Here is a 72089-nt window from a genome sequence, read left to right on the forward strand (position 1 = left end):
GGAGAAGGCTACCTCATTTTGGTATTGTCAGAACTATTTCCTCTATGAATCATTTAAATTCAAATAGAAATTAACGGTACCAATGAAGCAAGTTTTATCTCTTATAACACACTAAGGAAATTGCAAAGCAAGAAAAACCAATTATTTAGAACTTCTCTAAAAATGCAACATATAACAATTTGTGGGAGAAATGACATTGAGAAGTAAATGTTAAAAAAAAAGCTCTAGATTGAAGTGAAATGGAATAGTGTTCTTGCTTCTTCTGCTGCTGCTGCTGCTTCTTCTTTCTTCTTCTTCTTTCTTCTTCTTTCTTCTTCTTCTTCTCCTTCTTCTTCTTCTTCTTCTTCTTCTTCTTCTTCTTCTTCTTTCTTCTTCTCTTTTCTTCTTCTTTCTTCTTCTTCGTTCTTCTTCTTTCTTCTTTCTTCTTCTTCTTCTTCTTCTTCTTCTTCTTCTTCTTCTTCTTTCTTCTTCTCTTTTCTTCTTCTTTCTTCTTCTTCGTTCTTCTTCTTCTTCTTCTTCTTCTTCTTCTTCTTCTTCTTCTTCTTCTTCTTCTCCAAGCTTATCCTCATGGTTACAAAATACAACATCTCCTTAGTTCTTATTTTGGTTCTGGCAGGGGCTAATGAATGTTTCCAGACTTATATCTAATTTTCATTGAACATCTATAATACAATAGGAGTATATAATTTTTATTAGGCTTCTATAAAATGTACCTTAATGTATTATATGCAAGGGTGAACCAAGGATGCCCACAATTCTCTACAAATCTTAAAATTGAGAGAACCTAGGTGCTACCCCTCCTGCCCCATTTAGCAGATACAGAAACCGAAGCTAAAAGTGTTAAGTCCCTTGCCCAAGATCACAAAGTACTAATGGCAGGGCAAGTAGTAGAACTACAACACAAGATGCAACGTACGCTTTTTTGATAGGAATTCAGAAATGCATCCCAAATCCCACTGTGGGAGTTCTATTCCATTAATTTACCTAAACTGGAACTTCATTTCCCACAATTCCCTTCTTTGTTATTTTATAATATGAGTTGGCAAAAACAGAAGTGTGTAGAGATTTAGAAGGCAGAAGCAAAGCAGCTGTGCTTAGACTTTGAGCATCGCCATGGTTTAATGTGTGAAGTGGAGATCCCCAGGGCCAGAGATTCTAAAGTGTCCTCACTTGCTATTACTCCATGTCTAATGAATTCCCTTTCCCATCTACTGATCTTGCTGACCAACACTGACCCCATACCACAAAAAAACAACCATAGACCTCTCTATCAACTCTTCCTTGTGGCTCCACTCTAATAACTGGGTGTCCTTGAGTTAAGAAGGCCTGATGGTGACTTTGATCCTCTAACCTTTCTTACAGACCTTCATTTCCCAGTGACTCTCCTACCACTGTGGGAACTAGTGTCCTACAATAAATTCCTCATTCCACAATGGTCACAGCACTTCTGCTTCCATGGCTAAACACTGACTGGCATACCCAGTTAATCCATGAACTCACATATCTTGCACATCATCTTTTAGAGAGAGAGAAAAAAAAATTGCTAGGTCGACATCTAGAAGATAGCAATCACAAAGAAATTGTGACATAAATTATCATATAGATTTACATTTACAAATCAAGCTTTAGTCCTTAAAATATGTTTATACAATGAACATACATTTCTTTGTTCCCAAGGAGTATTGATAAAGCACACAGAGATTACACCAGTTATTACATAAACACATTAATATATTAAAATATCTAAGAAGCTCTGCAACAAAGAAGTTTCTTTAATCTTGTATTTTCAAAACTTATTTGTGAAAGAAAAAAAAACCTTTCTTTTTCTCAAGTGTGGGGTATGGTATATACTTCTCAGTATTAAGCAACCCAGTTTCCTATAGCACACCTTACCAGTTTAGGGAAAATAGCATTTTTAAAAAATATTAAGATTTTAAATCACAATCTTAGGAGAATATTTATTCTATCCCTTGGCATGAATAATACAAAGGAATTCCACTGGATTTTAATTGCAAAATCACCAATAAGAAAGGCCTTGAAGGCATTACCCACCTCTTGCCCACATACACGTTTTTTAACTGACTCAATGAATAATGACCCATTGGTTGGCTGAATAATTAGAAGAGTGAAGAAAAAACATCTCTATCCTGCAATTATTAGTACAGTGCAAGATTATTGCTATTGAAAACGAGTCTGGTTCTCCTACTCCTTTCTATTATGTGCTGCCAATCCACACCCAGCCAAGCTGTTTCTGAAAAATGTTGGTATGAATACACCCTTCAATATTTCTTCCACACTGACTATAAATATAATCTAGGCATAAATCATCAAAAGTAAATACCAGTGAACACTTTAATCCTTTATAATAAATCAGGGAAATGGGGAGTCTATGCCTGATGATGAAGTTTTAGTGTAGGTCAAACCAGCGGTTTGCTGAGGAGGCAGCACTTGAGAAAACAGGGAGCATTTTGTTAAAGATTCAAAGTTCCACTATCAGGTAGGAATTCTTTTGCACGTATTTCTATCTCTCCTGGTTATTAAGCAGTTCTATTGTTTTATTTCAGCAAGCCCAATGAAATCAGAAAAAGTCTTTTTTTCTGAATGCCTACTACCTCAAGAAATGAAGTTAGATGCTGAATAAGATAGAAAATTGAATCATAAAAGTCTCTGGCCCTCAAATAATTTCTATTGAATAGGGTATAAAAGATACATATATCAACAATTTTAGTACAGGGTAGATTCTTGTTAATGTCACAGGTGAAGTACAGATTAAAGTTCTACAACGTTAAGGAAAGGAAGTGATTACTTCTAGATAAAGGGATCAAGGTCCAAGGCCGTAGCAACTCAGACACACTCATTCCACTCTTCTCAGGACCAGTTGTTTCTCCACGGAGCTTCAGGGGAGATTCCCAGAACTCAGGTTTCTCCTGATAGTGCCACACTGAGTGAGCCGAGGGTGAAGGACTATAGTCCCAAAACTCAAATGAAATGAGATAGATAAATCAAAGCTGAAGTTAAGCAATCTGATGGCCATCCCAGCAGAGCACAGTCCTCCCCAATGGAGAAAGGCTGCCACGGCTCCTGGTACAAACCATATAAGGTCAAAACCTCCCCCTTCCAACCTATGGGAGGAGTTCTCCAGGTGATTGGAAGCAGCCTCCATTGGAGACCACCCCACTGAACATCACATATATTCTCGGTCCAGAGACACAACAAATATCCAATCCCAAAACAACCTAGGGCTGGTTCCACCTCTGCGAACCTGCCTGCTCTGCTACCTTGAGCATACTTTCACTTCAATATACTGCTTTTTGCTTGCTAAAAAACATAAACAAACAAAACAAGCAATTGAAGTTGGTGGCATTTAAGCCAAATCTTGAAGAAAATATCAGACTGGAAGTTCTGAAAGATAGTTTAAAGAAACTAAGAGAGGCGAAGACATGGAGATAGTATTATCAGATAAAATCCAGTATCCCTAGATAAATTTAGATTTCAAATAAACAATAGCAGCAAAATGAATATAAGAATGGATCACAGGCTCTTTAGGACATACCTATACTGGAAATTATTTGTTGGTCATCTGAAATTCAAATTTAATTGAGGTTCCTGTATTTCCATATTAAATTTGGCAACTCTACCTGGAGGGAAAAATACATGGGATATACTAGAAAAAGAGTGTGGTTTAGTTGGTGGATTGAATTGTGCCCCCAAAGAGATATTGAAGTCCTAGCCCCCAGTATCTCAGAATGGAAATAGAGTCTTTACAGGATAATCAAATCAAAGTAAAGTCCTTAGAGTGGACCTCTAATCCAGTATGACTGATGTCCTTATTAAAAGCGAAAATTTAGACAAAGCAATGAACATATTTAGAGGAAAAATAATGTGAAGACTGAGGAAAAGGTTGAAATTATGCTGCCATGAGCTAAGGAATGTCTTGGACTACTAAAAGCTGGAAAGTCAAGTTAGAGCTTCTTGCACAGGTTTTTAAGTGATCATGGCCCTGCCAGCCCCTTGATTTTGGACTTCTAGCCTCCACAACCATAAGACAATAATTTCTGTTGTTCTAGGCTACCTAGTTTGTGATACTTTGTTATGGAAGTCCTAGAAAATTAATGCAGTTGGCTATAGCCAAAGGTAGTCTCCAAAGGATAAAGGCAGGAATTCTGTGAGCTAAGGAAGACTGTAGGGGTCCTAGAATCCTCAAGGAAAAAGTCCAAACTCCCTTTGCTTCCTGTGCATTCTAAAATGGAAAACAAACAAACAAAGACAAAACTTAATGCTGTTATCTGTAGCATGAGTCTAAAGAAAGTTAAGCAATGGCTCGAACATATTTTCCTAGGACATTCATTTTACTTTTGTCTGAAACAAAGCAACACAAAAGGATATATTATGAAGCAAAATGTGTAGAAATTTGTAGGACAAAATAAGACTATAAACTCTTGAAATAAATGTCAAGTTCTAGCCTCTGCTTCGATTTAGGCCCTCAAATCCTCAAAAATAATCTTTTTATTCCTTTTTAATCAGTAATACTTTGGTGAAAAGGTTTGCAAAATAATATTTAACTGGTGAAGAGCCACACAGATACTCGGAAAAAAAATAGGTATAAGGCAAAACAGTACAAAATGATATATCTCTGTACTCAAGGAGTTTGCAATCAAATTCTGTAAAATAATCACAAAAGGAAATGTAGAGTGAAGTAATTATCAATTTGAGAGAATAAAAGAAATGTTAAAGTAATGCACTATAAATTAACCAAATATTTTTTTTCTCTATAGTGTTCAAAAACACTATAATGATCAGAGGAAGAATCACAGGATACAGTTTTTAGCTAGGTCTAGAAAGGAAGAATAAATTCGGAAATGTGTAAAATTGTTTCATTATTATTTTGAATTAAGCTATATAAAATTTCACTCAATATTTTTTAAATCTGAAAGTATCTGTGAGTGCTTCAAAACAAGAAAACATATTTATAATGATTTATGTCATTTTGTTAATTCTAAGAATATGCTATTCTTTTCTTACTCCAAAGAGTTTATCGAATGTGCTCTCACCAAAGGATGATGTACAAAATTAGTTCAGTATACTTTTCAGCCTTGTATTCAAATACCACACTGTCTTGATGACCACAGCTTTGTAGTACAACCTGAAATCTGGCATTGTGATGCCCCCAGATATGGTTTTCTTTTTTAAAATTCCCCTGGCTATTCGGGGTCTTTTCTGATTCCACACAAATCTTAAAATAATTTGTTCTAACTCTCTGAAGAAAGTCCATGGTATTTTGATAGGGATTGCATTGAACGTGTATATTGCCCTGGGTAACATTGACATTTTCACAATATTAATTCTGCCAATCCATGAGCATGGAATATTTTTCCATCTCTTTGTGTCTTCCTCAATTTCTTTCAGAAGTGTTCTATAGTTTTGAGGGTATAGATCCTTTCCCTCTTTGGTTAGGTTTATTCCTAGGTATCTTATGCTTTTGGGTGCAATTGTAAATGGGATTGACTCCTTAATTTCTCTTTCTTCAGTCTCATTGTCAGTTTATAGAAATGCCACTGACTTCTGGGCATTGATTTTGTATCCTGCCACGCTACCAAATTGCTGTATGAGTTCTAGCAATCTTGGGGTGGAGACTTTTGGGTTTTCTATGTAGAGTATCATGTCATCGGCGAAGAGGGAGAGTTTGACTTCTTCTTTGCCAATTTGAATGCCTTTAATGTCTTTTTGTTGTCTGATTGCTGAGGCTAGGACTTCCAGTACTATGTTGAATAGCAGTGGTGAGAGTGGACATCCCTGTCTTGTTCCTGATCTTAGGGGAAAGGCTCCCAGTGCTTCCCCATTGAGAATGATATTTGCTGTGGGCTTTTCATAGATGGCTTTTAAGATGTCGAGGAATGTTCCCTCTATCCCTACACTCTGAAGAGTTTTGATCAGGAATGGATGCTGTATTTTGTCAAATGCTTTCTCTGCATCCAATGAGAGGATCCTATGGTTCTTGGTTTTTCTCTTGCTGATATGATGAATCACATTGATTGTTTTACGGGTGTTGAACCAGCCTTGTGTCCCAGGGATAAATCCTACTTGGTCATGGTGAATAATTTTCTTAATGTACTGTTGGATCCTATTGGCCAGTATCTTGTTGAGAATTTTTGCATCCATGTTCATCAGGGATATTGGTCTGTAATTCTCCTTTTTGGTGGGGTCTTTGTCTGGTTTTGGAATTAAGGTGATGCTGGCCTCATAGAACGAATTTGGAAGTACTCCATCTCTTTCTATCTTTCCAAACAGCTTTAGGAGAATAGGTATGGTTTCTTCTTTAAACGTTTGATAAAATTCCCCTGGGAAGCCATCTGGCCCTGGACTCTTGTGTCTTGGGAGGTTTTTGATGACTGCTTCAATTTCCTCCCTGGTTATTGGCCTGTTCAGGTTTTCTATTTCTTCCTGTTCCAGTTTTGGTAGTTTGTGGCTTTCCAGGAATGCGTCCATTTCTTCTAGATTGCCTAATTTATTGGCGTATAGCTGTTCATAATATGTTTTTAAAATCGTTTGTATTTCCTTGGTGTTGGTAGTGATCTCTCCTTTCTCATTCATGATTTTATTAATTTGAGTCTTCTCTCTCTTCTTTTTAATAAGGCTGGCTAATGGTTTATCTATCTTATTAATTCTTTCAAAGAACCAACTCCTGGTTCTGTTGATCTGTTCCACAGTTCTTCTGGTCTCGATTTCGTTGAGTTCTGCTCGAATCTTTATTAACTCCCTTCTTCTCTTGGGTGTAGGATCTATTTGCTGTTTTTTCTCTAGCTCCTTTATGTGTAAGGTTAGCTTTTGTATTTGAGTTCTTTCCAGTTTTTGAATGGATGCTTGTATTGCGATGTATTTCCCCCTTAGGACTGCTTTTGCTGCATCCCAAAGATTTTGAACGGTTGTATCTTCATTCTCATTAGTTTCCATGAATCTTTTAAATTCTTCCTTAATTTCCTGGTTGACCCTTTTATCTTTTAGCAGGATGGTCCTTAACCTCCACGTGTTTGAGGTCCCTTGTATTCAAATAATTCTTAGTCATGGAGAAAACTATCCCTTGAGAAACAGTTTTCAAGGAATAATGATAACAGGTTGCTAAATGAGTATTTTTGCTATGAAGAGTAGAGGTTTTCTAACTTAGCTGTGTGTGAAATTACCCGTTTTGCAAGACCCTGTAAAGGTGACACTTAAATGAACCCCTCTACTCCCGTTCTCAAAATTGAAAAAGAAAAAGTAATAACTAGAGGAAAATTTGGTCATGGATCTACTGTGACTGAATAGATTTAATCATATACAAAAAAAAAAACTATTTCTCTGAAAAAGTTGTATTCTATTTTGTACCAAACTTAAATATGGAAGTGGCCCAACTGTCCATGGATTGATGAATGGATTAAAAAGATGTGAAAAAAAAAAAGATGTGAGATATATAAATATAAATATATACACACAATGGAATATTATCCAGTCACAAAAAAGAATAAAATGTCTCCATTTGCAACAACATGGGTGGAGCTAGAGAGTATAATTCTAAGTAACATAAGTCAGAGAAAGACAAATACCATATGATTTCACTCATATGGGGAATTTAAGAAACAAAACAAACAAGTAAAGGCAAAAGAGAGAGAGAATGAGAGAGACAAATCAAGAAACAGAATCTGATTTATAAAGGACAAACTGATGGTTACCAGAGGTGGGGGATGAGGAGATAAGCGAAATAAATGATGAGGATTAAGGAGTGCATTTGTGGTGATGAGCACCAGGTAAAAATATATATATATATAAAATTTCACTCAATATTTTTTAAATCTGCAAGTATCTTTGAGTGCTTCAAAACAAGAGAACATATTTATAATGATTTATGTCATTTTTTAATTTTAAGAATATGCTATACATATTTAAAAAATCTGTTTTATTCTGGGGCATCTTGGTGGCTAAGCTGGTTAAGCATCTGACTCTTGGTTTCAGCTCAGGTCATGATCTCAGGGTTGGAATTGAGCCCCTTGTCAGGCTCTATCCTCACATGGGATCTGCTTGAGGGTCTCTCTCTCTCTCTCTCTCTCTCTCTCATCTCTCTCAATTTCTCTCTCTCTCCTTTTGTCCCTTCCCCATTCCCGCTCTCTCTCTCTCTCTCTCTCTAATAAATATTTTTTAAACTCTATTTTATTTTATTTTCATTTTAAAAATCTGCATTTGTATACATTAATACAGACTGTCAGAATGAGAAATCAAGAAAATAATCCCACTTACAATTTCATCAAAAAGAATAAAATACCTAAGAATAAACTTAACCCAAGATGTGAAAGACCTGAACACTAAAAACTATAAGGTACTGATGAAAGAGATTGAAGACTGACACACATAAATGGAAAGATACACCATACTTATTGATTAAAATCATTAATATTGCTAAAATGCATAAACAATGCAAAGCAATCTACAGATTCAATCCAATCCCTCTCAAAATTCCAGTAGCATTTTCCATAAAAATATGTCTACAAACTAAAATTCGCATGGAACTACAAAATACCCTGAAGGGCCAAATAGTCCTGAGAGAGAAGAACAAGGCCATAAACATTACACTTCCTGATTTCAAACTATAATTGATACTTGAACAACACTGGTTTCAACTGTACAGGCCCACTTACGTAAGGATTTTTTTTTCAGTAAATACAGTACAGCAATGTAAATGTTATTTTATCTTTCTTATGATTTTTCTTAATAACATTTTATTTTCTCTAGCTTACTCTATTATAAGAATACCATATGGTGATCCCTGGGTGGCTCAGCAGTTTGGCACCTGCCTTCGGCCCAGGCATGATCCTGGAGTCCTGGGATCAAGTCCCACGTCGGGCTCCCTGCATGGAGCCTGCTTCTCCCTCTGCCTGTGTCTCTGCCTCTGTGTGTGTGTGTCTCTCATAAATAAATAAATAAAATCCTTAAATAAAATACTGTATATAATACAGGAAGCATACAAAATATATATTAATTAACTGTTTATGTTATAGGTAAGTCTTCTGGTCAATAGTTGGCTAATAGTAGAATTTTGGAGGAGTCAAAAGTTATACATGGATTTTCAACTGCCCAGGAGGTCAGCACCCTTAACCACCACATTGTTCAAGAGTCAACTGTATACTACAAAGCCACAGTAATCAAAACAGTATTCTATTATTAAAAAAAAAAAAAAAAAAGATATGTGTGGTGCCTGGGTGGCTCAGTTGGTTAAGCAATCTACTCTTGATTTTGGCTCAAGTCATGGTCTCAGGGTCCTGAGATTGAACCCTGCATCAGGTTCCACACTCAGTACATAGTGTGCTTCTCTCCCTCCCTCTGTCTCTCACCCTGCTCATACGCACACACTCTCATAAATAAATAAATAAATAAATAAATAAATAAATAAATATTTTTTTTAAAGCGACTACATAGATCAATGGAACAGATTAGAAAGCTCAGAAATAAAGGCACACATGTATGGTCAACTAATCTATGACAAAGTAATTTATGGGACAAGGAAGATCTCTTTAACAAACGGTATTGGGAAAACTGGCTGGCTACATGCAAAAAAAGGAAACTGGACCACTAGCATACACCACATACAAAAATTAACTCAAAAGGGATTTGAGACTTGAGTGTTAAGACGGAAACTATAAATCCCCTAGAAGAAAACATAGGTGGTAAGCTCCTTGACATGGGTCTGAATGATGTTTTCTTGGATCTGTCTCCAAAGGCAAGGAAAACAAAAGCAAAAATAAGTAAATGGGACTACATCAAACCAAAAAGCTTCTGCACAGTGAAAGAAACCGGCAATAAAACAAAAAGGCAACCTACTGAAAGGGAGAAGATATATGCAAATTACATACCCAATAAGCCAGTAAGAGTTTAACATCCAAAATACATAAACAATTCATACAACTAAATAACAACAACAACAACAACAAAAACCCAAACAGTCTGATGAAGAAATGGGCAGAGCATCTGAATAGACATTTTTCCAAAGAAGACATCCAGATGACCAACACGCACACGAAAAAATGCTCAACATCACTCATCATCAAGGAAATACAAAACAAAACCACAATGATATATTACCCTACACTCGTCAGAATGGCTATTATCAAAAAGACAAGTACCAACAAGGGGCGGTTACAGCGTGGAGATGTTTCTCTCCCTGTGTTCCACAAAGCCCTGGTCCCCTGTGATGCTTCCATGAGAGTAGGTTCTGATATCAAAAATATTTTTTGTTCAAAATTTCAAGTTTCTCTACAAGGAAGGGATTTCCCAATTGCTATGAAAAGAAATTCTCTAGCTTGCAGATAGAGGAGTATTTTATGAAGTAGCAGTCATTGACTGTTGGCCAAATGTAACCAGGCATCTCAGAACTGATCATCGGCATTTCAAAGCCAGGAAAAATTGGTGTGACTGATTCACAAGTTCCGAAGGGTATCTGTAAGGTTACATATCAAAAGTTACTAGCTGCCTTTGAAGAGAAGCTATTTAACTTCCAGCAATATGTAATTAAATTAAGGAGGAGAATGAAAGCAAAAGTGTACCGAAATTAAAAAAAAAAAAATGTAGCACAAAATCCAAGAATTCGTTGATGCAAGTCGGGACTCCATGGTTAGTCCTACAGAGGGCACAAATACGAGAAAAACAGCATGTCACCATGATATTATACATTAACTGGAAACCATACATGATTCAGAAGAAGGAACGTTAGATGCTGTGTGTGAGAAAAATCTTAGCCTCAAACCAACAAAAAAATGTGGCATGCAATGATCAATGTATGCTATAGTCGGTTTAAAAATATATATGCGTGTGTGTGTGTGTGTGTGTGTGTGTGCATTGAATGTAACAGACTTTTTTTTTTGGTTTTTCTTTTAAATCTCTTCTCCCAAAGCTATTTTAAAATTTATGATGTCTTAAAATGCACTGGCCTCCTGAACACTGGCATTCCCTTTGCCTCACCACTGCCTCCTGTCCCGGCCTTACTGTTTTTCATCGCACTTACCACCTCTGACTTTTACGTATTTGTTGTCTATCCCTTCCCACTAGAAATTAAGCAGAGATTTTTCTTTTCTGCTCGCTTTACTCCCGTATCTCGGATCCTTACGACAGTACTTACTATGTGCTTCTTGAGTTCGACAAATATTTGTTGAACAAATAAACAGATGAATGAATCTTGAGATCCATGATATCTGTGGGATGAGGCAATAAAACAGATTAGTCACCTAGAAATTCACAAGGTTCATCAGTAAATTAAGTTCTCCGAGGTACTGCTATTTTTAAAAAGCTATTTCATCTCGGTGAACGCTTTATTTCCCCAAATTCATCAATAGCGGTACCTTTTTCCCCACGTAACATTAAAATACAATAGAATTAATATTCCTAACATTCCGTGTAAAACATTTTAGGAAAGAGGAGCTTCTCCAAAAACCAATTAAATTCTGTAATTCGTTTTTTTTTCTTTTAATATCGTATCCTTTCAGTTCCTTATTGCTTTTGTTCCCCTCCTCCTCTCTCTTCTTATTTATTCTTTACATTATTTCTTCATGCTTCGTACAATACACTATTACTCGAAAACACAGGAGTCACAGAATCTGCTACTCAGGATACAAGTGTGAACAAATTTAAGCTGATTTTGAAAGTATGTAAAAAAAACTAAAAAGACTTACAATAACACTGATACAGAGAAAATTTCCATGCTAAGTGTATTTTATGCTAAATCTTATAATTTCGTCAAGCTCTACCAGGAAAATAGAAACCATTTCAGCGTTTTTGTAACAGAGAACATTTAAGGCAAGAAATTGGTTACACAGGTGATGGAAAGGCTGAGAAAGCAAACAAGAGGCAGTGAGGCGGCCTAGACTTGCGTGACAGCAAGAAGCCCTTGCAACACCCAGGCTGACGGGTGCAGGAGGAGAGAAAGCCCCAGAGCCCAGCAGCCAAGGATGCCCGGCAGGAGAGGGAAGCACCCAGAGGGGAGTCAGAGGCAGAGCCAGTGCCCAAAGAGGTGACAGGTCAACAGTGCAGCTCCTTCCTCCTTCCCACACACGGAATTCCCACAGGTGCCCCCTACTAGTTGAACCTGTTGACCTGAGAGCCTGGGAAATGCCTCCTGTAAGAACCAGTCCCTCCGTGGTACAGAAACAGTGGCGAGGGGCAAACAGCCCAAGCACTGGTCCAGGTGACAAACATCATCTACTACACCAGTGTGCAGACGCTTGCCTTCATTTTCCGTTACGACGGCAAGTCTAGCCAAAGATTAAAAACACACAGAAAATCGTGCTGAATTCAACTCACGCCCAAAGTCATATTATCTGCCTTATTATCCAATCGTATGTCAGCACACCCTCACAGTCAAGCAGATATGAATGATCAATTGCATTATGTGGAAACAATGATTAACAAAATTGTTTTCATCGCATATGACAACACAACTAATTTTTCACCACAACTATTTTTTAAAGATTTATTTATTTATTTGAGAGAGTGCAAGCACACGGGCACGAGAGCAGAGGGAAGAGCTGAGGGAGAGAGAATTTTCCAGCAGATTCCCTGCTGAGTGGGAAGACCGAAGCCCAACTGGGGCCTTGATCCCATGACCCTGAGATCATGACCTGAGTTGAAATCGAGTCAGACATTTAACCAACTAAGCCACCCAGGCGCCCCTTTACCACAAATATTAAATTTAATGTTCCATATACTTGTTTTCTTAAAGCTAGGATCCAACTGTCATAATAGACATCACTTTAATGAACTTGTTTCTTTCTGTAACAGATTATTACTTTCAATCTTTCTGGTGATATAACATATGAAATAATGTTTTTCTCTACTCCAGATTGGCTAAAAGTCCTTCTCATTGCACCCTCAAGAACCACATGTAACCCACTGCAACAGACCATGCAATACGCCATGAGCCTGCAACAGACTGCAGTGAAATTACTCAAATATAGTTAATTGAAAAAAATATGTTAAAGCAACAAACTGAAAAGCATTCTACTTAAAACTACTCTAGATATAGATAGTTTTATTAAAAAAAAAAAAAAAGAAAAAGAAAAAGAAAAAGAAAAGACAACACCCTCTCTGAAAAATAGCAAGCAGTCCTCTTGCACATGGCAATAAAAGACTAAGGTGGCTTTCACGCTGTGGTTGTTGCCTTTACGGAAATTGTTGGGTAGCTTATGGGTAGTACCGCAAACCATCAAAGAATGATTATAATGATTATCTGGAGTGATCACCGTCTCATTGCATTCATGAAATTAAATCACATGTATTCCCAAAAGAGATTCAACGTGGAATACAATGCAGGTACCATATAGTAAAATTGAACCATCAGTCCAAAAGCAAAGATAGGTTAATAATAAAAGGATGAAAAAGAAAACTATTTCATAAAACTCTTGCTAAAGACAATAATATTTGAGCTTCCTAGGAGCTGAAATGAAGGAAAAATGTAGAGTTTTGTAGCTCTCGATGTCAAATAAAAGAAAATGTGTATGCCACAGGTGGAAAGGGCTGTGTGGTTGTGGTTTTAGCCTTTCTCAGGCTGAGCAGTGATAGTCACTTACAACCCTGATGGAGCAAAGTTGGCCTGATCCCATTCAAAGTGCTTAAGGGCCTATCAAGTAAATCCAAAGATATTGATCTGATCCCTTACTTAAAGATTCCGTGATTCTTGTCTAAGCATGCATCATCATGATCTTATCAAATTCCCATTTTAATTCATTCCCCGTGGCTTTTGTTAAATTTCTATTTGTATGTGTAGATTCTTTTTTTTTTTTTTTTCTTCTTTTCCAGAATTATGTTATTGCTTCTAGGAGAACAAAATGATTGTTTGGGGGTCTTCAGAAAGCTGTCATGACAACGCCTTTGGTAAAAAATCTGGCTGTACATGATTAGAAACAACTTAATAATTCAAGAATTCAAAATGGGTAATTTTGCATTGGAAAACAGGATTGGAAATCCCAATCATTTTGGTACTCAGTTTAATTTCGGTGGAATGAGAGCCTTTGTTAAGGTTAAACATGGAAACAGATCACTATTGCCATCTCCTGGCAAGTAAACCACATGACCACAAATTAAGTCTTTTTGAAGGGCCCTATATTGTGGGAAGGCAAAAAGATTACCCCATAAATAGGCAATAAAGTATCGAATATTCATTGTAAGACCATCATTGGATTTTTATTCTTTATTCCTATAAGACCTTTACAAAAATCCATTAGACTTGATAAATAGTAGCATTTGTTTTATGAGCTCTTTATGTCCAACAAAAATTCTGCTTGTTATGACTTTTTAAATTAAATGCATATGATGGATCTACCTGTGATTGAAACAAATATAAAAGCTGCTTTAAGAAGAAAACCTAGAAAACGTTTGTAATGCACTGGGGAAAAGGAGCCAGGATTGTACCACCGCATGCAGCCAAGAAAGTGACGGGGAGCTTTCCACCATATAATAAAGCTGATGGAATGGGTAACAGCTCCGACAGCATTAATCCATCTTTCTGCTGTGGGGGCTTTCAGAAGAGATGAATGACACTCCCCCCTCCAACTCGCCTTGTCATCTTGCTGTGTTTCTCTTTAATTTCTCTCTCTTGCTATTGTTCGCCTTTATAATCAGCTGTTGCTGATGCTTTGAACCCCCTTCCCTCCTCACATCTGGACATCAAATCATCAGCTGCATCTGAGCCTGGCTCATATACTCCCCGCCTGAGATGCCAGCTGAGCCAGTTATGAGCTCAATGTCACTGAAGTCTGCAAGCTGTGCTCCAGGGTGCCGTCCCATCCCGTAGATCCCAAAGTCTTGCCGTAGCTGAGTGAAAAAGGGGAATGAGATATGGCTCCAAGTCATTACCCTCCAGACCAGAATGCTACATTCCACATGGTCCTGAGGGCTTGACGTGTGGTCTTCTAAAACTAATCACCTCTTCGAAGATAAACATGATAACTAACTTCCCCAAGATGGGTGGAAAGCGCGGAGATAATTGACATTTTTATTTAAAAACAAAACAAAACTCCTCTGAAGTCAGTTCCTTGGAAGAAGAAAAGAAAATCCACTGTTGTTGTTTTATCACATTTTATTATAAATTTTATCCAATCTAAATTCCATTCCCTTCTGACCAGCTCAAAATCACTGAACGTTTACACCAAGGTAAAAGAGGAATGGATGTTTGAGAAATCAACTTGGATGTGAGTTTTGAAGCATGAAATCACTCCAGTTAAGTAGCTTGGTGGTCCTCTGTTAAAGTTTCACATTGCTAGCCTGTCACATCCCTCGCTAAGCCAATTTCCTGAAGAACAAAGCTGAGAGAACAAGAGGGGATGATCTTCTATTCCTATACTTGGATCATCTGATGAGGCCAGAGTATAAAGGGACGATGACCCCTGAGCGATGCTTCTGTTCCAGCTGACCACTAGCTCAGGGCACCCTCTCCTTTAAAGTGAATCTCAATAAATCTATACGAAGAAAATCCTCACAGATAAGAAAAGAATCTGGAAAGCAGTAAAAGGAAGTCAACGTAATGCTTGGAGTAAAAATAAGTCAAAATCATAAAATGAGAAAATCCAGACAGGCATTTAAATACATGTAGTCAAAGTAACAACAGCATTAAAAGTTCACATATACAGCACTTACCAAGTGCCAGAAACGGCTCTAGTCCTTTTATATAATATTAATCCATTCGGTCCTCACAATCATTTTATCATCTCCAAGTAACAGAAAAGGAAATGGAGCACAACGATTTAGAAACAAACAAGTTCAGGAAACTTAGAGGAAGAGTGGGCCCAAGAGTCCCATCCAAGTGGTCTGGCTCTTAACGGCTCCTAAATTTATTTATATTCAGGTCTGCAAAACTCTCTCTCTCTCTCTCTCCATCCCCTCTCTTCCCTCCACCATCATATGTTTAACTGTTACAAGAAATGGAGTATGAACTAATTTCCCCATTTTACAGAATGGTCAACAAATGCTGTCTGAAGTCAGGGAACTGCAAATGGCGGCGCCGGGATGTAATTCCAAGTCCCACCTACTTCCCTCCACATCCCACTGTGTCCCAGGGCCAGAGGGCCATGAAAATGCACTGCTCAGACCTGCTGCTGCAGGGACATGGTTTCTGATGGCCGCGGCTCTCCTCTGGACCTACCCCCATGTGTGCACCAAGGTCAGGTTTCCTTTGGGCACAGGCCCATTCCTGCCCTGACAGGACTATTCTATGGGGAGAAATTGGTTGGGAGATGCCCCATCATCTTGGTTGCAATTTTCATAGAAAAGTCTCGGCACTTTTCCTACCCATGCCTTCCCTCCTCGTCCTTTCCTTTTACAATGGTCAGATCCACATCATGGTCTGTTTCTCTCTTCCTACCCCTACTCCACTCCCCCTTGCCCTTTATCTTTCATAAGCCTTTTCCCTAATAAATCTCTTGTGGGTCTAATTCCATCTTGAGCTCTGCTTCTCTGAAAGTCCAAATTAACACACAGGCCAAAATAATATCTTCAGAAACTCATTTAGCTAGCTAACAAAGATAGATCTATATTTTCTATATGTTTATCTATGTGTTTTTAGACAGGATATGTCTATGTAACTACTTCGTGATTTTACTTATTTTGGATTCAATGAATCACACAGAGGAAGTAAAATGATAGAATGGAGCAAACACGATTAACAAAGCAACCGAAATAACTATGCCATGTCTATGAGAGATCAGTAGATCTGGAGCACACAGCTAGAGTTTCTCCATAATGGAAACAAACAGGAGGCCCTAATACAAGGGCTCACAACCGTAACAACCGGGCTATCTCAGAATGGAACTCCAGCTGAACTTTACATATTCCTATCAACGTCTAAGTGATATCCTGAGACTTCAAAGGGTAGAAAATCCTTTCTCAGATGACAAAAAAAAAGAGTTCTCTACACTATACATCTCAGGATCCTGTAAACTGGCTTAAATTGCAACTAGTAACATTTTTTTCCTCATGTTTTCTCCTCTTTATTCTATGATTTATGATGATCTTGAGGTATTCAGTTGTTCCTATTTATGTCTCTCAAAGCCTGTTCTCTTTCCTGATGATCTATTCTCCTAAATCCCAAAGATCTCATCTTGAATTTTCTTTCAGGACTACATGATCTTGTGACCCTAGAGGCACAACACTCAGATATTTAGCACATGAGGATAAGGCCAATGCTATAAATATGTGCTTTGTGAGGTGGGACATTGGTTGAGGAGTCACACTGGGAGTCGTGGAAGAGGCTCTTGTGAGTTAAGCTTCAATAGCGCTCATCATGACCAATATACAAAGCACTTAAGATTGGTATGACATCTTTATTAATCGACACAATTGTACTTGAACAGGACTCACCTTTGACTAGATAGACACAACGATCTGGCTACATCGTTACAGCGGAACTATGCCTCCATGACAATGAAACGGAATGCTCTTAATACATCTGCATTCTGTTTCAGTGACCTAAACAGCGATAAATCATTGGCTAAGGAATTGCGAAACCAAATCACATGGTTCTAAAGAAAAATACATACACAAGGAAATAAAAAATATATATATTATTTTGTTGAAAAAAATTACTCTAATTCAGCCCACTAATGAATTCATCTCATACTTGTGTAATGATGTTACAAATAATGGGAATATGGTACAGAGAGATAAAGCACGGTAATGGTAGGGCGCGGCATGGGACAAGGTGGGACGCAAGGTACAGTACGGTGTAGGGCAGCATTTCTAGACTGTTGTTATACATCATAACAGTATGTCCAGAGGCCCTTAGAAAGTGCTTTGTATTTTTCAAGTTTTTAGCCAACAGGATTCAAAATTTTTTGTCAGAATCAGCAAAGACAAAGAACTTTATCCAAGATAGAGATCAATAAGTGGTTTGCTATGTGGCCACTTTTTAAAGAAAGTCTTCTACAAAGTAGGTAGTAATATTGGCTTAATAGTTCAAGGAAAATTGAACTTATAATCCAATTTACTACTAGAAAATCTGAAATTTAATCAAATACAACTTTTTTTTTTAAATCAGCAATGTGAAGAATAAGTATAAAAGGTCTGTTTTCACAGTTATTTTATTTTATTTTATTCTATTTTTTATTTTATTTTAAGATTTTCTTTATTTATTCATGAGAGACACAGAGAGAGGCAGGGACACAGGCCGAGGGAGAAGGAGGCTCCATTCAGGGAGCCCGATGCAGGACTCAATCCCAGGACCCCGGGATCATGACCTGAGCCAAAGGCAGATGCTCAACCACTGAGCCACCCAGGTGTCCCTCACATAGTTTTTTTAAAATGAAGGGTTCCTCCACCAGTATGTACATATAGACATGTGTATAATTGATAAAGTAATTACCTTTCCAGTCACAAGACTTCAATTGATAAAGAGTTACATGCTCATTTGTACTTACTCCAAGTCAATTAAACCAAAAGGATAGAAATCCACTGCTGAAAACTAACAAAATATTTTCTGTAAACCTAAAACTGCCCTAAAAAATAGTCTATTCTTTAAATGATATATAGAAAAATAAACTGACAAAAATCATAAACATAATGGAACCTTTCTGTGTCTTTGATAATGTAATTACCAATGTGTACATAAACATTAAAAAATTGTCAAATTCATTGATTCAATCTGCATCTAAATTTTCTGAGAGACTGTAAAATACCAAAAAAAAAAAAAAAAAAAAGGTTGTAAAATATCCATCACATTGTATATAGGTTTTTCCAAGGGAATTCCTGGATCTCATTTATCCTCAACAACCGCCCATGAGATAAGTGCTAGGGTACCCATTTCATGGACATGTGTAGTGGAGCATAAGAGAGCTTCCCCCAAGGGTACTCAGGTAGTACCTGGGAAGGCTGGTATCCACCTCCAGCTCTGATCTTGTCTCACCCCCGAACTACTGTGCTCTACCTCCCACTCTCCCAAACCACTGAATGCCTAAGGAAGCCTCAAAGGGGTTCCATCTACAGCTGCCTCATTCCTTCCGTGGACTTAATACCTCGGGGATGGTGTACCCTCCTAACAGTGAGCTTGGTGTTGCAGCGTGCAAGAAGGCTTCTAAAGAGGATGCAGAAATACTTCATGTATTGACCTTCGGTTGTTTAACGCTCGGAGACTTCCATCATTCGGGGTGACTCAGATAGATAATTGCAAATTATTTCTGGTGTCCTGCTGAAGACAATCTGAAGAACATATAATTATCATGGTCATCCTCCCCTCTACACATTTCCCACCCCTTTTCAAGAAAAGCATTCTATTTCCTCTTTACAGCAATCTGGGCCCTTCCCTTTTCCCTAATATTCTCAAAGATAATGGACACACTGATCTACTACACTTTTTAATTCCTTAAAAATTCCACAAGTATCAGTCCTCTGAGCTTGATTGAATCCACCCTGCTTTTCAAACTACACATGAACTATATTGTCAACTTTTCTTATTTGGCTCTTACCATCCCTTCATGGACTAACTACCTCCCCCCTCTCCCCCCGTATGATTACAGTTGAAGTTTTTTTCTTTTTTTTTTTTTTTCAAGACAGGAGTTTTATAAAAGCATAAAAAGTTTCAGCTGTTTCATATGTTTTTCCCCTTGGGTCCCTCCTACTGATGACCTATGCTCTGTGTTTGTGCATGTGTGCATAATCTTTTAAATAAAATTCAACATCTTTATCATGCTGTATTTCCTTTGTAAGTGCTTTTTTAAGCACTGATATCCTAAAATTATCCCCTTCATGGCTATCTTTGAAATTCTTTCCTGTTTGTAGAAACCAGACATCTGCCTTAGTGATATTTCTTATTTTGCTTAAATCTCCTTCTTCTAACAACCTCTTAGGAGTGGTCCAGAAGTATTGTCAGTCACCAGGAGGAAGCTGGAGAGAGAGAGAAAAGGTCCAATAGAGGAAAGCCTTAGGAATGGGGTTTCAAGAGTTTACGGGCTAAATTTAAAAACATGTTAGACCCCTAGCTGTCCTTAACATTTCTTTCTGGCTTGTGGTTGTGTGTTTTTGTGATGACAATGCCAACACTGAAAAGAGAAAGAAGAAAGAAAAGAAAGAAAAGAAAGAAAGAAAGAAAGAAAGAAAGAAAGAAAGAAAGAAAGAAAGGAGAGAAAGAAAGAGAAAGAAAGAAGAAAGAAAGAAAGAAAGAAAGAAAGAAAGAAAGAAAGAAAGAGAAGAAAGAAGAAAGAGAAGAAAGAAAAGAAAGAAAGAAGAAAGAAAGAAGAAAGAAAGAAGAGAAAGAGAAAGAAGAAGAAAGAAAGAAAGAAAGAGAAAGAAAGAAAGAAAGAAAGAAAGAAAGAAAGAAAGAAAGAAAGAAAGAGTATTTTCCCCCCTCCAGAATGTCATACTTCATTGTTCTTTTGTATACAAGTGATTCTCAAATAAAGGATATGGAGTGGGAAGCCCTGTGTGTGTATTATGTTTGTAATAATACCTTTATTGAATCATCACCCTGAAAATCTGCATCCATCTTTTTTGGATTCCACACCATGTACTGAGATTGTGGGTTGCCCTTTCTCAGCAAACCAGTTGTGTTACTTTTTCCACCCCCAGCACACTTGGATTGTTAAAGTCCTTTATTGACTCAAAATTCAAGGTTGCATCAAGACTAATATTGCTACACTTAGTTTTGGGGAAGGAATTTCAAGCTCAGAATGAATTTCAACACTTTTAATGGTTCCCTATTGACCAAAAAGAAAATCCAAACACTTTACTATGACATGCAAAGCCTCTGAGGCTCTTGATGGCTTTTAGCTTTATAGTGCCACTCAGTTGGTGGTTACAAGGAACCACACACAAACAATCCGGCTGCTCAAGAATACTTATTAGCTCCTTTCACTTCACATCTTTTGTTTATGCCCAAAATGCCTTTTTTGCTGTTTCTACTTGACTAATACCTAATCCACTTTTCCTTCCCAACTTGAATCATAAATTGCCTCCCTTCTGAGGGCTCCCTGACACTCTCCCAGAGTAATATTTGCTATCAATTTTGTAATGCTGTACATTTTGAAATTACCACCACATTCAGCTTTTATCACATTGCATTAGAACTGTTTGTACATTTCTCCTTCTCCCTCACAAGCTCATGCTCTTTTGCAAACACAAAAACTTGGCTGTAAGTGCCACCGTGGTAAATACCGTCTTGTACTCTGTTCTGCTGTCTCTTTGCTTTGCACAAAGCCTTAAAAATGGTAAAGTAAAATGAAGAAAGAAGAAGAAGAAGAAGAAGAAGAAGAAGAAGAAGAAGAAGAAGAAGAAGAAGAAGAAAGAGAGAGAGAGAAAAGAAAAGAAAAGAAAAAGAATAAAAAAGAAGGAAAAAAAGCTTTTAAATAAAATTATAGAGGAGTTATATTCAAGTTGGAAATTACTTTGCCCTCTACAACTATGTGCCAATGGGGACATAACTTTTTTAAATTTCACTTTTCTCACCTGTAAAAGGGAGAAAAGCACTTTATTTCATATGATTGCTGTGAATATTAAATATTTTGTATGGAACACATGGAGTCCTTTAAAATTTATTATGTGGACTATTATTAGTAGTAGTCTAATAAAAAAGATGCTGTAGTCTATGGCTTCTTTGAAATACTAGTGTGAATGAAAATAAAGGAGTCTTAATAATTAATCTATACAGAACAATCAAATTTGTTCCCAATAGACTTCTTATTTTGGAAACAGTAACAAAAAGAAAACTTTTAAAATATACTTAAAAATTCAACTTATAAAAAAAAAAAAACTCAACTTATTTCAAGACACAATTGTATTTTTTCCAAAATAATGTAATGAGAAACATATTAGGTGTTGCAGTTATACTTCATCAGACGGTTTGTTTGTTCTCATCAAGTGTAGAATCTGACTACACCTACTTCATTAGCATCTTATATTTGCTTGGTTCACTTAATGTCATTCAAACACTCTATCTGAAACGAATCTCCTGAGATATACTTCTGCCCTTGAAGATGAACTTACTTTAATGTCTACACAGGGGCCCAAGTGTCGGCAGCGTAGATGGCTAATGGGCATGAAAACCTGCAAGAGGGCGTGAAGCAGAGAAGGAGCCTCTGCTTATGTAAATGCTTCCGTTGCACCCTCAGAAGCCGTGTGTAATGTGTTTCGTCAGGGACCCCCCCGCCATATCCATCGCCACACAGAACAGGCGTAACAATGGGGGAGGGCAGCCCCGTCAGGAAGCCAAACACCTCTGAGTCCACTTACTAATCAATTTACTGATTGTACCTAAGGAAAGAAGCTATAATTCAGAAATTCACGTTGCTTGCTGGAAACTCTACGTGTGAGCCTTTCATCTTGGAGTTGCATGGGCTGGGGAAGAACATGGCCATTTGCCCTGGACCTCCAACCACCAGGCAAGGGGGTGCCTGAGACTGACTAGCTAGATGGCTCCGGGTCAGCCCAACCCTATGCATCTAGTTGTGAGCATACTCGGTATCCTCTGAGGCAAAAAGATCTTGACCCATGCCCAATTTGGGGAAATAACTTCAAAGAAATTACGATTTCAAAGAAAACTTCATTCATTTCATTATTCAGGGGAATAGCTAGTATGTCAAAGGCCTTTCATTTCCCAGAAAGGAACAGTTTGGTATTGTCTTTGACTATGATAATTTACAGTCTGATGGGAGAGTGGGAGACTTCTCAGAAGAATCAGCTTCACCTTCTTCCAGGATTCCTACAGAGGGCGATGGTGCACGAGGTACACTGTATGGATCTGTGTGTGCTCCTCCGGGATTCTGTGGTTGTTTTAACACTGATCTTTGTTTCCTTCCATTACTGTACCATGCACTCATCAGATCAGCATTAGCCTTCCATAACCTAACCGTTGTCCTCCGAAATCAGGGTAACTCGGTGGTTTATAGAGTTGGCACTCCAAACTCTCACTACGTATAAAAATATCTATTTTCTACATCTTTCTCTATAAAAGTAGTCTTTCGGTTGCCTTTACTCAAAGTTGGATAAAACTAGTTCTTTTCTTCGTGAGTTTCATCCTCTTCTATACAGGAAAACATTGATTTTTCTCCCCCTCTCTATGGTTTTAATATAGTACAAGCCACCCTGGTTTTATTTATGTTGTGTTTTAGCTCAAATGCCATCAAATATGTCAACTGCCTATGGGAACATTGGTCGTTAGGGCTGCCTCCACTGTATAAGTAGTCAAAGAGTAGCAAACAATAAATAGTGTAAGTACAATGCAGACGTGAATCAAATCTCTTACATCAATTCCATTCTCCTCTGCCCAAATTACAAAGAGAAGTTAGATATATGGGACTTGATTTATTTAGGATTTTCTGCTTGGGTCAAAGCTTACCTATCTTGCTCCTCATAGACCAGACTGATTTCTTGGGACATGGGGGATGCAGGTAGATGAGGGAACGTGATTTGCGCTAATGTCCTTTTTCAGTGGCTCAGAATTATGATTGACATACATTGAATAATTTCTCAATGAAGTACTCCATACTCTTGGAGAGGCTGGGTATTGGACAACATTTTTTAAAAAGGAAACTATTCAGATAGTTTGTTTATAAGACATTTTAAAAAAGAAAAATATTGATAAAGTTTATGTAGCTGAGTAGCAACAATAGTTTCAACACATACATTTACCATCACTAGCATTTTTAATGAAAGTGTCAGGTAGTGATAACTATTTGAAGGGATTTCACGATGAGAGAATCTTTATTGATAGAACAGTTTCCACTGTGCAGATCATGAGCATGAACAAAACAAGCCTTCACCAATTCGCAGCACTCAATTGTACTCAGATGCGTGTTGAATGATGTTTCTTTGGAAAGAAATGTAAATACTTTTTATTTCAAGTAGTAAAAAGATGGGAAATGAAATGATCTTCATTTGGAGCAAGTGAGTTTGTAGCATTACCATAATCAGCAATGTCTACCCTTCCACTATTCTTTGTGTTACATTGATGTTTCCATTATAAACTGATGTAGCTACTGAATTAAAATTCCTACACAGATGTTGTTGTGCATTGACTCTTAGCAAACAGGTTGCCTTTGATTTAAAAAAAAAAAAAAAAAAAAAAAAGAAGGCTTCCAAAATTCAGTAGGAGTGGTTCACTAAATTTCAAAGGAAAGAATAAATGTAAAGTAAATTAGGAAAAAATAAAAGTTGCCTTGAAGTTTTCAAAGTGTCTTTTTTAAAAAGCTACTCATAGAAAGTCTTTTCTGCTGTAAGTGCTAAATACAGAAAGTCAGATTGAAATAAATTTTTAAAAAGGCACCAATAATCTTTAAGAGAGGTATCATGGAAGGGTAAAAACAATGTATTTTATTTATTTATTTTTAAGATTTTATTTATTTATTCATGAGAGACACACACAGAGAGAGAGAGGCAGAGACACAGGCAGAGGGAGAAGCAGGCTCCATGCAGGGAGCCCAACGTGGGACTTGATCCTGGGCCTCCAGGATCATGCCCCGGGCGGAAGGCAGGCGCTAAACCGCTGATCCACCCAGGGATCCCAACAATGTATTTTAAAACAAATGTTTAGTTTTAATGTGATTTATTTCCAATACATTTATGCTTTTCATTTGACTTATATTAGAAAATTTATTTGTCATATCACCTTTCCTTTTTGCAATTGGTTTTCTTTTCTGGTTCTGTTTGCATGTTTCTTAATTTGCTGATCATTAGGTTTGTCCGTTTACAGGCTAAAACCAACAAAGAAAAAAAATACAACAAAGAATAACTTCACAACTCATTGAAATTGTACAAAACACCTCTTTGTTAGGTTTTATAAACTTTTAAAAGATATGTAAAATAGAGGATGGAAAAACAAATTCAAAGTCTTTGGAAAGCGGGTCATATTTTGTGGTTTTTAAATGTCATAGTTTTGGGGTTTTTTTTTACAAGAATAAAGTGAATGGTTATCTCCCAAATATGGAAAATAAAGTGAGATTATTACTTGAAGTGAATTGTTGACTACCTGTTATCTCTCTCTCTGTTCAAGGATAATTTGCAAAAGAGTTGACCAGCATTAGACAAATATAGTTTCATTAAGATAATTAAAGTTGTTTTCTTCTGCAAATAAGTTGCATGGATTTCAATATTGTATTATATGCCAGGTATAAATGCCAGTAAGTTCTTTTCTTACAAACGTGGGCTGTTAATAATTATGGTGCCATCGTATGAACAATCAGAGCTAACAATTATTCGGTATCATGATGTTTCTGGAACTGTTAGAAGTGTTTGGAATAGACGGACTCATTTCATCTCTACAACAATCCCACAGGGTAGGAACGGTTATCTCCAGTATCCAGATGAGGAAACTTAGACGAAGAGAATTTAAACAACTTGACGAAAAGTCACAATGTAACCGAGTAAGATGAGACCTGAGCAGGTCTAGCTCCAGAGACGTACGTAGTTCTTAATTACTACTTTTACAAAACTGCCCCTTTCTACAGTGCATTTCTAGTGCATAATGTCGGGATTTCGCTTTCCACAATTCTCCCGATGGCAAATAAATGACAAGCGGAACTTAGAAATGTCTTAGTAATTAGCAAAAACACTAGCAGAGATTCTGTTAAAAGAGAAAATATCAGGTTCGTGAGCTAAGAAGCTGCTAAAACAGGAACTGTTTTGCCGATGGGCAACAGTCAAGTACCATCAAGCGCTGGCAAGATTCTAAAACAGTCTGGACACTTGAAGATAGCATGACAGCAGGTTAAAACGCCAGGCCGAAAGGAGTTAGGTCTAGTTATTATTTTCTACCTATTATTCTACTACAAACAGCAGGCAGTGACAAGCCAATTATCACCACGAGGAGCAAAAACGTACTGAGCACCAGAGAAAGAGAAGGCGAGCTTCCCTAAGTCATCCGCAGTCTTCCCCCTGCGGAGATAGAGTAGGTGCTCTCAGGACGGTACTAATTCTAGATACACCAGCAGGGAGCTAAAGGAAGGCAGCAACCTAAGGGACGGACGCCTTCCCTGAGAAGAAAAGCAATAATGTAATCAAAATGTCTTTCGTGAGCACCATCCAGGTGCCAGGCACTGTCCATGCCCTGGGGTTACAGTGAGGTCGAAATAAAACCCCTGGCCGGGGAGGGAGGGAGGCGGGCAGGATAGAGGGAGAGGGGGACAGCAAGATATGGCACAGCATCATAATGAAAGGATCGAGGATGACAAGGCGAGCTATTTTAGCGGAGGGGTCAGGCACGGCATCTCTGAAGCTGTGACCCTTGAAGTGGGACTTCAATAAAGGCAGGAACAAGCTGTTACAGTTTTTCAGTTCACAATGTCCAGACAGAAGGAAATAGGGAAAAATAAAGACTCAGAGGCAAGCAAGGTCCAGAATGAAGCCGAAGGGGTGGCCAGGTCAGATGACGCAAGGCCCTAGACTGCAGGGAGAGGCCTTTGATTTTCATCTAAGGGGACAGAAGGCTGGTGGGGACCCGGGAGCAGAGGGCTGTCAGGTACGCTGTCGGAGGCGCCCCGTGGCTTCTTGGTGGGGAACAAACAATCAGAGCACGAGTGGGCACGAGGACATGAGGGAAGCTAGTGGTTGCCTCCTGGGAGGGAGGGTGACGGTACTCACCAGGGTGTTGCCATGAAAATCATGGGGAGGCTGAAATACTCAAAATTGAATCTAGAGCCAACAGGATGTGCTGCTAAACTGGGGAGTTTGGGGCTGGAAAGAAAAAGAAAGGAAAACATATACAGCAGTGATTTTAGAAACCCCACAGCTGGTGCAAAACCATCAGGGCTCACACAGAGGAAACCGGCGTGAGAGACTTCGTGGCCACGGCCCGGCCTTGGGGTCCTGGGGCGTCTGGATGCCACACACAAGCTCACCTGGACACAAATCACAAGTAAACGTCTATATTTTATATATATAATAATTGCATATATTTAGCTACCAAGTACACCGTGTCTATTGTTTTGGATACTAACATTCCCTTTGCCTAACCTTAAAAAGCCAACAAAAAGAGTATAAAAAAATAATAATTAGAAAAAATAAAAAGGGTATCATTGACACTGAAATTGTCATTAGGCCCAAAAGCATTAACCAGAAGCAATAAAAAAACACACGCCTCTCTTCTGATGGGCTACGTATCAGGTCGCTCTTTCACAGTTGATTCACCTTAAATCTTGGTCCAAAAACAAGCCACTTGGAAGAGGCAAGACACAGGGTGACACAGACGCAGCACACACGCACCCCTACACTGACAGCCCGCCCTTGGTCCCCGTGTTCACCGCGAGCCTCCTCTGCAGGGTCACGGCAGGTGGCAGGTGCGTGGGGATGGGCGAGCAGGCCCAGCCCCAGGTCCTGGGATCCGGGTGTCTGGGAGGAGGGCGCCCTTGAGGATGTCAGCCCAGCCTCGGCCGCGAGCAGGCCAGGCCATGTCCAGGGACACGAGGTTCCACCACCAGGTGAGCTGGGCCCACGCAGGTCAGCAGGAGCCCCAGGGGGCTCGCTCAGGGGGCTGAGGGTTTCCTCCTGGGAGGAAGCCTCGCCGGTGACTTAAAGTCTCCACGTGGACACTAACCATTAGCTCCTTCCTCCATCTCCGGGCATGAGAAAGCATTACGCTACCTCTCACAGAGTTTGGGTTTGTGCTTCGGGTATTTTAACCCCGAGCACAGACCCTGTGACACAGCAGCACTCCAAAATGTTTACCGGAGAACGGAATGAATGAATGAGTCTGTCTGTATAGAGAAAAAAAAAAAGGAAAGATGGATAGAATTTCTGCAAAACAGAAAAAAAAGCTGAGAAACCCCATCAAAAGCAAGAAAACTTACGAGCTCCTTTTTGACCTTTCCACCTGTCGCACCCGTACCCTGTGCCTGCAGCCTCCATAAGTGACCCAGCGGTGCTTCCTATGATAGGACCACGAATCTAAAAACCAGAGGTGATGTCCTGCTGCTTCTTCACACTCCATAAATGTGCTTGGCTACAACCTACAACCAGGTCTTCAGATATTTATTTAGATGCTACATTTCTTTGCTTTCGATAAGACTCCCTTTTCTTTACATGCCCTGGTTTTAGAGCCTGGAAAGAGGAAACGTTAACAAAATCAGCAGTAAGAGAAAGTTGATTTTCTTACAAACACACTTGCTTTCCCAGGCCCCAGCCAATCTCCCAGATCTCCATGTTTCTTAGATGCCACAGTTTCAAAGAGCCCTTGCGGCAAGGTCAACGGCCACCGTGGAATTATTTTCAAGGCCTAGCAAACAGCGGGCTTTCAAAGAGAACTGTGTCAAGGCCTTTGGTAGAGGAAATTATGTGCTTCTGAAGTTTATAAAGCATTTTTAATGTCTTTTTCCCATTAAATACAGAAAATTACAAGGTCTAACAGACCGTAACTACCATTCAGCTGGAGTAAACAGATTTTCATATTTTGCCATGTTTGCCTCAAATATTTTATTTATTGAAAAATTAAAACATTAACATATGAGATGGGAATTTCCGGTTTTTGTTTTTCTTTTTTTCCCATGGTCTTTACAACCTCAGTCCCACCCACCCCCTCCATCATTCTCCAAAGGAAAGACTTTGGTGTATTTCATTCTATTGCATATTTCTGGACTTTTGCTACATACACTTTAGACACGGTCTTTTTAAAATTATATGGTGGCCTCTTATTGTATCAGTCAGTAATTTGTTTCTCAACTCAACATCATATTTTTGAAATATATTCAGGTCAGTTCCTACAGATTCCTACTCATTTGTACTGCTAATTATACACCAACTTCTTGTATGTTTACTTCTTTTCTTTTCTTTTTTTTTTTTTTGGATTACCTATTCTCGTCCATGAATATACTTTCCTTTTCTGCAATTTTTCCAAGAGAAAAATGTGAATTGTGTGCAGGTTCTATATTACAGTATATTTTTTTTCTTTTCATCATTTTATAGATTTTCTCTCCAACACTGATAATGTTCTTTCCTCTTAAATTTTATTTTGTCTCATGTTTATATTGCTATACTAGGGGCATTTTGCTTACAATTTTATATTGTGTTAATTTCTTTCATTTACAACTTTTCTGCACTACTTGAAGCATTGCTTAGAAGCTATGTTTGTCTGACTTTTATTTCATGATATTATCTAGTAGGCTTTATCTTTATAAATATGTTTAGTACATTAACATGTCTTATAATTACTGATCAGATGGACTTATTTATTCCATCTCATTTATTTAGCATTCTTTTTTATCTCTTTCTCTTCTTTTATCATCTCTTGGGTTAAATTTTACTTAGATACATCTATCTCACATTATATCACTTTCTCATTCTAAAAAAAAAATGTTTTCATAACTTTCAGTGTTTCTTCTTAAATGTTTAGCATTAACACTGATTTCATACAATCCCAACAAAGTCTAAGGCTATTCAGTATATCTTTTTTCTTCCCAAGTAATAATTAATATGTGTTAGCTACCTTCCAACTACTCTGCAATCATCTTCTAAGATTAGAGTTGTATTTTTCTTATACTTAATAGCCTTACTAATATCATTTACCATTATTTTGGTTCATGAGGATTTACAACATCACACTCCTTTCCTTGAATTTTATTTATTTATTTAGCTGAAGAGCATCTTCTAGTAATGTTAGTAAGAATGTTTCAGTTATAAAGTCTCAGCTCTTTTGTTTCTGTAATAGCTTATTTCTTTCTCACTCTTAAACAACAATTTAGCTGGCTATATAATTTCTTCCAGAATAAATGTAAATAATTTAAAAATCCTTTGGGGAAAAAAATACTTTTAAATGGCTTTCAAAATCGTCAAAATGGTAAAAAGAAGAAAAAGAATCCATAAAGTAAGAACAGAAGTTGGAATCAAAAGCAGACAGATATGGATCAAAACCACATGAAGATTATTTTAAAATGTGTCTTATTAATTTTGGAAATGAAAATAACATTAAAAATAAATTATGGATGCATACTAATTTGAGCAAAGCCAGAGAAAAAAATGAAATAATTGAAACAATGTACTAAGAAATTGACCCAGTAGGGGCACCCAGATGGCTTAGTGGGTTAAGCATCAGCTCTTGGTTTCTGCTCAGGTCATGATCTCAGGGTCGTGAGATCAAGCCTCATGTTGGGTGCTGTGTTCGCTGGAGAATCTGTTAAAGATCCTCTCTCTCTGCCCTTCCCCCCACTCATTTTCACTCTCTCAAATAAATAAATCTTAAAAATAAAAGAAAAACTACAAAGGGATATAAATAGATGAAAATATGAAAGATAAGGGAAGCTCTAACATACACCTCATATACATTCAAGAAGTGCAGGGTATAGGGAATGAGAAAGAGATTATTTGAGGTGATAATGTCTGATCACTCTGCACGCAAGAAGAAAATATATATGTTGACTTTGTGACTACCTGTCATGGAGTTGACCTCTCGTGCTTGGAATTTTAATTTTCAGGCTCCCATTGACTGGGAATTTCTTGGAAAGTTTCATGCTGTTGTTGCCATATTTTTAAAGACTTTACTGATTTATTTGAGAGAGAGAGAGAGAGAGAGAGACAACCACAAGCAAGTGGAGAGGGAGAGGGAGAAACAGACTCACCACTGACCAGGTGCCCAGCGGAGGGCTCCATCCCAGGACCCCGAGATCATGTCCTGAGCCAAAGGCAGATGCTTAACCAACTGAGCCACCAGGTGCTCCATCATTTCTGGTTTTTATTTCCGTGTTTGTTTCTCTCACCTGGGTTCTGACCTGCATCTCTAGTTATACAGTTGTCTCTCTAATTGCTCACAGGTATGTACGTCAGAAACAAGTCTTATGAGAAACTCTTGAGCCTTTGTTTCCTGAGGTCACCACGATTATAGTTTCTGAATCGATAGGCACTTTGGCCTGGGTCCTGAGATGCCTCCCTTTCTCTTCCAACCCTTGCTCCAAGCAAGCAGCAACTCAATAACAGGTACACAGAGAATTAGCCCTCAAAACTCAAAACTTTTTTTTTTAACTTTTTAAATCACTGTAAGTGTATGTTGCCTCTGTGTAATGCCATTAATATGACTCCAGGACCTGTGTGAGCCAGTCTGGTCCTTGTTGAACCCAGCCACCTCTTCTGGTTCTAGAGCCTGGTCCCCGAGGTCTGTGGATTATGCCTCTATATGCTGAATTGTGTTTCTGTTCTGTGTGGAAATCACAAGATCATCTGGAGGTAATGTCAATTTTAATTTTCAAAGCTTTTCTAATACTCTAGACTATCCTCTTTCTGTTTTCCTCTGAAATGGGTAATTAAAACCAAAGAAACAGATTTTATATGTGGGTAAGCCAATGCAGAGGACCAAGGAAAAATAATTAAAAACCTAGAAGATCTGTTTATAAATGTCTTTAAAATCATATTCTAAAAAAGAAAAAAATAAAATCATGTTCCACTCTAGAGAGCAAAACCTATAAATTATAGGTTAAAATCTGCATTGTCTTGTGCTATAAAAAAAAATCTAGTCAACCAATCTATGCTGTAAGAAAAAATTTTTTAATTCTACTTAAAAATATTACAAATGAATGTATATTTATATGTTTTAAGCTAAATCAAACATTTACTATGTGTTTTTGTTCATGATTCTCTGCTTTAGCCAATTTTTTGATTATCTAACTAGATACCCATTCCAATAGCTTTTATTATATTTCTGTTACCATCAGAAAAGTATTAGGAAGAAAATAAACTTGAGGACTCTGCTTCTTTATGAAAACGAATATGAGATGGAAATAATCTAATTTGTCAATAAAACCCTTTTTAACTTTTAATAAAATTCTTATTCTATTTCTATGTTCAACTATATCTATTGAGAGATGACAGACTGTCAGCAATGTGGTTCTCATGAAAATGTGTGTTTTGGGATTAGCCTTTGATAGGAATTATGTGACACAGGCCTACACAACATGGACTCAGAGAAGAGTAAATCACTCCAGGAATGCCTTGGTAGCTCAGTGGTTGAGCATCTGCCTTCAGCGTGACCCTGGGTCCCAAGATCGAGTCCCACATCCAGCTCCCTGCAGGGAGCCTGCTCCTCCCTCTGCCTGTGTCTCTGCCTCTCTCTGTCTCTCATGAATAAATAAATAAAAATCTTTAAAAAAAATCTATGTGGATTTGGTAAGATATGTAGTCCCTTGGACATTTCACACACAAAAAAAAGGAAGTAGGAGAAGAAAAAGAAAAAAAGCAGCAGGGAGACAAGCAGTATTTATTATTTATTTATTTATTTATTTATTTATTTATTTATTTATTTATTTTAGATGGGACTATTATCTATACAAATTAAATAAACTTGTTAATTTTTGTTGTAACAAGTTGCCACATAAATGACTACTAAGCTTCAGAGATTTGTTTCTACCTGCAAAATGCCTGACTCTAAAGGTATAGAACAGAATTTAAAACTCTAAAATCCTTAGGCTTGTTCAACCATTTCACTGACACATAATGAAATAAGACCTTTTATGAAAACCAGGACCTGCTTTCCCTGTGTAAAAACTAATTCAGTATGTATTTTTTTTAACTTGAAAACAGAGATGCAGAAACACAGATGATGACCAGTGCTCCAAGGAGCCTCTCCTATTGGCTACCATGACCTACAAGGTGAAAGGGGAGGGAAAGAGGAAGCAGAGAGCAGGACAATCTCTAGTTTGGATTCCTTCATAGGCTGTGCAGATTGCCCCAAATTTAGGAGCTTTGATCCAGCAAGTCTTCTAAATAATAGATTAAACTTTCCTTGGGATTATAAGACTAAAGTAGCTGTTTAATGTATTTCTGGAGCTGATTTTAATTTCATTTTATGACCTCTCCAGTCAATGCATGAAGTTATCTTATACAATATCAAGAATAAACAAGAATGCAGAGAAACAATCTCCACTTTGCTGCTGGTGGGAACGTCAATTAATATAATCACTAATAAAAAGTCAAGCTGAAGATAGATATGCCCTTAATTCCAGGAACCCCACACGTAGGCACATGCCGTAGAGAAACTTTCTCATGTGACCTCAATGAGTCATTCACAAGAATGTTAATTACAGCATTTATACATTCATTAAAGAATGTGATCAACTTAAACATTTATTATCGAAAGCATAGATGAATGAATTCTGAACTATTCACAGTAGGGAATCAGATAGCAGCTAAAATGACTAAACTAGAAGTTGAAAAAGAGAATTTTCAATATGAGTAGTTTTTAGGAATGTTAAAAACATGCAACACACATGACTATTGTCTACACACATAACCCACTATATATGTATTATGAAATGTGTTAGAAATATACATTGAAATGTAGACTCTATAAATGTATATACATTTCTTCTATGTATGTACAGACTTACATAAAATATTATACACATTTAGGACAGTGATTATCCCAACAGAGGGAAAAAAGAAAGAGGGCTCAGGAATGAGTATACAAAGGTTGAAACTACATCTCTAAGGTTATACTGCTTCAAAAGAATAGAAGAAATGCTAAAATAAATCTAGTAAACTTGTATGATTACCAAGCTTATAATGGGTTCTCACATTTCACTATATCATTTCTCCACTTTTCTATATAGATGAAATACTTTGTGATTATGGAACACAAACCATTAAATATTTTTCCTAAATTCACAGCTCAGCCAACTCTTAGAAATACCTAAAGATACACAGAAACAATAAAAAAAAAAAAGTGACCATGAGTCATTGTGTTAAGTCTCCATTTCTCCATAGCTCATACGGCTTCTACTCCAGGAAGTAAGATCCACACTACTATTCTTTCTCTGATGGTGCATTTTTAATTTTAATACTTTTTGATATTCGAATCAGTATCAGGTGCATACTTCTAAGATTGACTGGTTGCTGAATCTTTTGATGAAGGGAAATACTCCAGAGTCAGGGCAAAGAAATTTACTTTTTTTTTTTTTTTTTTTTTTTCACATGGAGACAAAAAATAACTGGAAACTTCCTTCCATTCACAGCCACCTTTGTTACATGGTAGATAGCTTCAAGACAACAACAACAACAACAACAACAACAAAAATCCATTTTAGAAGTTAGAAAAGGTGAAGGCAGTGAAATCAGGCTGTAAGTCTCCCCCAGCTTTTTCTTTCAGAAGAGCAGAGAGAAGGCACATACACCACTGAGACATTTTCTCAGTCTACAGGGAATATCGCAGGTTGTTTGGGTCATTTAGATTTATGACTAAAGAAAAAAAATTAAACTCAACTTAGAGGGACTTTTATCTGCTCTAGAGAATTGTGCAGAGTAAATGATATTTCCCAGGCAACGGTTGTTTTTCTCCTCGTTTCTCTAATATTATTTCTTTTTTATTTAGGAAAATTTTAATATCAACATTTCAATTAAACTTTAATACTCTCTTCATTAAACTAAATTGAGAGGATCTTGACAATGCTATTGAACATTTTATCTCCTTACTTTGGTGTAGAACAAGCTTACTTACATTTTTTTTTCTATTCATGTCTCAAATTTAACTGTAATCCACAAAGGCACAGATACAAATGCCTCCATAATACTTTATTTCTTCTACACATGATTTGAACTCTTTTCAAATGCTGTATTTACATAACGCCTGAGATTATTTTCACAAGAACAAAACCATTTTTAAAGCCCTGAAGATTCTGCTTTAATAGCTCAGGGTGGAGCATGTTTTCAAAAGTATCAACATGGAGCAGTTAATGGTAAATTATATACAGGGAATAAGACTGATTCCAGATATAAGATGACTAGCAAGCCTACACCTCCCCAATACAACACGTACCCTGATGCGTAGTCTGATGGGCAAGAGCTAAGTCTATTGAGATGACAGGCTTGACCTGTACTTAGGTCTGTGGGACTTTCCATCCAGTCTGTCTTTCTGAGGTTGTAATGCCTCCTTGCTGGATCAAAAGAAGCTGAACTCAGCAATGAGGGGGCCGCTCTCCTGAGCATTTCAACTCTTTGACATAGAACAGTTGGATTCGAGAAGAGAAAATGATACAGGCTTAAGTTAGTTTTTGAACTTCCCTTCTGTTTCTCGTAAGGCTAAATTCTTTGCTAACTCTGAGACATAAAGGACACTGACTCCTCCCTTTTTTGCTGGGTTGTGCTTTCACATTTATTCTTGGTTCCCTGGAGTACATCAGTAGGAATTGAAGCAATATTGGAAGGTTCCACATAAGTACCTGCTTCCCTGTCATTTATGTCACTGCTACCCCTAAATCTATAAAACTGAAACTTTGTACAACTACTGAAGAATGGTATCTTTCTTCTTCTTTGGGGGAAAAAATGCCCACTTGGTCATTGCAGTCAAAAATGTGTGTTACAAAGCTAGATGGAGAGTCAAAGAAGTCAACTGGATATTTACTGTGTGTTGCATCACTCAATTTCCATGCAAATACTGTGAAATTTTACCATCTTTTTGTATGAAATCATATTAAATAACTTGGCTAAGTGACAAATTCTGTAATATGAGGCTTAGATTAAACATCCAACTATTTCCAATTACAACATATTATTTTTTTTCCATGCTATTATCCTTCTTGCAGCATTGGGGTTTTAGTAATTGAAAAGTGAAAGAATTGTATTCCCTTTGATACATTGGTAAAATATGTAATATGCTTACTAATGTACTAGGCCTAAAATTTTTAAGACAGCATTCCATTAACCCTCAAAAAAAGCATACAGTCAAATTGAAATAAATAAGGGACAGCCACTACGATGTAGCACTGGTATGAGACTTACCCTTTGATTGAAAACAACTCTGAAGGTTGGATTGATTAAAAACTCTGATCTGAACCAATTGAGAGCAATATAGGCCCCCAAGAGTTGGAGAGCAGAGATTCCCCGGTTCCTAAGCCTCTGAGAAAAGAGCCCCATGTTCTATGTGGAGTTTCCCCTAGAGATATTTGCCAGTTCCTAGCTGTGCATATCCAGTAAAAGATGCCAAGACCATCCAGAAAGCAGTTGCTAACAGGCTATAAAAACAGGTAGAGATTTGTGTATTTTCACAGTTCTTAGAAGACAAACACTGTAATTCAAGGTTCACCAACGAGGAGGGCAATTGACTCCAGTCCTGGTTGTCTGTTAAGATCCCTGAAAGATTCTGGTATAGGAGAAAGCATAAACTGAAAAAAAACACAGAAAACTGACAAAATTAAGTGGAAAAGTAAAAAAAAAAAAAAAAAAAAAAGCCAAATCTCGACTGGCTGTCTCAGCAGTCCCCTCTCTGTAACTGATTAAACAGGTAGAAAAGAATATACACAAAGTATGTTTTCTGACTGCAATGAAGTTGATCAAGAAATAAATAACAAAAGGATAAAACAGGTCACTTAAAATGAAAAAAATATCAATATCACTTGGGTCAAAACAAATTTAAATAAATAATTAGAAAATATTTTGAAAATATGACTAATTTCTACTAACCGAATCCAATGCTCATTTAGCCTTAACCATATAAATTTTAAAAAGAAGGCTCAAAATCAATGATCTAAAGCTTCCATCTCAAGAAGCAAGAAAATACTTTTATTTTTATTTTTTAAATCTATCTTTTTAAGGAAATATTCTTTAAAAGAGCAGAGGTCAATGAAACAAAAACCTCATATACAATGGAAAAAATCAACAAATACAAAAATTGGTTGCTAAAAAGTAAGAAGAGGAATGAATCTTTAGCACACTGATGAAGAAAAAAGAAATAAAAATTACCAATATCAAGAATGAAGGAGGACAGTTTACCAGAGGTTCTCAAAAAATTAAAAAATGTAAGAAAAATATTTTAAGAATAACTTTATGCCCAAAATATATTGAGATTAAATAGACAAATTCCTTTAAAAAAATAACTTGCCAAATCTGCCACAAGGAAAAATAGGAAATCTGATTTGTTCTATACCTTATCATCGAATTTAATCTCTATTTTAGAAACTTTTCATGAAGATAAGTGCATGTAATATTACTGCAAATTCCTCCACCCATTTAAGGAAAAAAATGAGACCAATTTTATACAAAACATTCTAGTGACTAAAAAACAGAAAACCTTTCCAACTTATTCAAGGAGGTTATCCTAGCTTTAAACATAAGATGAGAAGATAAAAGAAAAGAAAAATTACAGACTGATGACATGAACATAGATACAAAATTGCTGAACAGATTATGACAAATTAAGTCCAATTTATGTAAAAGAAATAAGCCGAAAAAAGCTTATTCTAGAAATTTGGTTTAAAATTTGAAAATCAAGTTATGTTGTCACATTAACAGAATGAAGCTTAAAATATATGATAATCTCAATAAAAATAAATAAATATTAACAGTCTCCCAAGTTACAAACTTCTATCATGTTAGTAATAGGAACTTATGTTCTATTAAAGGATATCTATAAACATCTATAGCGAACATTAAACTTAGTATTAAATACTTTAAAATAACTTTTTTAAAAAGATTTTATTTATTTGAGAGAGAAAGTGTGTGTGAGCAGGGGGAGAGGGAGAGGGAGAGGGAGAAGCAGGGAGCCCTACACGGGGCTCGATCCCAGGACCCTGAGATCATGATGTAAGCCAAAGGCAGGCACCTAACCAACTGAGCTCCCCAGGTGGCCCTAAAATAGTTCTTAAGTTCTGGAATCAAACATAGACGTCTATGCTATCCCTACTTCTATTCAGCATGGTATCTGAGGCCCTAGATAGTACATTAAGGCAAAAAAAAAAATTTAAAAAAAGGTAAAGGCATGGGGCTTTAAACAAAAACAGTAATATTGTCATTACACATAGATAAAAGGCTATATATGTAGAAAATTCAAGAAATCTTTAATTCAAGAGAATTTATAATTTAATATCTGCTAGAATTGAGAAGTAGATTTTAGCAAATTACTATTTATAAGGTTGATATTCTCAAATCAAGCTTATTTCTATATGCTAGTGACAATCAAGGAATATTCTTTAGGGCAGCCCAGGTGGCTCAGCGGTTTAGCGCTGCCTTCAGCCCAGGGCGTGATCCTGGAGACCCGGGATCGAGTCCCACATGGGGCTCCCTGCATGGAGCCTGCTTCTCCCTCTGCCTGTGTCTCTGCCTCGCTCTCATGAATAAATAAATAAAATCTTTAAAAAAAAAAAGAAATATTTTTTAATCAACACTATTTTCAATCTTCAAAAAGTGCTAAATACATAGAAGTAGTCAGACATGGCATCACACAGATGCCATGGCCCCGCTCCTGATGGGAGGAGACCCATTTAGCATGCTATTAGCTGCAGGTTAGCTTCGATGCCTTTCATAATGTTGAGGAATGCTCCTCTACAACTTAGTTCACGGAGACATTTTACCAGCAATGTGTGGTAGATACCAGACGTCTCTTTCTGCCTCTATTCAGATGATCACATGAATTTTCATCTTCTGTTAATGTGGTGAATTCCATTTATTGATTTGTGAATTCAAAAGCAATGTTATATTCCTGGAATAAAAGCTATTCAGTCACGATGCACTATCCTTTCTATGTATTGTTGGGTTCTATTTGCTAAAATTTCATTAAGAATCTTACATCTTTGTAAAGAATCTTTACATCTGTGGGTTTGGAGGTAATTCTCATGGGTTTTTCTGCATGTCTCTGGAGTTCCTCTCTCCTGCTCTCTCCTCCCGTGTCTTTCACCTTGCAATCGCTGGCATCTTCAGCTCCCCCAGACTCCTAGCTCTGTCTCTTCAATTGAGAAAGATCATGAGGTTTTTCCTGAATCTCTTCTCCCTGTGCAGAAACTTGTAAACTCTCCAGACAGTAAGGGACAAGCACGAGGCCCACCTCTTTTGTTCCCAGTCTTTCAGGGAGGGGTCAATCTTTTATTGATTGATGATCAACCTTTGGAGGCATTGTTTCACGCATTTTTGTCTTTTTTTGTTTAGTTGTTTCAGGTGGGAGGGTAAATCCAGTTCCTGTCACCCAGGACTGAAGTGGAATTAGACTTTTTTTTTTTTTTTTGAATTAGACTTTTTATACCATGTTTAACTTTATCTTATAATAGACCTCCCATGCTTCCTATCTCAGGAAAAAGCATCATTGCTCACAACAGAATCTCCATGTCATCCTTAATTCCTCCCATTTCCTCACTTGCACCATTTGTCAAATCCTACCAAGTGTTCTCCAAAATATACCACCAATATATGAATTTTTTTGGCACTAACATTGCCACATCCCTTAGCACAAGTTATAGGGACTCTTCTAAAACACAGAACAAATGTATGTGTTTCCACATTTATGCTGGTCTATATGGCAGTGAAAATAAATCATGAGAGGAAGAAAAAAAAGTAAGGAACCCAATTTTGGGGTTTTGAGGGTTTTTTTTTAAGAACCCAATTTTTTATAGAAAGAGGGCAAGAGGAAAATTTCCCATTCTTTCTTCTCAGTGTATTATTAGACTCTGAACAGAATTATTTGCAAGTATCTATCTACCAAGAATATTAGCTCAAAAATACTCCCTTCCCTTTTATTCTCATGCCCATTCAATTAGGGAAAAATGGCTTGGGAAACAGAGGCAAGAATATTCCTGAACATTCATCTTGGGTATGGAAAAATCTTTCTGCTATGCATGGAACTGCTTGCTTACAGTTGTAAGGTCAAAGGGTACCTGCCAGTCACTCAACATGTCATTCATGCATTTATTCATTCAAAAATGTCTTTGGCTTTCCTCTATGTGCCAAGATCTTGAGTTCCAGGAAGATAATTACAATATAATAAGACACAGTCATTATTCTCAACTAGCTCATCTAATAATGAAAGTACATTTATGAACACAGAAACAAAATCACTTGAAAGTTAATTTTTAAGTGATAATACTTTTTAAAAAATTATACATAACCTCAATTTTCAAAATTTAAGGGTTCAGCACATGAGCAAGTATTTTGACCAAGATCATCTTTTACCACAAAAGAACTCTTATCTAAGAACAGCAGTTGGGCTACTTTACAATCAAAATGACTAAAGTACCACTTATTACTGCTTTCGATGAAAAAGACAATCAGTAGAATATCTAACATCTTCTATTTAAGCTCTTAGGGGAAAAATAGCATAACTGAAAGATAAGAGGTGATGAAACATGGACATTTATATACTTTTCAAACTTCAAATTCACATACACACACACATATATATGCACATACAGATTGGCTTCTGTACAAGGCAAACAGATTTAGAAATACTGTATAAATTCATATAAAAGCGTATCACATTCTATCACTAGAAAAAGACACTTAAGATAGTAGAAAAGACATTTAGATGCACAGTGATTCCAATTAAATAAAAATTAAATGCTTAAAAGAAGTTACAAAGGGTTTTAGAGTCTCTACAAAGAAAATCATGTACTTTTTATTGAATTATGTAGATGTTTTAGTTTGACTAGTATAATTAGATAATAAATTATATTTAAGTACTCAAGGGAAGGCAAAGCCTCACCTGGCCCTTTGTTGTCAACTTGTGTACCTAGCTCACAGAATAGTTCTATTTAAAAGTATATTAAAGGACAGCCCAGGTGGCCCAGTGGTTTAGCGCCACCTTCAGCCCAGGGCGTGATCCTGGAGACCCGGGATCAAGTCCCATGTCGGGCTCCATACAGGGAGCCTCTCCCTCTGCCTGTGTCTCCCTCTGCCTGTGTCTCTGCCTCTCTCTCTCTCATTCTCTGTGTCTGTCATGAATAAATAAATAAAATCTATAAATAAATATAAATAAATAAATAAATAAATAAATAAATAAATATTAACATTTATTTTGGGGGGTGCCTGGGTAGCTCAGTCAGTTAAGTGTCCTACTCTTAATTTCAGCTCAAGTCATAATCAGGATCACAGGATTGAGCCCTGTGTTGGTCTCCACACTCAACAGGGAGCTCCTGAGATTCTCTCTCTCTCTCTCTCTCCCTCTCTCTCCCCCTTTTCCTCTGTCCATCCCTCCCCCAGCCCCGCATTTGCACACATACACTCTCTTTTTCTCAAAACAAAAAAAAGTTATTTTTGTTAATATAAAGTATTCTAAAATTAATGCCTTTGTACTTTATGTCAATATCGTAATATATGACCACTTTCACTATACAGATAATAGAGCAAATGCTGAATTAGTACATTAAAAACCTGTATATAACTTATGTAGTTACATATATACAAAAATGTGTAACTATATATAACTGTATATAGGACGACCCAATTTTTCTAACATACTGAGTTGATGATTAAGTGCCACTTGTGGTATCAAACAGACCTGGGGACTCATCTGGTTTGGTCACTTATCAGGTCTTAGTTGCTCATCTATTAGATGTAACAAGAGTACCTAAACACTCAGGCTGCTGTGAGGACTGAATGAGGTAAATCCTTTAAACTATCAGGCATCCGGTCTCGTCTGCGTGCCTGTACTTGACAACTGCACTTCCCCTCACAAGTATACCCAGGTCACACTCACTTACTATGTTAATGAAAGGGTCTTGCTCACCCTCGGACTTGCATTACTTAGCACATTCACAGGGCAGAACTGGTACTCGATCCTGTAGAACTGAGCTGGCACCAGGCACTCAGCTCAGAGCCCTTCTATAGGATTGGCACGTAAATATGGCAGCCTTTTCCTTCCAAGAGTGTTAGGGCAGCAGAAGGCTGACACAGCTCTTGGGCAGAAACCCAGAGAAGCCTGGAGACTCAAATCCAACATAAAGCAACTGTGTGGATCAATGAGGACAGAAGCCATCAGTAGGATCAAGTCCCCTAGCAGCTTCTTTACAAGTGACTTCATCCTGGAACATCTGTTCTAAATTTTTGGCATTGGTCCACGTCTTAGTAGGCAATTCAGACTTGTACAGAAATAACTAATTCTAGCCAACTAGTCTGGCAGATTTATTGCTCTGTAGCTAAGACTATCTACCCACTTTGTAGTCAGATGCAGGAATACCAATGCATTTACACTTGCTAGCAGTGATCTTGGGATCTTCAAGGTCAAGTTTTCTCATTTATTAAAAAGAACTCTGGGAAACCAACAAGGGGTAGTGGAAAGGGAGGTGGGCACAGGGATGGCGTGACTGGGTGACGGGCACTGAGGGGGGCACTTGACGGGATGAGCATTGGGTGTTATGCTATATGTTGGCAAATTGACTCCAATAAAAATATATACCAAAAAAAAAAAAAAGGTGACTATTTCTACCAAATACATTATTGCAAAGACTAAAAGAAATCAAGGTAAAATCTCTATCTTTTACCTGGAAAATCAATCAATCAGTCAGTAGCTATTATTACAGTAATCAACAGCAAACTAGTAAAAATGGGAAAGACAGGGAGAAAGGGAACAGGCAACAGACAGAAGACTCTCAGGAAGAGGATTTCAAGCAGATGAAACCTCCAGGAAAGGAGCAGAGTGTTGGATATTCTGGAAGATGGGTGGATGACTGTGTATTACCAAGCGTATGATTGGAGCAGAAACAGAAGAAAGCTAGTAGGAGTTAAATTCAGAAAGATAGGGTCAAGGGCCAACCCATAAACCTCACTGAAGTGTAAGACCCATAAACCTATTAGGGTCATCATTCAAATACCAGGGATTCTACAGCAGGAGAAAATATAACCATAGCTGAACATATTTTGAGTATGAGATTAAAAATCAGCCTTTTGGGGGGCACCTGGGTGGCTCAGTGGTTGAGCACCTGCCTTTGGCTCAGGTCGGTGACCCTGGGGTCCTGGGATCGAGTCCTGCATTGGGCTCCCTGCATAGAGCCTGCTTCTTCCTCTGCCTGCGTCTTTGCTTCTCTCTCTGAGTCTCTCATGAATAAATAAATAAAAATCTTTAAAAATAATAGCCTTCTTCTTTTATGCTTCCACTGAATAGTTTACATCTTTATCCTCTAAGGTTTCCTCTTGGTGTCATAAAAATATCCTAAAATTAGACGATGGTAATGGTTAGCCAACCCTAAATGTACTAAAATCATTGAATTACACACTTTAAATGGGTGAACCTTTGGTATGTAAATTATATGTCAATAAAGCTGTTAAAACCTGGAATGAGGAAAATAACCTCTTGTTAATCGAGATTGCTGGGCACCAATCTACAAGAGCGCCAAATGAGAACTTTATAATCTGAGAAAGAAACCAGGACACATTCTCGCTAGCCATTTACAGCTGAGTGACACTTATCGCTGCCTGTCACTTAGAAGCTGAGACACTTGACAGTGGCAAGTTATTTGGCCATTCTGGTATTATTTCCCTCAACACTACAGTGCGGTGTTAATATCGTCCTTGCAGTCATGTTTGGATTGCATAAGAAAATAGGTGTAAAACCCCAGCATGGTCCCATGGCAGCTCCTCAGCAAACGACAGCCATAATTTTAATTGTATTATTATTTGTAAATTGCAGCTTTCTTATATATTAAGGCAAACGCAAAGTGGCATGATAAACTTCCGGGGTTCTGGGTGTGTGAACTAAAAACACAGAGCAAGTCAGCTCATGGTCTGGTGAGAGCTGGTGGGTGACCCTTGGGCCATTTTCTAGTTCTACCCACCAGCTCCTGTCACTCTTACTCAGAGCTGCAGATACAGAAAGCATAAAAAAAAAAATCCTTTCTTGAATATTTCTTGAATATTTCAGCCAGGGGATGTGACACTGGACAAAACCTTGTTGATTTTCACTTCCCTCTACTGCAAACCTGAAATTTCTCACAGAAAATGTACCTGACAGACTTGCTTTCCAGTCAACAGAGACTTCCATACTCACGCAGACCATGCTGCCCTGCATTATTTATTTAAGGGAAGGTGAGGCAAACGAAAAGAAGCTAAATACAGAAACTGAAATTTCCTGTAAAGAACAAAAGGTTGCTCTAGGTTCACAGGACCTACGTGTAACAGAAAGCAAAACCATTACCAATAAAACTTGAAGCAACGTCCAATATTGTGTGAAAAGTGAGCCTGAGATGTTGGTTAATTGCTACATCTCATTTTATTTTACACGTTCACCTCCTTTTCATAATAAGCATATAAAACCCATAATAAACATAGAAAATAAGCATATTTTGGTGCGTATCATGTGCCAAAATCATTTAAAATTTAATTCTAACCACTCCTAAAAGTACATGACCATATTTTAGTATGGGTCTGGTCACATGTGTACAGGCATTCAAACTATAAATATGGAGCATTTCTAGCATACCTGCCATTTACACATATGTGCTCTACTCTACCCTTCGTAACTACCCAGTGAAGAAGTTATTGGTATTATTACTCATGTTTTCCTAACGAAGAATTAGGCCCAAAGAGGAAAAGTGACTTACCTGAAGTCATGCGGCTACTAAGTGACAGAGACTAGACTCCACCCCATACCTGATTTGGGCTAATTTCCCAGCACAACCGCTGGAGTACGGTACTTACCGAGACTTCACATAACTTGAACACCATATCTCTGTATATGGGACTATACCACTGAAAAATGAGGGGAAATCTGTGTTAAAACAGCAGAATAAACCTGAATAAGCAATCTCCCTTCTCATGACTAACAACAGCCACCGCCACCAGGAAGGAGATCCAAACAAGAAAGCAATTACGTGGCAGCAACCAAAGAAGGGAACATCGCCCATACCCTGAAACTTCAAAACTCCACATGGACAAAGTAGGAAAGGTAAGATTTCGAACAGAGGGAAGAGGCAACGTACAACACGTTCCTAAGACCTCTCAGTAAACGACTTCAATGAAAGGAAGGCAGGCCGAGCGGGGAGCATGTTGTTCGAATTTTGACTAATGAAAATCCGTGTTGGGGAAAACCTACGAATGCAGGGAGTGAACAATAGAGCTTATGGACAGAAATAAAGCCCCTGGGGCTGCACACTGACCTGGAACAATGGGCTGACATCTCAGTGCTCCTCTGTGGGCATGTGACTCCTACGTCCCCACCAAAAGGAGTGAAACATCATGCGATGCATTTCACGGACTTTCAGAGGAGTGTGGCCCAGGGAAATATGGGCCGATTCTCCTTCCACCCCTGACCATTCCCAGTGCTACAGAAACACAGAAAGCATACGGGAGACTCAGCCTTCAGACTGTTGTTGGAGAAGAGGCACAATTCTCAAATACAGTGAGACGCTACATCAGATCGACTAGACGGGGGCTTGGACGGGACCACTCAAGCGTAAACAAGATGTCAGAATTCACACAGCAACTAGGCAAAAGCACTGCAGTAAAAGAAAAAGAAAATCCTTTGCAAGGTAAATACCTAACCTAGAAGAAAACATATCCCCCCAACAAAAGAAGAAAAGTCAGTGTGCCATAGAACAATTTATCATGGCTATAAATTGTACCAGCAGGAACTCAAAGATGACCTGATGGAGCGATAGAATGAGATTTTTAAAAAGGTGGGAGTGAGAGGTTACTTATTGACAAGCTTGATGAATATGTTGAAAAATCGTGGGACAAAACAGATGTGTCTGGAAACCGATTTAACATCACAGAGGGAGAAACTTTTAGTGAAAGTAGATACGAAGCCCAAAAAGATGATGGACTTAATGAAAGGACGTCAATAGACACAAAGGACACACGAGTGTTAGCCAACCTAATAATATCTGGTATCTTGGAAATTAAGAATTCAACAAACGGAATAAAAAATAATAATGTGTATAATACCAAACAAAAAAGCAATAATAATGAAATCCGTGACGTTTCAGGGAAGTGTGGTGTAGGATGCTCAACGTGGAGATGCATCCTGGTGAAGGATTTTAAGGGCAAATAAGAACAGTCTACGTATCCAAGGAGAAAAAGGAAGGGGAGAGATAAGAGGTTGGCCTCAGACTTGTCTACTGTAATAGAGAACAACAGACCTTGTCTATAATAATATGAGTGGAGGAAACCGCGACCCACGGGTCCTGTGCTGAGCAGAGCTACCGTACAATACAAGGCCCACAGGAAGGAACCCAGAGAACCGATGCCCAGGAGCCTTTCCTTGAAGAACTACTTTTAGATGAAATACAGCCAAAATAAAAAGCAAGAAGTGCTCATGGGCCCCAAATACAATTAAATATAGAAATAATGGGAAGCTATTGTGTGGATATGCTTACAGGTCACAATATTACATCTGTATACCTGGAGCAGGTAAAATTACAAATAAAACAAATAACATTGGAAAAGTGAAAAGAACAGAAGAATCATGAGCATCTGTCTTTCCTAAAGGGGAGCCAAGTGATAAGAGGTAAATTGAAGCATAGTTTCAAAAAATTGATTCCAACCTCTGAATGGCTTTCAGAATCCTCTTTTTTTCATATCAGAAGAGTCTTTTAGGCAATAATATCTCTTATAAAGAAAAGTGTATGTGGGATCCCTGGGTGGCGCAGCGGTTTGGCGCCTGCCTTTGGCCCAGGGCGCGATCCTGGAGACCCAGGATCGAATCCCACATCGGGCTCCTGGTGCATGGAGCCTGCTTCTCCCTCTGCTTATGTCTCTGCCTCTCTCTCTCTGTGACTATCAAAAATAAATAAAAAATTTAAAAAAAATTAAAAAAAAGAAAAGTGTATATATATACGTGTGTATATATATGTGCGTGTGTATATGTTTATACATATGTGTATATATATAATGTGTATATATATTATATAAATATAAATTATAAATATAAATATAAATAATATAAATATAAATATAAATATAAATATAAATATATATCCCCAAGGGCTCTAACTACTGTGAGGTTTTCCTTTGGAAACATTTTAATACAATTAAACGAATTGTTTTCATTAACAATTATACAGTTGTATTTAATAAAAGTAAACCATTATATTAGTGCTCCTGATGGTATATATGTGTTAAAATATTTCCAGAACAATGTAGAACAAACAAAAACAGATTATGTCTGGGTTGTGAGGATTTCTATCATTTTTTTCTTCTTCCTCATTCTCATAATGATCCTGCATCACACTTACCAAAAAAGGTTGATTTTTGGTCATTTTTAAAACATAAAACAAAATACAGTATCCCTGCAACCAAGGAGTTTTAAATCAAATGCTTTTTAAAAAAGACTAATGCACAGCAATACCTGAGAGAATTTGAACAGAGGGGGGATATCATGTGGGGGGGGGGAAGGTGACCTGGATAAATTAATGCTAATTAGAAGATCTTTCTCAAAGATGAATACTGTTTCTGAAGGAAGAAATTAGCAAAGGCGAACATGCAGAAGTAAAAGGGATCTGGGAAAAGATCAGGGGATGTCCAAAATACATCCCATAAAATTGTGACTAGACTTAACCTGCACCAATGGTCCTGCATTTAGAACAAGGAAGAAAAAGTAAAAGGGAGGAAGGAAAGATAGAAAGGGGAGAAGGAGCAGAAGAGGAGGAAATGCGGGAAAAGAGAGAGCAGGGAAGGCAATGGAGGAAGAGGAAGAGAAGGAAGGAGGAGGAGAAAGGGAGAGCCCTTAAAAGTGCACCTGCCCATCCCAGAAGCCCCCCTTCCGGGTAAAGTAGCTCCTCAATTACAAGAACTTAAAAGAAGGAAGCAGGGCCCCTTGACTGGGTCTCGTTGACAAAGCCAAAATATACGTAGAGACTGACACACATTGTCCATATTCAGTTTTCTCTGCCAGGTCACGCAGGAGGATGCTTCCCTTACCCAGATGTTCACCCCCGAGTTTGAGGGAGCTGCCAAGGAAGGGTATCACATTGACCCTCATGAACCTTGACTTGGCAGCTGTTGGGCCGCCTTTTTTTGTCTACTTTGCCTGTTCTTGCAGGAGACATAATTGGACTCACGTTGGGTTTTGAGGCATCATTTTGACATCCAAGGGGTATAATCCTCACGCCTGGCCAGGGTTCAGTCTCTCGTGGTCCTCTGCCTGCACAGGCCGCTCTGCTTCAATCTGTTCAGTATTTCCCAAGGCTGTAACTTCACATCGGTGCGTGTGCCGGGAGAGATGAGTCTACGCTGTGATAGTCTGTGAAGAGGCACTTCCATCATATGTCCTCTGGCATCGGTGGACATTTCTGACCTCTACCACCCTCACTTTGCCAGATTGATGAAACCTTTCCCATCTGGAAAATCACAAGAGCAGCAGCAAAAGGGTGAAGCGTAGCACGACAAAATCGTCGAATTCCTCCACCCAGACGGGACACGTGTGATAGCGCCTTGATTAGAGCAAGTCAACCCAGCAGGCTTAAGGTCAAGAGTAAAGAGAAGTATAATCTCCCGTATGCCAGACACTAGAGCAGAACCAAGTATCAGGTATTCGAAGTAAGATCTTGTACAATCAAATTCATTGATTGATTTCTACGTAAGTCCTGAATAGAGATGTTGGGTCTACTATCATTAACTTAGCGTTCTTTAATCTTAAAAATTGAAAATTTAAATAAATAAATAAATAAATAAATAAATAAATAAATAAATAAATATTAATACAGTCAAGTATTGCGAAGCTATATAGTTATCTGTCATTTATTGTTGATTTTTGACTAAAGAGTGTTTTTACCTAAACATAATCAGCATAATGTTTATGCCTTTATCAAGAGGAGAAAATTGCAATGATATTATGATTGTTATTCCCCATATATAGGCTGACACCTTCTTGTTTTTCTTAGTCTCTCCCAGGTGACCTCATCACAAATATATATATATATATATATATATATATATATATATATATATATATATTTTTTTTTTTTAATTGGAAGGGGAAAAAAATAGGAGCACCTAAGTGGTTCCGTAGGTTAAGCATCTGCTTTCAGCTCAGGTCATGACCTCATGGGTCCTGGGATGGAGCCACCCCCACCCTCTGGCTCCTGCTCAACATGGAATCTGCTTCTCCCTCTCCCCTCTGCCCCTGCTCCCTGCTTTTGCTCTCAATCCCCCTCTCTCTCTCTCTCTCTTTCTCAAGTAAATATTTCTAATTTTTTAAAAGAAAAAGGACAAAATATACCTATTCTGAGATTCAGCTAGTGAAAACAACTGAGGTAAGGAGAGCTACTACAAGTTGTTAAAGTGGTGAGCTATGTGAGAAGATGTTTTGAATTAAAATGTTTTAGCCACTTTGGATACCATAAAGTTTTAAGAGACATGAAAGAGAAGAATTTTCTTTTTCTGGATTTACTGAAAAACTGTAATAGAGAATACCAGAGTAACAGAAAAATAATGACACTTGAAAAAAAATCAGATTCACTAAGAGATTAAACCAGTTAGAGGAGCAGTTCGTGACTTAGATCCACATCGGCCAAAGCCTTAGTCTTGCGTCAACATAGGAAATAACCTCTAATTTATAGTGCTAGGGAGGCCCACGGCGATGGACCCTTTATAAACAGCATGAACCAGCGGGAGAAGTGAAATGCCGTGGTTGATGATGAGTATACAAATGCAATAAAACTATAGCCGTTGCTAAAATGTCCCCAAATAGAGAAAATGTGACACGGGCAGAAAACGTTGCAAGTGGAGACCCTGCAGACCAGAGCAAGCGACGGTGAAGGACACCCCTGCTTCCTGTGTGACTTGCCCTAAGGCTTTTGCTCTCTGGGAGTGCCACCATCTAACCCACACGGGGACAGGTGTGGCCATGGGGGGGGCGGGTGAGAGCGAGGGAAGACCGGTCTCAGATTTGGGGGCACAATTACTGGTGTCGCTACAGTGCTTTCGGGGGCCTGCACCAATTCCAAGATTGGCCAGGAAAATGTTTCTTTCAAAGTAACTTTATCCACAACGGTTATGGTTTGGATAAACGGTTTATCCAAAACCACAACGGTGGTTATGACGGTTAATTATCAGCTCAACTCGTCCGGGCCACGGGCGCTCAGACACGCGCCCACACTCTGGGTGTGCCTCTGAAGGGGCTTCTGGAGGAGAGGAACACTCACTGAGTAAAGCGGGTTGCCTTCCTGACGGAGGTGGCCTTCATCCCAGCAGCCGAGGGCCTGAGTGCCACAGAAAGCCTGGGCCTCCCACCAGCGAGGGAGGCCACAGCTCCCCCCACCTGCTGGAGCGGGGGTCTCAGTCTTGGTGTCCCAGAACCTGAACGGAAACGTCCGCCTCTCTGGGCCTCCAGCTTGCCCACGCTCACGCTGGGCCCGCACCACCTGCTCTCCTGCTTCTCGGGCCTTTGACCGACGTCGTTGGCGTGTCCAGCTCGCCAGCTGCAGCCTGGGATTTCCCGGCCTCCTCAATCATACCGGCCAACTCCTCACGATAACCCCTTCGTCTGCGTCCTGGATGGCTCCGGACTCTGGAGGACCCGCACTGACCCAGTTGTTAAGTGTCGTCGAGGCGGCTGGCGTTTCCAGAGGCCGTGGGACCCCGCATGATAACCAAGGAAAACCCACACACCGCTGTTCACACCAGCGCTTCCCGAATATGGTTTATGGTTAAACACTCCTGGGGAATCCTCTTAGAAGGCGGCCTCCGGGCTCCGAGGTGGGGCCGAGACTCTGCGTTTCAAGCAAGACCCCAGGAGGTGCCAGCGCTGCGGAGCCATAGTTTGAGAGCAAAGGTGTAGACTCTCCGCCCTTACCTCAAAGCAAGGTGACCAAGGACTTCCAGAGGCCTGGTCGACGCCGCACTACCGTCCGTTCCGTCGTGGGCCTTTTGCTCCGTGGAGCCAGAGCCGTAGGGCAAGTACGGCCCGGGGGTGACCGAGAGGGAGAGGACCGTGGCTCTCGGGGCCGGTCTCTGTCTCGGCGACCAGCGAGCCACCACCTGTGCCTGTCTGTGCACGAAGAAGAAAAGTAGAAAATGGATAGAAACTAAAGCACTTCCCTCCGGGCACGCACAGTCCGGTGTCCCGAGCGTTCTTTTGTGGCTTCGTGGCCGTGGCAGCCAGAAGTCTGTCCTGTGAGCGAACTAAGTGGCCGCTGCAAACGCTGGCTTCCCCGCGACGTGGGGCCGAGGGCCTGGCTGGGCCGCCTGGGCCCCCGGGACACGGACACGGGACGCCTCTGAGCCGCGGCCTGTGGTCCGGGCCGTCCACGGGCCGGCGCCTTCCCCTGCGACGTCGTCGGCCGACTCTGGAAAGCAAAGCCCTCACTCGAGACAGTGGGACGTGCTCTGCAGTGGCCGTGGTAGGGCACAGAGGAAGTGAGATTTCCACTGGTCTCGGGTTCAGACGTGCGGTGAGCTGCCCTGGCCCGCCGGGCCGGCCCCGCGTGGAGCCAGCCCACGGCTCGTGAACCGAACCGCCAGTCGCGCCAGGAAGGACCGCGGGTGGCCGCTACTTTTCCAAGACAACAGCCAAACAGGCTCTGGTGTACCCGGACTCCGAACCGTCGGCCCCGGCCTCGGCAGCTCTGTGGCCCGAGCGTGGCCCGCGCAGGATTTCAAGCCGCCTCGTGACAGGAAAGCTCAGGCCAGGTGGGAAACAAGGGAGTTGCAAGGTGCTTCCCTCTCTCCACTCATGCATTCCAGCCAGGGAAGCATCCCCTGCTGCTCTTGCCTTGCAACACCTCCCCGAGGTCCCCGTCTCCCCGGCGGCTTCGGGAGAGGCGCTGACACCGGACACTTTTAAAAGGAGCCAAAAAGCAAAGGGTATTTCTACAGAGACATCGCCTTGTTTTCTGAGACCACGAGAGAAAGAAGCCGTCTAGGAAATCAGACGCCCTGAGAAAGGAAAAAAAAAAAAAAAAGGGAAATCAGACGCCTGATTAGAGAATCTTCACATGTGCACCTGCGACACATTTGCATAGGCGCAGCCCGAAACCCGGACCGTGCGTAGGGCACATCGCTTTGAGGAGCCACAGGCTCTAAAGGTCGGTGGCAGATGTGCGGAAACGCTGGCTAAGAGCGCAGTCCAGCTGATTAAATGCAACGCGACATCCTTCCTGAGCGCCAAGACAATAATGGTACCCGTTGCTGCTAGATCCCTAAAATAAAGTGAGCTACTGGCTCACATAGGTATTATCTAACATCTGGATCATGCTGTTTCTCAAACATAGAAAAATCATTAGTCTAATGAGTTAAGGTTGCTTGACACCTTTTACATATGGGCTCATGCATTTAGGTAAATGACTCCCAAGATCTGGAGAGGGCCTTCCGTTCCTAGGGTCTCGGGCAGAACCAAAAAATGCGTTTGCACCCAAAGTAGTGAAGAAGGTCCGGTGCCACGAAGTGAGTAATTTGAAACGTTCTAGCCCCAGAATTACACTCTACCCTCTGTCCTGCATTCTCACACGAGAATCCCAAACACTGTCCCTCTCCTCCCCGGCATCCCCATTGTACACTGCAATAAGGCATTTCAGCAACGGTACATTTGATTGTAAAAAATCAGGTTTAAAAAAAAAATCAGGTTTTTGTAACTATTTATGAAAATAGCATTTTGCAGCAGGTTTTATGAATAGAATTGTATGAGTTCATAAAGGTGAACTAACCAAATGAAGTGAACATTTACAGAAGGGCTACTGAGTGTCTCCATTCGGGTAGGGATCCTATGTGCATGCTGTGCATGGTCTCCCTTAATCTCCACCAACAATCTGTAAGATTAGCTGCTTTCCAGACAAGAAAGTGGAGCTTCCGGGGGTGCAAATGCGTCCCTGTTGCACAACTAGTGACCAGCAGAGCTCACATACAAGCCCATATGCCTGTGATTCCAATACATATTTTGATCGTATCATATCCTCACATACACATGATAAATTAACTAAAATAAAGCATAATCTAACCTATGCCCTAAGCAGTTTATTTGCCTGGTTCACATCTATTCATTTACCTAGTTAACCAAGTCCTACGATTCATGATTAGAAAACTAGAAACACAGAGAAAACTTCAAAAAACATAAATATCATCCACAGCCCTGACACCCAGAGATAATAATTGACAATATTGGATGGCTTTATAAAAATTCAAATTTTACAAATTTCGATTCATAACGTATCCTTTATAACCATTTTTACACGTAACAACATGTCAGGACCATTTTCCATGCTACTCAAAATGTTTCTCAACAGGATATCCTACGTGTTATTCTACTTTATAGAGAAACTACAATTCAATCTGCTCTCCTTTGTTGAATATTCCTGTTGTTTCAAAGTACAATAATTTTCTTTTAAGTAAAAAGAAAAATAAGAATGCGATATGATACGATGAAAACAACTTGGCACTGGAAATAAAGAAAATTGAATCTTAGGTTTGTTATTTGCTAGCTCTGAAACACGAAAAAGGTCATTTAACCTTTCTGGGATTGATTTTTATCTGCAAAATGAAAGAGCTAGAATAAATACACTTTTTCATATGTTTTACGTTCTATGATTCTAGGAACACTATATAAATTATTCTAAAACTCTGATGCACAAGTGGGATAAGCGTATGCTTGAAGATGCAGGCGATTGTTGAGAGGAGAGGAGATCATGAACACACAGACGGGATCAACGAATGTGGCGGGTCCTACTTCCTGGTTTACCCAATCTACTCAAATGAAGTTGAAATATTATCTTGACAATTACTAATGTGTTAGGAAATTAAGTGTGATATTTTCATGGATTTTACCCCTTAGAAAATTTCAAAATCTCAAACTCCAGCTCCCTAAGCTACAGAATGCCCTGCTGTGTGACTAGCGATATTCGGTGGAGTACTTTGAGTATCTAAGTAGCACTGCCTCAAGCCACTGAAACACTGCAGTTATGTTAGCAACCCCATAAGGTATTTCCATGTACATGATGCAGCTCGTTGGCACAGATTTCTCTTGCAAATATCTTCCTTCACATCCTATAGACAGTTGAACATTCTCTACGTTGAAAGGAACAAATAATAATAATACCTTTCTTTGGTTTCCTAAATGGATTTTTCCAAAAGAACAGAAACTAAAATAATAATAATAAAAAATGATGATGATAATAAAAATGCCTCCTGAGCTCCCGTTAAAGATAGAAAATTTTTAAAATATTTTATTTATTTTTTTGAGAGAGAGCAAGAGTGAGAGAGATCACAGAAGGAGGAGACAGAGAGGGAGAAGCGGACTCCCCACTGAGTAGAGAGCCCAATATGGGGCTTGGTCCCAAGACCCAGAGATCATGACCTGAGCCAAAGGCAGACACTTAACTGGACTGAGCCATTGAAGTGCCCCTAGAGATACTAATTTAAAACCATGAGCAGAAGGTGGCTTTGAGATGCTACTGAGTCTTTGTGTCTCTTAAGCATGCTTCTTCCCTTGATCTTCTTCTGTTGTTATTTACTATTCTTTAGTTGGGTTCACTTGCCACCGTCTCAGGAGTCACTTCCTCCTATGGTCGCTACGTTAGGGACAATTTATTCACTTATTATTCCTTTAGTAGATCAGCTGTTAACAAAATGTACACAGTGAATCACTTTCAAACTATCGCTTCTTAATCAAAGTTAAAAAAATGCACACGTGGGCAACCTGCACACACACACGGACTATTTATCTATCGCACATGGAAATCCTTAAGATTTCTCTCATCTTTGAGCGGTTTGCAAAGCAACCTATAATACTATAGATTCAACCGTGTTGAAACGAGAATCACCGTCTGCACCAGTGAAGATCGGGTGAATCAGCTGGGAATTGTGCACTTGGGTAGCTGATCCCTGAGCACTAACAGTTTCATACCGCGTGGAACAAACACTGGCCTCACTTCTGAAGAAGTAAAAATTGGTCTGAAGAAACAGGTCAAAAAAAAAAAAAAAAGAAAAAGAAACAGGTCAGGCATAAGACATAATGAAATTTAAGCAAGGTTTTCAAGAAAGTGATTTAATACGCTCTGCCCACCCTTCCGGGCTGAGCCTGCTTTTGTGGAAATCCCCGATAATGGGGCAAGTGCACGTCCACACAGATACCCTTGTGTTTTCTCTCACCCAAACATCTGCTGAGACTGGGATATTCCATTCAGTAACGAGAACAGAGATATGAATGGCACAGACCTTTATCCTGAAGGAGCACACAATATTTGGGTCAAAAATGAAAGATCCTAAACCCAGGAAGACAATGTATCTGAGGGGATTTTTCTTGTTTTATTTTGTATTGTTTTTTAGAACGAGCCCAACTCATAAAACCGTTTGTCAGTTTTCCAGCATCATGCAGATACCAAGGCTAATATTTCAGCATTGATGATATGTTATGTTTGTGTAGAGATTTACGGTTTCTCTCCACACACAATGCCCCATTTGATCTCACAGCAGGCGTGGGAAGTGAGTGAGTAAAGCAGCAGTCATCCACATCTGAGAGAAAAGCCGGCAGAAATGAAGTAACTTCCTCAAGGTCACACAAGTAGACTGTGAACGTTAGGACTCAAACGGACTATTTCAGATTATCAGTCTAATGCTGTCTGCACTCCGCGCTGACACAGACTGGATTCTTCGAAAATGTTGGTCAATATTACATTAGAATCAAGAATCAGATCCAAGAATCTAATAATTAGATTTAAGAGTTGGATTACTGTAGCGAACAACCACGTACGGACAACACAATTGCCTGTACTTTACCTTTGCTAGTCTCAATTCTGCTAATCGCTCTGAGAGGAGTAGAAAGATAGGCCAGGATTGGGCGACACGCGATGATAACTTGAAGGAGAGACGCATTTATTGAATTAGAAATAGTAAGTCTGTGGGAAAATGCTTTACATTTAGTAAGATGCCTTATTTATTTTTTTTAAAGATTTTATTTATTTATTCATGAGAGACAGAAAGAGAGAGAAAGAGAGAGAGAGGCAGAGGGAGAAGCAGGCTCCGTGCAGGGAGCCCGATGTGGGACTCGATCCTGGGTCTCCAGGATCATGCCCTGGGCCGAAGGCAGGAGCTAAACTGCTGAGCCACCAGGGATCCCCAAGATGCCTTATTTAGAAGAGTTAACAATTTGGAAATAAATAGTCGAAGGTGTCAAAGGGTGTGCTGAAGTGCACCTGGCCTGCCTGGTAAGGGGAGGAGGCTATGAAACGTTCCCAAGAGTGAAGTAAGCAGAATAAACAGGAGGAGCCAGCCTAAGTGAGATGTAGGAGGTTCCTGGCCAGAACCTGGACGACACAGCCCCCCAGCACTGCCCAGATTACAGATTCCTACCCTCCCCCCGCCCCGCTAAATACATTATGATAATAAAGCTTACCTATAAGATAAATAGTAAGTAGGGCAGAGCAACACCTCGCCTTGCTAGTTCCACTTTGGGGAAGGATTAAGGAGACGTTTGTGCAGAAGACAAAGACCAACATCACCAAAGTGGTGAGTCGAAGAGGTTGCTATTTTTCTGTGCCGGCATGTTTGTCGACTTCTTAGATACAGCAGGTCAGCTAGGTGTGCCTTTGGCTTTATCAGTTAAGGTATCAAGCTCGTGTTCTTGGCCTCTCCACTGTCCTCCTACTTCCACGTGATGATCCATGGAAGGAGTCTCAAAACTAGAACTTTAAATGACCTGTTGGGCTGGTCATGGGTTGTGAGTGGTTGCGAAGCAGCTACCTGCAGGTATCTTCCTGGAACTGCTGCCCCCAGGTGCACGGGAATAGCTAAGTGGGTTAGAGCGGAGGGAGTGGACAAGGACATCCTAAGCTCTACAGCACTGCGACGCTGTACCAATGTGCGACAACTGACATTCCAAACCACTTTTGAGCTAAGTCATCGGTCCATGCTCTGGAAGGGGAACCACCACGGAGATGTTTAAATTATCTACAGAAACTCCTGTGACATTGATTTCACCCTTTCTGTGAGCCAGAGTTTAGCAATAAAAACCTTTGTATGAAAGAGTAGAAAAAAAATGCCAGAACTCAAAACGTCTCCTGGTCACTGCCCTATTTCCTTTAGCACAGAGGGACAGCTTTGCCTTTGTCTATTACCAGATACGTCCTTCAAATTGAAGCCATCTGTTCTATGAACTTCTAAGACTTGGGCCAAGGGAACTTTAAACCAAGAAACCATTTCACCAAATGTCAGTCAGAGTGTCTGGCATCTGGCTGAAATCTAAACACTCAGAATGTGATGTTTCAGAAGTCTGCAGCCTTTTCTGGAATTTCACAAAGTGCAGTGTGCCCTTAAAGATTCATGTTCATGTTGCTGATCGGAAAATGAGTTGACGTTCCTCATAAAAGGTTTAAAATATAAAAAAGAAAGAAAATAAAAATGCATCACAATCATACCTCACAGATATAACCACTATCATCATGTTGTTGTATTTGCCCATCTGCTTTTATATATTGTTTTACGAACTTAGCATCATATTCCGTGTACTGCTATGTATATCTCTGCCTCCCTATATATTTTCCATGTCATTTAATAGCATATTAAAATGCTAATCTATTATAAGGCAGTGCCAATATTAATCAGTTCTAAACTGATGTGCAAATAGGTTTTTTTCCAGCTTTACAAAGAATATTTTAGAGAATGTCTTTGTTCATATAACATTATGTGCATTTTTTTGTTCCTGCCCTTTTGTTTTCTAGAATTAAAATAATTGACAAAGATCAATGAATATTTATAGAATTCTGATACATTTTGCAAATATCGACTTCTGGAGAGTTAGTACTCTCTCACAAGCAGGGTGTGCAGATGAGAAGCTCTGAATCGCTGTACCCTGTCAACAGAAGAGCTATCTTGGAAGGATATCTGAAAACCATCAAAATATTGTTATTTTGAATATTCACTGGTGAGATTAATCATCTATGTTTCTCTCTCTCTCGATCTGTGTCTCAAAAGTGCTGCTTCCTACCATAGGAAAACAATCTAAATTCTGTGACACACCCTGTTCTGCAGCTGGCCCTAACCTGGCCCCTAGGACTCGTTGGAGGAGTATTGTCTAGATCTCCTCTACCCACCAGCTGTTATTTTATTTAGCACTTGTCAAAGGGAGAGGAGCATGCCAGTGGCCCTCTTTGATCTGAAGCATGTACAGCTGAAATTCCTCAACATTTGCACCTTCTTATAATTTTCAGTTGTTGCAAGTTTCCTCCTATTTTTTTTAATCTGTATATCTTTTCATTTGCCTTAGTCTTAGTATTTTTACACCTTTCATTTGTACTTCATTCCACCCTTGGGTCTTCAATGTTCTGTGGTTTTGTTTTGAGTGATCAGTACTTACTCTTCTCCCAAATGCAAGTTCAGCTTCTTTGGGGCCTTCCCCTGTCAGCATCCTCTCCTTCCAGCTGGAGACCTATTCTTCCCAGTGGAATTCTCTCTCCCAAATATCTACTACCCAGTTTTATTCTCAACTGGCCATGAATTAATCCTTGAAGCTAATATAATCAATATATTAACTCAACAACTCATGCTATGCTTTCTTTTATTTAAAGATTTTAAGAGAAATTAAAGAAAACTATGGCCTTCCAAGATCCAAATCTCTTAGCCATAAAAACATTTTTCTAGATATGTCTCCTGAAGCAAAGGAAACAAAAGCCAAAATAAACTATTGGGAATACAACAAAATAAAAAGGTTTGCACAGTAAAGGAAACCATCAGCGAAATGAAAAGATAACCTACTGGAAGGTTATTGAAGAAGATTTTATAGGTGATCTATCTGAGAAGGGGTTAATACTAAAATAATACATATACCAAAATATATGAAGAACTTATACAGCTCAACACCAAAAAAACCCCACCAAATAATCCCGAGGTGGGGTGGGGGGTCACTTGATGGGAAGAGCACTGGGTGTTATACTATATGTTGGCAAATTGAACTCCAATAAAAAATATTTAAAACATTAAAATTAAAAAATGAGCAGAGGATAGGATGCCTGAGTGACCCAGTCTGTTAAGCATCAGACTCTTGATTTCGGCTCAGGTAGAGAACCTAGGTCATGAGCTCAGGGTTGTGGGATGGAGCCTAGGGTCACAGGATAGAGCCCAGCATTGGGCTCTGCACTCCGTGGAGAGTCTGTTTCTCTCCCTCTGCCCCTCCCCTGACTCCCATGCTCATTCTCTCTCTCTCTCTCTCTCTCTCTTTCTCTCTCTCAAATAAATAAATCTTAAAAAACAAAAATGGGCAGAGAACATTAATAGACATTCTCCCAAAGATATACAGATGTACCACAGACATATGAAAAGATGCTCAGCATCACTCATCATCAGGGAAATGCAAATTAAACTCCAGTGAGATATCACCTCACACCTGTCGGAACAGCAAAAATAAAAAACAGAAATAACAAATGTTGGCTAAGACGTGAAGAAGAAGAAACCTTTGTGCACTGTTGGTGGAAATGTAAGCTGAAGAAGCAGCCATAGCAGAAGACAGTATGGAGATTCCTCTAAAAAGTAAAAATAGAATTATTGTGGGACTAATAAGTCCCTCTTCAAGTATTCACTCAAGAAAATTTGAACAGATACATGCATGTTTATTACAAATTATTTGCAATAGCCAACATATGGAAGCAGACCAAGCGCCCATCCATAAATGGATGAATAAAGAAGTGGCATATATACAATGGAATATTCCTCAGCCACAGAAGAGAATGAAATCTCACCATTTGCAATGACACCAATGGATCTAGAGGACATAATGCTACACAAAAATAAATCAATCAGAAAAAGACAAAAACCATATGATTTCATTTACGTATGGAATTTAAGAAACAAACAGAAAAAAAAAAAGGAAAAAGAGAGAAACAAAAAAGCAGACTCTTAAATATAGAGAACAAACTGCTGGTTGCCAGAAAGGTAGGAGTGGGGGGGGGGTAGAATAGGAAAAAAAGGGAGAGAGAGAGAGAGAGAGAGAGATTTTAATGATATCTGAAGAACCTCAGAAAAACAAGATTCTGAGCAATCACACAATTTGCAAAGTGATGTAGATGATTAATACCTTCCAACACTCAAACCAATGTTTTCTAATACAATTATGTCAATTGTGTTGTTATAGTTAAAAAGCTCATATGAGATATATTCTAAAGAACTCTTCAAGGGTATTTTATTTCACTTTTGCCATTATCACAGCCTCATGTTAACCTATTCCTTTGTAACCAATCCCTCCTAAAAACACATCCAGTTCCTATGAAAAGGAATAGGTCTCGGTTAAAAATAAAAGGCATAAATACCCAGGTGCAACCTCAGATGAGTCAAAAAGCTAGTGTGCTGCTGCTACCATCCTGCTCCTCACAATTACATTTTCTCTTAATCATGTGCCGTGCACCTGCTTCTAAGGGATAGGCTTCCAGGAACTCAAACGATTCTTCATCTGAATCCACATTTATTCAGCTTAATGAGCTTGATGCATATGCTAATCTTTGAAATATCATACCTCAAAAAGGTATGAAATATATGTACATATTTGTGTTCTTTATTAGGAAATACATGGTTAAACATAGGAATAGCACCTATATATTTATATAACAAATAAATACATATATCACAACGAAGAGCACAGATTTCAAAAGGCAGCAGAAGTTCTAATAGTGCCGTAGGGTGGTATAAAGCACGACGGCACCGTTGTGTCTCCAGCGAGCGGAGAGAACAGAGACGTTGGGAATCGAGAATAGCTTTCCTCCTAGGTTAAGATTCTTTTCCTCTTACAAGGCACAGGCTTTCAGTTTTGGCAGGTTTACTGGAGACTGAACATGAAACATGATCATTGTCTTTCCTGACAAATGACTCTTGTCCTGTTTGGCTAACTGAGGAAATGACATCGTAAGCACCCACCATCGATTTGGGAGGAAAGCTAAGCTGCTTAAGAGGAAAGGTTTTGCAACAACAAGCCAAAGCACGCCGGGACACCTGCACCCCGATGTTTCTAGCAGCAATGTCCACAATAGCCAAACTGTGGAAGGAGCCTCGGTGTCCATCGACAGATGATGGATAAAGAAGCTGTGGTCTATGTGTACAGCGGGATATTCCTCAGCCATTAGAAACGACAAATACCCACCACGTGCTTCGACGTGGATGGAACTGGAGGGGATGATGCTGAGTGAAGTAGGTCAATTGGAGAAGGACAAACATTGTATGTTCTCATTCATTTGGGGAATATAAAAAATAGTGAAAGGGAATAAAGGGGAAAGGAGAAAAAATGAGTGGGAAATATCAGAAAGGGAGACAGAATATGAGAGACTCCTAACTCTGGGAAAGGAACAAGGGGTGATGGAAGGGGAGGTGGGCAGGGGATGGGGGTGATGGGTGACGGGCACTGAGGGGGGCACTTGATGGGATGAGCACTGGGTGTTATTCTGGATGTTGGCAAATTGAACACCAATAAAAAATAAATTTATTATTTAAAAAAAAAAAAGCCAAAGCACGTGATCTGTGCAGACCCACTGCCCTCACACTCACCGAGGTGAGAATGGGACTATCTTAGTCTTCCGAATGTTTGCTTGGTAAGAAGGTGTCCCATACCCAAGAGGGACTGAGAGGTAAACGACTTCCAGTCCTCCAAGGTATGGGAGCTGCCTGGTGCTCACTACCATGACTTCTGCCCTTCTGGGGATGAATTCTGGGGATGAACTCGGGGTAATCGTGGTCTGCTTTCATTCCCTCTCTCATGAAGAAACAACCGCGATAAGCCCTTTCATACTTTACTGTGTTTGCACACAGGTCAGTTCATTTAACCTTTGAGATTAGCTCGACAGGGCTGATTAAGCTAACAAATATGTAAATCAGTATTTGATTATATTTGCTTGTCTTAGAATAAGGCTAAGTCTGACACCGTATGTGCGCATCTTGAGCCAGAACTAATCGTTTACTTCGACCTTTGTTAAGCTAACCGAAGTAGAGTATTCAGAAAGTAAATTCTGAACTTCAATGAAGTGAACTTTGACAAACTAGACCCGTCTTGCAGAATTACATATTTTACACCCTTAAGGAATACATCCAGGGATGCAACACGTAAATTAGAATCGAGGGATTTGGGAAGATCGAGCATTTCCAATTTACTGAGAAAAGACTCCTTTAAAGAAGGTAGAATGGGCTCCGGGTTCCTTTGGTTAGAAGGTTGATTCTCCATCCCAGGAAGATCACGTGCATCTATGGACCTCAGAAGTTTAAAAACTGGTTTACCTATGTTTATCTTCTTTGGCTCTTTCGAATATCTTATAAGTTATTTGCAGAAGGGATTTTTCTTTCAATTTCGAAGCCATGAAAACAAAGGCTAAGGAGGTTCTGCGCACTCTGGAAGGAAAGCCTATTGACAGTGACTTTAACTTACAATTGAAGCTTATTACTTCTACAGGGAATTCAAGTCAAAACAACCCATCTTACCCCATTTACAATTACAATTAACAATTACTTGTTAAAGTATTTTCACATGTACATTATCTCTTGTATTTGATCCAAAATTCTTACTTAGGCAGGAAATATGTTTTACTCATCTTCATATCCTCCATGCTGTTCAGCCTGGTAACTTGCACACATTAGCCTATCTTGATAAATTGGGCTGTACCTTTTAGACGTTTATATAATTATTTAATTATATATATATATATATATATATATATATATATATATATAAAACATTCACCCATAACCATTTGTCAGTGAGAAAATATTGTTTTCTCTATGTCAAATCCGTTTTAGAGGTAAAACAATTATTCAGCCTGTTTAGTTTTTTTTTTTTTTTTTTCTGCATTTCTCAGAATTGGATTTTCCAAAGATGAATGTAGACTGTCTTTTGGTTATTTCATTCCAAATCCTTTGTCCCACACATGAAAGTTGGGTTCTTTGCAGATATTTAACCTTCTGCCCTCAGTCAGAATGGGGTAACATTCCTTAACATTTCATAAAATGTTTTGGTGTTAATGTCCTATTGTCTTGTCTTTTTCTGTTTAGGGTGTTATATCAGAATGCCATAGACTGAGTGGCTCAAATAACAGAAATTGTGTCTTACAATTCTGTAGGCTGGACAGTCCAAGATCAAGGGGCCAATAGATGAGGCCTGCTGGTGAGGCCTGCTCCCTGGTTCACAGATGGCAATCTTCTCAGGGTTCACATGATGTAGAGAGAAAAAAAGAGCAAACCCTCTCAGGTCTTTTTTTTTTTTTTTTTTTCTTTTTTTCAAAATAATTTATGAAAGCCCCACTCTCAACATATAAGCACCTCCCATAGACCTCACCTCCTAATACCATCACACTGGAGGTTAGAATTCAACACATGAATATTGGGGTGACACAAACATTCAGTAGCAAGCCTATTAGTACAATATTTTGGACATACTTGAAATTCCTAGTCAGTTAAGAAACTACATATTATCCGGTTTTTATATATTTCTCATTTGAAATGAAAATGTATATGATTTTAATTAAAATTCTTAAAAAAGAAATATTTCTGAGGCCAAGAAGACCTGATTGAGACAATGTACGAATACATGTATTGGCCCCAGACATGGCAAATGCTAAGATGTCTCCATATAAAAAGGAAAAACAAATTTTGAATGATTTGTATGATTTTATGAGGCATTCTTTGCCTACCCCCAGAGAGTTAGTGCAGATGAAAGTGACTTTTGGACAAAATGGTCATCAAGCATGATTGCCTGCTTTTGGTGACCTCTTCTCTCATAGGTTAACCACCATAAGTTCTGGGCTACTTGCCAACGTCACTGACTCCAAAACATACTCTCTAATTTCCCTTACACATATTTTGATGCCAGGCATAATGAGAAATGGGGTGGGTATAATAATCTAAAGCACAGTTGTGACTGTTCATAAGTGAAGACCTCAGTTTCTGGCACACATCTGGAACTAGTATATCCTTAATGGTCTCCTCATCCTACCCCTTCTTTCAAAGCCCATTCTCAAAACATAAGCATTACAGTCAAAGTTAGCGATTCTACACTGAAATGTGAAAAGGCATTTTGATAAGACTTACAGTGTTGGCAAAAAGTCAAATGAAACCATGGTGATAAAAACATAAAGCCTTGCCTTAAGTTTCAGAAGCTCAATTTAGCTCAACCAAAGCAGAAAGAACGTAAAGTAATAATAATGAAACAGAAACCACAAATAACTTTTGAAAATCTTTTTTGTACCACTAAGAGGTATTTTTCTGTCCTCAAAACCCTTCACGTCTTAGTTTCAGGGCAAGCTCTCTCTTGATGTTTTGGGCTGGATAATTCTTTGCTGTGGAGACTGCCATGTGCCACGTGTCAGATATTTAGCAGCATCCCTTGTCTCTACCCACCTGATGCCCTAACATCCCTCACCTCTCCTACTCCTAGAGTTGTGAAGACCATAGGTTTGTATAGGAAACTCTGGACATTCCTTCATTCATTCTTTCCAGCATTAACTCAATCCATACTGGGTGCCAGGCACTAGCTATACTCTCCCACTTTCACATTGAATGACGTCACAAAGACGATCGGGCCCTCTCATACATAGTCCTCTGATACAGCTCTGCAAAAAAGAACACCAGTTTGGTAGAACATGGGATCTGACAGATTATTAAACATCTCCAGTTTGCTGGAGCAGAAGACCCTCTGGTCTGGAGAGAAAAGACAGACTGAATACTGGTCATGTTACCAGTTGTCATCTTAGGGCAGGTACCTGACTGTCCAAGCCTTGATTTTCTCCATTTACTGATAAAAAAAAAAAACTACTACATAGTGTTTTGAGTACTAAAGATAATATAACTTTCCATGAATCATGTGCCTACTATTAATCATGTCCATTATTATTATTATTTTCTCCACCATCATGACAGTTGTGAATTGTGTCAGAGAATCTGTGACATTACCTTGTATCTTGAGTTCAAACCAATATGAACTGATGGAATATATTATTTATACTGGTATACAATTTATTTGAGCCACATAAACAAGGTCATTTTATCCCTTCAAAATTAGGAGTTGAGAGTTCACCTGAATATGAAATATGAGTCATCGGATTTGAGGGCCCTATTATCCTCTGTACTTTCCTAGACTATAAATTCGATTTTTCTACTTCTGTTTATTAACATAAACATACCCATATACATACATCTAATTACTTGGTTTCTCATTTCAATACAACCCACCTATAATTCTATTTAGCCATCTTTTGATGTAAACTATTTGTAGCTGTCTTGTCTTGAAGAAAAAGATCCTCTTTCATCATCATCGGGGTCTGACATCCTTAGCCTAGATTAATATGTCATTAAATTCTGTGGAACACCTCTAAAACAATTTCAGGGTTTTTTTCTTCCTCCTTAAAAAGCAATATATGGTCAGGGTATCTGATGTCAAAAAATACAAACAAATGAAAACAATAAAATTTAAACTTTAATAGCCCTTCCCTGAGGCATATCACTACTAACACACACATACATACACTCAAATGCATCCATATTGACAATTCAGAGGAATTACGAGATACATGTAACATAATTTCTACTTTACAGGTTTGCACAGAATACTAGGGAAGCAAACGGAAGGTTTCTTATTCACTTTTGGTTGATCATGAAGGCCTCCTGGTGGTGCGTCCTAAAACATGAGAAGTTAGCTAATCAAAGGGAACAGGATGGTGAAATGAGGAAGGTAAAGATTGTAGCAGAGGAAGACAATTGGGTGAGCAAAACCTGAAGTGGAAAGAGTGTGAGTGGTCCTGAGAGGTCCAGTGCACCCTGTGTGGCTAGGATGTTGGTGGCACTGAGAATGTGGAAGGTTGGTGACATGAACAGGAAAGAATATGCAAGACTCTAGACCATGTGAAGTAGTCTGCTATTTCTCCTGAGAGCAGCGAGAGCCACTGAGGACTTTAAACAGGAAGAAGATATATGTAGGTCTTTGTTTCATAAAAATCATTTATTGGGACGCCTGGATGGCTCAGTTGGTTAAGTGTTAGACTCTTGATTTTGGCTCAGGTCATGATCCCGGGGTCATGGGATCAAGCCCTGAGTCTGGCTTCAGGCTCAGCAGGGAATCTGCTTGAGGATTCTCTCTCTTTACCCCTCCCTCTGCTCATGTGCGCATGCTCGCATGCTCTCTCTCTCAAGAAAAAAAAAAGTCATTTCTTATGGGGAATGGGTTGGAGAGAGCTATAGTGAAGCAGGGCAGTGTTAAATGGTTGTTTGGTAACTTGGGGCAAGAAGAGACGGACCTAATGGCAGTGAAGCTAGAGAAAAGTGGATGAATTTAAGAGATATTTAAGAAGTAAAATTGTTCTTTTTTTAAAAGGATAATTGTTTTGATAAGAGTGCTAAGAAAAAGAAGGGAGTCAAAAACAATAGTCTGTGAATACTTCTGGTTTAAATCAAACTACCTCACAGAATCTCCATTTCCAAATACCTGACAAATTGAACCAGATCAGCAAAACTCCAGTTCTCTCCCTGCGTCTCACTAGATGCATATAGAGCATATTTATATTTTGTGTATGTTGTATATGTACATAAATGGACATGTGAAAATATACAAATATACAAATACATACATACGTGTGTGTGTGTGTGTGTGTATATAGCAAACAAACAGGAGAAGGGGCCCAGCCCAATGCCCTGAAATTCAAAAAGTGGCAGCCAATGAGAGAAACCCAAATTCCCAAAGTGGAACAAACTACAGGAAAACTCCTACCTTGTCCCCAACCTCTGACACTTATCAATTAAGAAAAATAAATAAATAAATTACGATAATTCTTACTGCCACTCCCAGTCTGGAAGGAGGCAGACCACTTGGGCGTTCTGAGGCCTACGAGGAACGACGCCTGGCTGTTCTGCAGAAGTGAAGTTTCCTGAATGGAAGAAGGACATGAACACCAAAGTGCCTCCATAGGTGCAGAACCTACCCCTCAACCAAGTACGGCGGAGCCCTAAAGAGTGCCTATAACGAAACCTCAGGCGTGATCACAGATCTGGTTGTTTTCAGTAAGCACAGCTCTGCACTATCCCCCAAGGCCCTGCTCCTATCGTCACGCCTGCGGGCAAGGACAGAATACAAAGCAGTGTTCAAAAACTGTCCCTCTTTGGGTAGGTGGTGATGAGCATGTGTTCTTCACATAGTGAGATGTTAATCAAACAGTTCTCTACACTGATGCAGCAAAGGAAAGACCTGATGAACTGCCACGTCTGCCAAAAATGGCACAGCACACCAGCACGTGGACTGAAGCGAGTCAACTAACAAAAATACATCATTCTTTAGAGCCTGTAAATTTAACCCTCAAGGACCTGAAAGCATGCTGAGGTATAAAATCATTTAATCAGAACATTTATATGAGAGCTTTGTTCAGGGGCACCTTGGGGGGCTCAGTCAGTTAAGCATCTGACTCTTGGTTTCAGCTCAGGTCATGATCTCAGGGTCGTGGGATCAAGCCCTGCATCAAGGAGTCTGCTTGGAAATTCTCTCCTCTGCCCTACCCCCCAACTTGCATTCTCTCTCTCTTTCTTTCTGTTTCTCTCTCTCTCTTTCTCTCACATAAATAAATCTTTTTGAAAAAAAGAGCTTTGTTCAATGTAAGGATGTTAAGACAAAAGAATGACATGGGTAGGGAAACCATAGTCCTTAGGATATAAAATTATTTATTTACAGAAAAAAAATAAATTCAAAACATCAAGGAAATGGAAAATTCAGTTAACGAGTATAGAGAAATGGTCGCTCCAAATGCTGCAAATGTAGATGTGAAGGATAGCATGTAGAGCAATCAAAGCTAAACTAATAAACCTGAAGAACAAAGAGTGTCCAACATGGGTATTGTTGGTAGCTCTAAATAGAAAACTCCACAAATGGTACAGAAAAGACATTTTAAAATGTAACACAAAAAAAACAAAACATTTTCCCAGAAAGGAAGAAAGGAGGAAGAAGAGGGGAAGAGAAGGAGAAGAAAGACACACACTACACAAAAATATTTATGCAGAACTAGCTCTCTCAGGCATTGTTTTAGGTACCCTAAATATGCTAACTCAATATGAAAAATACTATTATTATCTTTATTTTTGATGCCAAAATTGAGGCATAGAGAGGGAAGTAACTTGCCCCAGGTCACCAAAAAAAAAAAAAAAAAAAAAAGGCAGAGCCAGAATTTAAACCTAGGTAGACTGACATTGGAGAATGAAAAAACACATGTTCCAGGAAGATTGGAACTGAAAATAAGTGAATCACTATCTGAACACTTGAGGCAAGAAAAGAAAAATTTAAATTATCCCTATTGTCAGAATTATCCTAGTGATTCCTCAAATCGAAATACATTTTTTCTATATTCTGTGATATCAAACTTGTCAAGACAGCAGGATACCATCTCCCCATCCCACCTCCGGGCTCTATCTGCTTCTTCACTTAGATCAGAGGCAGTTTTCTACATGATAGGCCATGACCTTATAAATTATTCCCTAACCTACCCCCAAACAGTGACTACAGATGATGCCCAAAGGCCACAAGTCTCAGTGACACCTTTTGTGAGCACATGAGTAGATATTCTATCTTTACCTTTAAGCATAAGCAGACAACAAACAGTTAAAAGGTAGCTGAGGAAAGCTACTTTTGTGAAAGAAAAATAGCAGGTAGACAAACAAATGAAACTAAAAGAAGACAGATTATACAAAGAAGAAATGTTCAAAACCTACCATTAAAATTGTAAGAGAAATTCGATGCATTAAACAAGAAGAGCCTCCCGGTTTCAAAATTAATACGAAGCTACAGAAATCAACCGAGTGTAGTATTGACATAGATAGATAAAAGCCATTACCTGCCTAACCTTGAGAAAAAGATCGAATTTCAATTGAAGAACACTCTATAAAATTCTGTTCAATAATCCTCAAACCTGCTAAGGTCAAAAAAATAAGGGAGGTCTGAGAAATTGTCACAGACCACAGGAGATGGAGATGCATGAAGAAGATTAAACGTAAAGGAGTGAGACCCTTGAACAAAAAAAGGAAAGTTGAAGAAAATAGTGAATTCTGAATATATTATTAAATCTAGTTACTAGGGACACCTTGGTGGCTCAGTGGTTGGGTGCCTACCTGCAGCCAAGGGCAGGATCCTGGAGACCTGAGATCGAGTCCCACATCAGGCTCCCTGCATGGAGCCTGCTTTTCCCTCTGCCTGTGTCTCAGCCTCTCTCTGTGTCTCTCATGAATAAATAAATAAAATAAATCCTTAAAAAATAATAAATCTAGTTATTATAATATACTAATGTTGGCCCCTTAGTTTTGACAAACACACAACAATAACATAAGATGTTGACAATAGAAGACACTGGGTGAGAGGTACTCAGGAACTCTTTGTGCTGTCTTTACATGTTTTCTGTAAAACTATTCTAAAATTAAAAGTTTTGGGAAAAATAATGGATGTTTACGATGATGTCCACCTAATGTTGAAAATGGTTTTCTTGGGGGGGTAGGAGGTTGGCATCTTACTCTTCTTTTTCTTTTCTTTTTTTCTTTTCTTTTCTTTTCTTTTCTTTTCTTTTCTTTTCTTTTTTTCTTTTCTTTTCTTTTTTTCTTTTCTTTTCTTTTTTTTTCTTTTCTTTTTTCTTTCTCTTCTTTCTTTCTTTTCCCTTTCTTTCTTTCCTTTCATCTGTTCTTTATTGCATAAGTTCTTTACAATAATCATTTCTTTAGACAGTTTTGTTTTTAGTTAGTGTCCCTTAAAAACAAACCAAAACTCAACAGTTACGAAGCCCAGGTTTCCAGCTTGGAGTACTAGATAGACCGTGGTTACGCTAGCTAGCTAGTGCTGTAATGTCACTATGAAACAAACTACTTCAAATTCAATGGCTCCAGTGAACATTTATTTTTCTGTGGTTTCATGAGTTGGCTCTAATGGATTTGGCTCTAATTGGGTGGGCTGAGCTCTAGGCCGCTGGTTAGAATTAAGTGGACTCCGTGTGTCTGTCGTTCTTCTTGGACTACCTATTGGTTATCTATTAGGTTTCCTCATGGTGACTGGTAAGGCCACAAGAGGATGAGAAGAAACCCATGATGTTCCTCAAGGCCTGGACCTCAAAGTGGCCACTGTCACTTCACCAACACCATCAACCTCTGCAAGTCACGTGGCCAAGGTCAACATAAATCAGCCAGAAAAAAAATAAATCCTACCCTTTCCAGTGGCTAGTGGTGTAAGTTAAGGAATATGGCTGTGCAACATAGTGAGGAAAGGCCTTGGTAAATTGAGTGTGACGGTTCAATCTGCTGTAGTCGTGTAATGTGCTGAAAGGAAAACAAAGTCATCCCTTACCGATATTTTCCTACAAAATAGCCATCAAGCAGTCCGTTTTATCCTTTCTGGAATCAGGGGTAGGAACCCTGGTAGTCGGCCCCTCAGAAAGTATCAACCCACTCCCAGAGCAGGGTCGCCCCATCTCTTCCTTTGGGGGTAGTGGCGAGCGTTCAGATTCTGGCGCACATCACCCCTCGCACTTACAACAGTTAATGAAGAGTAGAGCCATTATTGACGTGGCCCCACTATGAGTCTTCCCATCAACAAGCATCTTGGAATATTTAAAGAACTGTGGCTTTCTTCCCATAAACCCTGATCTTTTATTTACCTTCCTTTTCCAAACTCAACTAGTCTCTTGGCTTTCCAAAAGTATTCAGCTAGGATTTTCATCTCATGATAATAATTAAACTCTCAAGTGTTACCAGGTCGAACAAAATCCATACCCCATGGGAACAAGAGCCGATGTCTCTGAGCCTCTCTTTCCCATTCTGTAAAATGGAACATTCTGTAAAATGTCTGAGCCTCACCTTCCCATTCTGTAAAATTAACACATGTCCTTCCTTCATTGAGTGATTTATTTTGAGACTCAATGACTTAATTCACCGGCAAACACTTTAGATTTTCTACATTGCTCTATGGATAGAATGCTTTCTTAATTAAAAACTAATTGGAGTCGGTCTGTATATTCCGGAAATTATTACAAAAACCTGATTTGACCAAAGGGTTAAAGGGAGGTAGCTTCGTTTTTCTTCTTCTCTTGTCAAACATATTGAACTGCAGAATTCAGTCTCATCAATTTCTTTTGCCTTTTTCTGACAGAGAACGCTGTTGGCAGACATCCAGTAAGAACAAGTTTTCAGGCTTTGCCCAAAGGAAGTCTGTGATATTATTCCTCGGGCAAATTATTCAGCTTCTGGTTAGTTGCTTTGGAAATTAATATACAGCAGTATATTGCTAATAACTTAATTTAATGTTTTATTGCTTCATACCTAATCTTATGTTTTTATTTATTAATAGGTATTTTGCATTTTAAATAAAGAAATGTCTTTCGCTTCCATTATTCATTACTCATTTAGTGTTAAACTGAAGGTTAGATGTGACAGGAATAAAATTTTCTAAATAATAATAGTTTGGGTAAAATATTCCATTATATCACCTGCATTAAGCCCTCTAGAAACTCCACAACTGGATATTAGCTACAGTCTAGTTATATGGCTATCCCATGGATTGCTTTTGTGTACAAAACTGTAACTTTAATTAAATGAAAGAAATTGCTACTTGTGCTTTATTTATGAATTTTTCATGAGAGAATAAAACAAAAATAAGTTTCAATACTAATAAAATATAATATATATATATTTCCTTCATCTACAATTTATATATTGGTTAACTGTAATAAGAATGCACTAGTATTTTTCAAAGCCCAGACAATGATGAATAGCTACTTACTTTAAAAAAAAAAAAAAAACCTCTAAAACAAAAAAGCAAATAAAAATATTAATGGCAAGTGATGCAGATGATTTGCACAATGTACACTTTGCTAAATAGAACCTGCGCCATTGACTTATTAGTGGTACTGATGATGATAGGAATTCCACTTGATACTTTCATGGCAAAAAAAAAAAAAAAAAAAAGGCAAAAAGATAATATTTCTTCCCAAAGTGGGTTAATTCTGTCATGACTTCTCAGTTCTAAAACTCACAACCTGCGTAGCCCAAACATGGAAGTGAAGGGGATCAGCAGAGATGTCAACTGCTGCAGAGCAAAAGTTCCAAAAGGAGGAGGGAGAGCCAAGGGGGCAACGGAGGACTCAGATAAAGGCAGAGTTTCCACACCCCGACCACTCACTATTCCAACAGCCACTGACAGGAAGCCGCAGAGCCATTCCGAGGTACATCCATGCACACCTACACTTCTGCCCCACCGTGTGCTTCAGGAACACTCTGCTTCAGAACAGAGCAGAGAGGAAATGTGACTGAAATAGGGGGTAGACAGGTTGAGAGCTGAGGCCGAGAACCAGACGGCCCGCATCCACGCTGGCTCTCCCAACCCAGTAGCTCTGTGACCTTGCACAAGTCGCACACCGTTTGTGCTCCCACCTCACCGGTAAGTGCGTGTTAGCAGCACCCCTCAGTGGGTCGCTGTAAGGATCCAAAGAACCTGCTGAAGCACTTTTTTTGTACAGAGCCAGAATGGATCCTAAATATGTTAGCTTTAGTGTTTGGTTTATTCGAGAATTATTCTCTCCAGATAATTTACATGCCAAAGTGTGTTG

The sequence above is a fragment of the Canis lupus genome, chromosome 34 (assembly GCF_003254725.2).
Source record: "Canis lupus dingo isolate Sandy chromosome 34, ASM325472v2, whole genome shotgun sequence".
NCBI lineage: Eukaryota > Metazoa > Chordata > Mammalia > Carnivora > Canidae > Canis > Canis lupus.